The sequence below is a fragment of the Ochotona curzoniae genome, unplaced genomic scaffold, assembly GCF_017591425.1.
Source record: "Ochotona curzoniae isolate NIBS_2020 unplaced genomic scaffold, NIBS_Ocur_1.0 scaffold_2476, whole genome shotgun sequence".
Lineage (NCBI taxonomy): Eukaryota > Metazoa > Chordata > Mammalia > Lagomorpha > Ochotonidae > Ochotona > Ochotona curzoniae.
This window is the reverse complement of record NW_024467095.1, coordinates 13155090-13226674: the sequence shown is the minus strand read 5'-3', so window position 1 is coordinate 13226674 and position 71585 is coordinate 13155090. Positions and strand designations below refer to the sequence as shown.

The window sequence follows — 71585 nt, the reverse complement described above, 5'->3', positions numbered from 1 at the left end:
GGGTCCAGGACACGTGTTGCCTCCAGCCCGAAGCAGGTGTGCCTCCCTCCTCCTTGTTTTCATTTATTAAATCTCATTTGGTGACACCGTTGGATGACTTGTGCACAAATGAATTCTCCCAAGGCTGTGGTTAGGCTGACTGTTGTTGGCCATGTGCCATGACCATGTTCCAAGTTATTTCATGACCTCAGCCTCCAGGGCCACCCTGATCCACGTCTGCCAAGGAAGAAAGAGCAGGCGCCTCTGGCCGGGGGACGGCACCTTCCCGCTTTTACTTCTTTTCTCACCTTCCTGTGTCCATCTACGTTCTGGCTGGGCTCATGACTGATCAAGGGCACCCAAGGGGTTGACTCAATGCCTGGGATACTGTTAATACTCAAAAATCTGTTTCTTCTCTGAGTGACGCAGGGCTTGCGATGGGACTGGTGGACAGCCGCAAGAGAGAGGTCAGGTGGTTCACTCCTCAGGCAGGAGCAGGTGCAATCAGGTCATGAAGACTCTTCCCAGCGCACGCCCTGCTGGCAGCCCAGCTTCCTGGTCGTTAGTGGAGGATGATTTGTGGTTCTGGGACAGCCCTGCACGGCCCTTATGGACTTCTAGTACAGTCTATGGCCTATTTGGGCTGCTCTCTAGAGAGAGTGCCATAAAGCCCTGCTTTCCAGACCCCTTCAAAAGCCACCCATGAACTTCTGAGTCAGCCTTGCTGGGGAGAAAACTTCTGCCCCCCAGGCTATCTCTCATCTGAATTTCACTGGCCAAATCGGGTGGTTCACTGGGTTTCTTTGGTTGGAAAGAACCAAAATAGAGGCATGGACTCCATCGCTTGGTTTCTCCAGAGGACAAAAGAAGCAGAAAACCTGACCCTCAGGGGACATAAGCTAGTGGATGTGGCTGTTAGGGGTGCCGTTCCTTCATCATTTCAGTAACCTTCTAACTCCAAGAAAGATGCCGTGCCGGGATTGCCCTTTCATTGGGGGAGATCAGAGCTCAGTTACCCTGACTCCTTTGCAACTGCGGTCCACGGGACAAGACATATTTCTGCTGATTGGCACATCATGAGACTTCAGTGTGGAAGATTAAACAGCAAAGGAGCTGCTGCCGCATGGGACTGTGTGTTAGGGAAGAGAGATGCAGAATCCTGAAGGTAGCAGGGACGGAGGTGCTGGCAGTGGCTGCACACTTCCTGTCAGGGGTCGGGCCTGTGGCCAGACAGGTGTGGATTTGCTGTTATCATGTATGGCTGCAGAGCCCAACCCTGCATTGCTCTGACCCTGCTGGAGAGTCTGCGCTACTAGGATGCTTTGATAAACTCAGCTTCTGTTGGGATAAGCCAGAGTGAAAGGCAAGAACCCTGACCGAGAAGTCCATTGTGATGGGAAAAGCGGATCTCTCAGAGACGGAGATCAGAATATTGTCGGGCATTCAAGGCAGGTGACATCTTTGAGTTTCTATCTCCTATATGTGTTGGAGTGAGGGCAGCAGTGACCTGCCACACAGTGGCGCTATGCAAATGACTAAGATCACGTTCTTTGCTAAGTGAACCCTTGGGAAATACCTTTTTTTTTTCCCCTCTCTGGCAAGCTGTTTCCAGAGGCCAGAGCCCAGGCAGTGGCTGTCTTGGCATGTGTGAGCCTGGACCCCAGCATGTTGAGCACTGATACGCATCCCTGGCCCCCACTCTTCTGGTGAGGACTTTCTTTAGAGGTTCTCCCAGGCCTGGGGACGTCGTGTGCAGAGAATAGACATGGGTAGGAAGGGAGGGGTGGAGGAGCAGTCCCCTCCCCATTCTTCTTGGTCTGTGAACCTCACCTGACTCTGAGAAGTGACTCAACATGATTGGCCCCCGAGTGCAGACTCTGGGAGAGCTAATCCAGGCTCAGCCGGGCTTTCCTTTAATTATCCATCTAAGGAGCTGGCAAATCCGTTAAGAACAGTATCTGGAAGGTAGTGGCCCAGGCAGATCTGGGGCTTACAGGTGCACTGTTGTGACAAGAGCTGAGGGGGGTACTGCAGTCCTTTGCTTTGCCAGGGATGCCCCCACCAGACCCAGCCGACTTCATCCAATTTAATCCTCCTAATAACTCTGTGGGTCGGGCAGAGTTCAGCCTAGAGAAAACTCCCATGGAGTTTCAAATCCACAAGAATCTGGAGGTCAAAACTTTCACTTCCTTTGTAATGCAGAAGAGGAAAAGGAGGCCCAGGGCTAAGTGGTCTGGCTAATTAGGAGCTGAGCTAGATCCCGGATCTTGGGCTGCAGACAACCCACATGGAGAGGCCAGCATGTGGGTGTAGGCAGCCAACTTTGGATCCTTTTTGTTGTTGTTGTTGTTCTGAAAGTTAGGAGTTACAGAGAGAGAGAGAAGGGAGGGATTGAAGGGATGTTCCATCTGTTGGTCCACTTCCCGAGTCAGCTGCAACAGTCAGTGCTGTGCCAGGCCAAAGCCAGCAGCAAATCCCGGGCACATGGGCCATCTTCCACTGCCTTTCCTGGTGCGTTAGCAGGGAGCTGGATGGGAAGTGTAGTGACAACAAGGAACCGGCGCTCACATGGAATGCTGGTGTTGTACGAGGTGGCTAGGCCACAGCACTGGCCTCTGTTTTTGGGGTCTCAGTCTGAGTTTCCACAACCAGCACAGCTTCTGGAACAGTCCTTGGTGGAGAGAGGCAATAACACTGACCCGGGCTCTAGCATTCAACTTCCCCAAGGAGAGACTCTCAGGGTCTCTGCTAAGTCGGATAAGAATCCTCCCGCTGGCCAGGAGTGGGCATAGCTCAGCAGACTGCTCCTCAGCCTGGCACCTGAAGGCTTGGTGTCTGGTCCTGATCCATTGGATATGAACTGTTTTCCCAGCCTTGGATGGGTCTATGTGCCCCCTGGGGACTAGGGGCTGCCACTTCTGGCTGAGAGGGTCCCTGGAACCCTCAATCTGGAGCTTAGCAGGTGCATCATAAGGAAGGGACATGGATAATATTTCCACCTGAGATGCCCCCACAGAGCAGCTGCCCTGTGAGCTTCTGCCTGACTGTGCCTGGCCAGCTGGGCCTTCCTAGGTAGCAGGCCATTCCCTGGAGGTGTCTTTTGAGTGACGTTGCCCTAGTGAGCACATCTCATCAGAAGTACACCCGTTCAGCCGCAGTACAAACAGCCTGTTTGCTGACTTAGTCAGCGTCCATTAAGCTCATATTCAAATCAACGTGCAGAATGGCAGTAGGGAGGGATTCGAGAGGTGTTTAAAATGTATGCAGATCATGTGTACCAGATGTTTGTTTCACCTAAGTAAGAGAAAATAATGAATCAGAACAAAACACTGCCTTGCAAACTCTCTCCTGAGAGCAGTGGCTAGACTGTCTTCCTTCCTTGGCCTCCATGCAAGGTTATGGTGGAGATCGTCACAGGTCTAACGAGGGACGATGGACAGCCATGGAGTTGGGTCACTGCTGGGGTTACACAGCAGTGACAGAGGCAACTGGCAGGCACACACTAGATTTCAGAACCTTGCACTTAAAGGACTCCCCATAGTCAGCTGTGCCTAGGCAGACATCAGAGGGTCAAGGACCAATGAGCTGGCTGAGGTCAGCCTTTCTCCCAGAAGGAGGGGCTGCATCCAAGCTCACTTTCTGTGGGACTGGAGAACTGCTCCCCGTGCAGCAGCCTGGAGCACTCCCTCCCTGTCTGCTCTGGAGCCAAAAGCATGTGAATCTCCACAGACTGGGGTAGGGTTCCCAACCACCAACATCGCAGTGTGGACCACGTGATAGCCTTCCCCCACCCAATCCCAAGAGTGATGAGGAGTGGGAGGCACTGCCTGCTTTCCTTCGGCTTTGTAAGCCCTCCTCCCAGCCTATTGCTTCACCTCCAACTTCCCTTGGGAAGGGACGAAACCCAGAATGGACTCACAGGGCCTGGCATCCAGAGCCAGTCTCACCCACTTCAGGAAGCTGCTTCCAGCCGCCACACAGAGATCCACAAAGGCCCTGTGATTTAGAGAGCCTGCTTTGTTCTCGAGATCAGAGGCAGTCCTAGGACCATGAGCTGCCAGGGCCGTTCATGCCGTCATCAAGCTCAGAGGCCCGAGGCCAAGAGGGAGGGCAGGGACCACAAAGGAGTTCCAGAGCATTCCACAGGGTGGGAGGGGAGTTGGGTGAGGCTGGACCTGCCTTGGCCAGTGCTGCTCAGGTCCCCCTTCCAAGGGTCCTTCCACACCCCAGCCCACCCTGCCCTGGGTGTGACTCAGCCTTGGGTTCATCACCACCTGCTTACTGGTGGGAGTGCAGCACCATGTCCTCCTATTAACCAGTGACCTTTGAGGACAACTGGCATCTCTATAGCACAGATGTGCCCTCTTTATGGCAAGTGAGCTCTTCTACAGGCTTATGCATGACTCACGTGTCTGGGGACCAGTGCAACCCTTCACTTTACCAAGCTTCATCAGCTCAGTGCCATCATGACCAACTGCAAGAAATACTTTTAACAGTATTACCCAAGACACACAGTGGATAAGTATACATATGGGGAAACATATATACTTACTGAAACCTTACGGAAACCTGGCAATGTTTTATGAGACATACACCAGTTCATATTATATGTTAAATCTGATACAGTTTTCTTTCTTTATTCTATTCTATCCTACTATCCTGTCCTATCCTATCCTAATCTTATTCTATCCTACTCTAGTCTCTTTCCTAGCCAAATGATGCCTTTGAATTTTGCAGTGCACAGTCAGAAGGAAAATGCCACTTTCAAAAAACGCCAAAGCTGAGACTGGTGTTGTGAGACAACGAGTTACCACACTGCCTATGACACTGGCATCCCATGTTGGAATCCAAGTTCAAGTCCCAATGCCCTGCTTCTGACATAGCTCCCTATTGATGCACCCAGGCAAGCAGCAGAACATAGCCAAAGTGCTTGGACCAACCCCCACCTCCTTCAAGGAGACCCAGAGGGAGCTCCCGGCACCTAGATTCTGCCTGGTGCAGCCATGGCCCTCGAAGCCATTTGGGAAGGGAAGAAGCAGGTGGAAAATTTCCCTCTTCTACTCTCTCCTTCTTTCTCTCGGACAGTCTTCCTTTCAAATAAATAAATGTTTTTTTATAAGGAAAAAAAGAAGAACAAAGGAAACACTGTAAGGAGGATTTGCCCTCACTCCTTATTTTAAACGTATTCAGGCAATCCCTGTTTAGATCACCAAGGTAAACTGTTCCACACATCAAATCAATCTCCTCTTAATTTGCATTGAAGAAGATTCAACATTTTGCTGTTGGATTTGCTTAAAGCCAAGTACAATCCGCTGCCAGGTTTTAAGTGACTGTGAACAAAGAATGTTTTCAAATGAAAACAAAAATTCATAAGGAGAATTATTTCCTAACACTCAAAAATCACAGAAAATTCAAAGCTCTGCATCTAGCTCTGCTGACTCATGGCCACCCTGTTCATCCGCCTTATGGACCTGGGCTCAGCTTACAGTCTGAGCTTTCGTAGAAAGAAGTAGCTGGCCCCTGGCTTAACCTGCAGCATTTCTTAAGTTGGGCACAAAGTTACCACAAAAAGGAGCTTTCTCTTTTCTAGAAAAAAAAGAATATTTAAAAGTCAGAGAGAGACAAAGAACTCCTGCTCGCTGGTTTACTGCTCAAATGCCCCATGGCTTCTCGGCCTTTTGGCTAAGATCAAGTGTAGCGCTTCTCAAATGCCCACAGCTGCCGGGGCCAGGCCAGGCTGTGTAGCCGGGAGCTGGAGCTGAGAACTCAATTCCAGGTCTCATGTGTGGATGTCTGACATCCAAGCACTTGACCCATCACCTGCAGCCTCCTGGGGCTCAGGGGAAGTTGGAATTAGGCGTGCAGCCCGGACTCGAACCCAGGCACTGCAGAATGGGATGAGGGCATCCTTCCCACTGCCTCCAGCTGGAGTGTCTGTGCGGAGCTGCTGTGAACTGAACACATCTTAGTCACATTCCTGGGCTGGGAAGCAACCATCGTTGCACTACATCGTAGTGGCGAGCAGAAGGCTCCTGGCCGGCTTCTAGCACTGCGTGGTCTGGCCTCTGGAAGACATGGGGAAAGATCTGGAGTGGGGCAGGGGCTGGAAGCATGCAGCACTTCAGTTCTATTGAACTCCTTTTTATTTGTTCTTTTCTGTTTGTCTCGCTAGCGACACATTTCTTTAGTATTTAGCTATTTATAGGTTTGATTGACCTTTGGGTCATTATTTCCCCCCAAAAAAGATGCGTGGCAAAGTACATTTTCAAGAAAGATTTTATTTATGTGCTTATTAGGAAGGCAGAGCAACAGAGAAAGAGAGAATGAAAGAGAAAGAGCTCTTCCATGACTGACTCGCTCACTAGATGCCCTCAACAGCCAGGCCAGGACCCGTGCTAAAGGCAGGAACAGGGACTCATCCCTGTGTCCTGAGTAGACCTAAGTGCTTGGGACATCTTCCACTGCCCTCCCAGGACTGTTAGCAGGCCATACTGGAAACGGCGTAGCCACAACTGGAACCAGCACTATGACATGGGATACCAGTGACCCGTGCAGTGGCTCAACTGGTTGCACTGCATGCAATGTCAGCCCCCTACATTTTTTCAGTTATAAACCACATCCCTCATTTCTTCCTCTCCTCAAACTCCTGCCACCTAGGTGGAACAGCCAGGCTGTTCTTGAGATCTTGTTTCAGGGACGTAGGAGGAAACATGGCAACTTTTCAAGTTTTGATGTCAGGGTTGGGGAAACCTTGAGGATTCTGAGCAGGGAATTCTGCTTCAGGGAAACATCAAGACAGAGAACAGGGGCGGGCTCTTGGCCCAGTGGTTATGATGCCTGCATTGCTTACGATGCCTGCATTGCTTATTCAGAGTCACAGAGTTCAAGTTCCAGCTCTGCTTCCTACCCATTTCCCTTGCTCATGTGCCTCTTTGGAGGAGGCAAGGAAGATGGCTCAGGCACTGCTCCTGCCACTCATGAGTCAGACTTGGATTGGGTTTCAAGTTCCTTACTTGGGATGTGGCAGGCATTTGGGGAAAGTGAGTCAGTGGATAGGACATTCTCTCTCTCTCTCGTGTGTGTGTGTGTGTGTGTGCGCCTGCTTTTCAAATAGATAAATACGTATTGAAAAGTAGAGCGCAAGGCATAGCTGATGAGAGGTACAACCCTGAAGTCATAATCAAAGCCAACACTTAGAATGTCTCAGCAGGGGATTCAAGGCCGCCTTGACAAGTCAGCTCTGATGTAAGCACTTCCTTGGATGACTCCCTGAAGGTCAGACCACCACGCCAGCCTCCAGCCTTGGCTCTGTCACCATCAACCTGCCTTGGAACTCACTGCCCTTGCAATTTTCCTGGATGCCAGCTTGCCTGTGAAGTAGAGAAAAGGACTGGGCACTTAGTGAACAGCTGACTGGCACATCTGGGTTTACCAGCTTGAAACCGGCTGGCTGTGTGTACATGCGAGTGCGTGTGCACTTGTGTGTTTAGGTACACTCACTCATGTTTGGGTGGCAGAGGCTGTGTGATGGGATTGGGCACTTGGAGGATGAGCGTGGAGGTTGGGAGGACTCAGGAGCCAGGCAGAAGTCAGATGTTAGGGTGGGGCAGAAACAGCCCCTGCTCATCCCATAGCGTATGCCCTCGTGCCTCATACACTTGAATGCATGACCCCCACCCCTCCGCCACACCCCTGCAGCATGTCGGTGCCGGATCTGCTGGGCCTGGGAAAGGCTGGGCTCGCTGAAGCCCCGGCCGTGTCCGTATTTGGGTGAGGCCACTCCTGAGTTATTACTCCCTTCCATGCTTGGTTTTGGTTTTTCCTCGGAAGGCTCTGCAAGGGGATGTGGCAGAGAGAGGCGGTGCTTCTTCGGCTCCTCACCCCTGGGGGAGTGGGGTGGCAGGCGAACTTGTCTAGCCTGAGAGGTGGAGAGAGCTTTCTCTAAGCCCACTCTCGCTAGAAGTCCGTGGAGCACCTTCCTTCTTCTCTGTGCAGCCTGACCTGCGTTTCACTGAAGTCAGCAATACTGGCCTTGAGCTCCACTGCAAGAGCTGGCTCCATCTCATTTATTTTCTCCCATACACTAGAAGTTAGGACAGCTTTCATTTGAAATGGAAATTTATGCAAATACTATGTAAATTAGGTCATTCCCAGATTAACTGGGGGGAAAAATCTGGTCGCCTTAGCAGGCACCATCTGTTCCTCCTCATTTCATTCTTTCCATGGCAGAACCCCACCCTCCCGTTTCCCAATCAACTTGGAGACTTGTTTTCCTGCGGCTGAGAAAGGACACAAATCACCCATCAGCTTTGCAGGTGGCTGTTCAAATGTCTGGCTGCTGTGGGAAAGGCTCAGGTGAGAGGCAGGAGAGGGTCCCTGGCTAATGGCTCCAGCTACGCTACCAAAGCCACGTGTTCTCTTCCCTGGCTCCTGCTGGCCTCCACTACCCTGCACATCCTCTCCAACTCACTGCCTTTGCCTGTGTTCCAGGGGTACCTGGGAGCTGACAGAGTGGAAAAGTTTGGGGGGTTAAAGAAACTCCTATCTCCTCAGGCTCTAGAGCCTTCCATCTCTTCCCTGGGGGAGACTGCAGCCCCCCAGGGCAGTGCCAGCATTGGTCCTGCTGTGGCAAAGCAGGAGAACTTGGTGTTTGCACGCCTTGTCCAGGAACCTCTGTTTCCCTATGAAGGCTGTTGACGATACGAGGGGAGCCGGAAGTCCGGGCTGCTTCCTTTGTGTCCCTGCCGCCTCTGAGTGACGAAGGGGAGATTTACCAGGTGTGCACGAGCTTCATTAATCTCCCATCAGTCACAGCTTGCTAGCAAAACAGTCACAATCCTGGCAAAACAAGGGCACTTGAAGGGGCTCGTGGGAAAAGAAGAATGAAAACATAAGCTTAAGCTGGTGCGAAGTAAACTGAAATCCATTGAAAGGCAAAATCACACACACACACAAAGAAATCTTCCATCTGCATGTGCTGTAACAATCAGGGCTGGGAAGGCCTAGGCCAGGGGCCTGGGATTCCACAGCACCCGGACCATGCTCTGCCGCTTTCCCAGGTGCATCAGCAGTGAGCTGAATCTGCAGTGGAGTGGCCAGGATTCCAACTGGCACACATGTGAGATGCTGGTGACGCACGCAGCGGCAGCTTAGCCCGCTGTGTCACAAAACTGGCCCCCAGCGGTTGTTTGCTTTTTTACTCATGAGATGCATTTTTTCAGATAACTTTCTGAGTGTCTTTCATATGCATGGGTTTCAAAATTTCTTTGTACTGAAGCAAAATTCTTTTAATGCAGTTTTCCACGAACATTTGGAAGTACAGTTGCCAGTTGAGCACAACTTGCTGCTGTTGGCCACTGAGCTTTGGGGAGGGAAACTTAGGGAGAGCTGACTCGCCTTGGTTTTCTTTCACCTCTCCCCGCCGGGAACACCTCAAATGTCACAAGAATTCTTTAATGCATTCATATGATATTTTCTCAGACTTAGGCCTATAAAAAAGCATCTTTGAACACATTTGCTTTGATTTACAAATTACATTTGCAAATATGGCTTCAAACCCAGACCTGCAGGCAGAGGGGACCTGCAGGGGACCAGGCCATCGATGCAAAGGCCCTGAGTCAGCAGAAGAAGCGCAGAGCGGGACCAAGCGACCTGTGGGAGTAAGGTGGGGGGCGCTGAGTGTGGCTTGCTGGTGTACCCGAGCTCAGGCTCTGGGGCCAAGGTGCAGCTCTAGGACAGAGGCACAAGGTGGCGCTCCAAGGCTCTTCACAGTTGCAGCTGACCACATGCCAGCTAGGGGTGGACAAAAAGACATCTTTCCACCCAAGAAAGACCTTGGCCAGAACTGGAAGTCCAGCTGCCTGCAAGCAAATACTAACCCACACCTGCTAGCACTGGAAGAACTTTGAGATCTCTCAGTCCAGGAGATTGCCATGGTGGAAGGGGATTGGGCAGGAGTTGGGGGAAGGAAGGGAGATGGGTGGAAAGTTTGTAGTATGTTGGGGGGTGGATGGGAAACCATGCCCAGGCGTGGACACCAGGACTCTGGGAATCCCCTGAACTACAAAATGCACATTTCAAGGGAAGCTTCCCAGGCTTTTTCTCCAAGGGATGTATGCTTCCCCAAAGGGGAGAGAGAGAGAGAGAGAGCGAAAGAGAACGAGCCTCTAGCAGTTTACCACTAAGATCAGACGAGGCAAGTGCTTCCTCAGCAGCAGGCAGCCTGGGCTCAATCCACCAACGGGTCCTGTCAGCCCAGTGTTCTCTCAGAGGAGGAACTGGCAAAGGCCTGGCCTTCTGTGCCTGAGGACTTGGGGACCCCAGTTCCAGAAACCTGAGGTAGGCAGAGGACCTGAAGATCTACGGGTAGCCATTCTCTACCACCGAATTAAGCAATGTCCCCTTGTCCATCTCTTGGCTTCCCGAAGTGCCTGAATGCTCCTAGACTGAGTGAAGCGCAGATGCCTTGAATGTGGTTATTGAATTCAGTCATTTGGGTCATCAGGAAATTTCTCAACCACCGAATGTTCTGTGTAAGTCTAGTGAGGAAGTTTCTGCTGTGTCTGAGCTGTGTGGGTAGACCAGTTGGAGTTAAAAGCTCTCTCCCCCTTGGGGGTCACCTACCCCTTACCTAATCTGACATAGGTTTGAAACTATCAGAAAATGGCTGCAGAAACAGGAAACTTGGAAGTAGAAGGGAGAACCTGTGAACTGCTCGGGTGCAACTGGAGGGGACCAGGCTGGCTGCACTGAGGAGGGAAGATGGAGATTTTAAAATTGTGTTTACTTGTTTGTGAGGTTAGGAGACAGAGAGAGAAAGAGAGAAAGAATGCTCTCATCCTCAGCTTTACTCCCTGCTGCCCAGGATGTCTGAGCTGGGCCAAAGGCCACAGATGAGAACTCGGTGCAGGTCTTCCACACGGGTGGCCGGAACCCAAGGACCTGAGCTGGCACGTGTTGCCTCCAAGGGTCTGTGACAGCAGGAAGCTGGAGCTGGAGCTGGGACGGAGTCAGGTTTTCTGATATCGGGACCAGGCAGGTTCCTCTAACCAATAGCCTAGAAAGATGCAAATATTTAATTCAGCATCTTCTTTAAAAAAAAAAAAAAATCCCTGAAATAACTCTGCTTGCTGCTGCTGGTTTTAAATACACACAAAACACCACAGGGGCAAGCATCACTTCTCTTACTCCCAGCACTAGCTGCCTCACTTCCCCTCCAGCTTCCCTGAGAACCGAGAAACCACGCACCAAGCTCTGGCTGCGGAGGCCTGCAGGTGGGCATCTCCCCCGGGGCCCCGAGAAACCAAAACCTGAGCAGAAAGCACGGAGTGTGGGGGTCTGGGTTCCTTCAAAGTCCCCTCCCAGCTTCTCTTACACTCACCTCCACACGTGGGTGGAGGCCACGGCTCTTGAATATTTATCAAGTGCCTCTGGCAGCCATGGGAGACAGAGAACAGGAAAATCAGGCCCGGGCGGGTGTCTGTGGAGCCTGTCTGGGAGCTGGCCAGACTTCGCGCCACCACCGTTTACTCTGCTGAATGGTGCCCTGCCCTGTGCTTGGCAGGCGGCTGGGGACCTGGCGTTGCCATGGCCATTGTCCGCGCTGGAGTCAGACCCCACTGAGCCTGCATTGTCTGCGGTGGCCTGGCCTGGCCAGCTCAGCCCAGAGCCCTGCCCTGGGCACCAGGCTGACACGGTGGCACAAAGCCTGCTTTGTGGCTGTGACAGGAGGATTTGTTAGTAGCTGTGAGATGGCCCCTGGTAGATCCTGGCATGTGGCGAGCAGACGGCTCTGTGCTGGTCACACACTGTGTCCTGAGCACTTCCAGTTGTGCCCGGCAAGCACTCGGGTCCAGCTACCTGCACACAAGCACCTGTTGTGCTGAGCCGACAAGGCAGGAGGGAGGCGAGGAGCTCAGGTTTGAGCCCACTCATCTGTTCCCTGGATGCAGGGCCACGGGGGCTAGCAGGAAGGCTGCAGATCCTCCCAGGGTGGGTGAAGAAAGACAGGATGGCCGGGCAGAGCCTGCCTACCCCTGCTTGGGGGCACAGACCGATTTAACTGGCAGCATCCTTGGTGGTGCTGTATTCCTTCCCCCACCTCAGAAAATGGGCATTTTTGACTTTGGAGTAGGAAAGAATCTCTTAAGATACAATAAAAGCATCATAAATCATGAAATTAAAGATTCGATTCATGATTTTAAGGACATTAAATGTAAGACGCAGTTCTTCATATATTTTTAAGAAAAAAATTAAACTAAAAGGAAATAGGTATGTAGTATATATTCGTTTAACACGTGACACAGGATTAAAATCAAGGAGGGAGTTTTCAGAAGTGGAGCATGGGCCCAGCGCAGTAGCCTAGTGGCTGGACTCCTTGCCTTGCATGCCCAGGATCCCATATAGGCGCCGGTTTGTATCCTGGCAATTCTCTGCCTGTGGCCTGGGAAAGCAGTCGGGGACGGCCCAAAGCCTTGGGACCCTGCACCCATGTGGGAGTCCTGGAAGAGCTCCTGATTCCTGGCTTCGGATCAACTCAGCTCTGGATGTTGTGGCCACTTGGGGAGTGAATTAGCAGATGGAAGATCTTCTTCTCTGTCTTTCCTGCTCTCTGTATATCTGATTTTCCAATAAAAATAAATCTTAAAAAAAAAAGAAACTCGAAGAAGTGGAGCAGCTGGGACTTGAACTGCTGTGCATATGGGATGCCAGCACAGGTGTAAGATGAGTTTGGCCAGCTGCCAAGCTGGCCCCAAGAAGATCTTCCATCTACTTGCTCACTCTCCAAATGGCTGCAACTACTGGAGCGAGGCCAGGCTGAAGACAGGAGCCAAAAGCTCCTTCCAAATGTCCCGTGTGCGGTGTGGGCCCAAATACTTGGGTCACCATCTGTTACCTTCCCAGGTGCAGCAATAGCAGCAGAGGAGCCTGGACTGGAAACAACCCTCCAACATGTGACATGAGCGTCCCAACTGCCACCTTAACTCACTGCACCGCAAAACCTTCCCGAGTGAGTATTATTCATTTCTAGCTTCCAGAAAGGAAACTGACACACAGAAGATTCAGTGACTTCCCAGGATGACCCAGGTGCTAAGAAAGAACCCTAGAAATGAATCTAAAACCACTGCGCGGTGCTGTGCTTTGCTCTTGATCACTGTGTGCTATGCTTGACTGTCCCCTCCAAGGCTCATATTGAAATACAATGCCTGGGGCCAGTGCAATGATTCCTCTGGCTAACCTTCCACTTCCAAGCACCAGGATCCCATATGGGTGCCAGTTCATGTCCCAGCTGCTTCACTTCCCATCCAGCTCCCTGCTTGTGGCTCAGGAAAGCAGTCGAGGACGGTCCAAAGCCTTGGAATCCTGCACCCGTGTGGGAGATCAGCAGATGGAAGATCTTTCTATCTCTCTCTCTCTATATATAACTCTATTACTCCAATGGCAATAAATCTTAAAAAAAAAAAAAAGAAAAGAAAAAGAAATATAATGCCTGTTGTGAAATAACAGCGTAGAAATCTAATCCAAGTATGGTTTGGGGGTCTCTGCGAGAAAGCCGTACTCAGACACAGCCTCGACTTTGGCCCTCCCAGCCTTCAGAACTGTAAGTTAAGGAAATTTCCCGTCTTTATAAATTCCCCAACCCACAGTGGACATTTCAGCATAGCAAGTTAATAGCTGTTGGTGACCAACACCTATGTCCCTTATCACAGTGCCTGGGAACAAGCCCTGCTTCCGCTCGCCGTCCGCCTTCTGCTGATGCCACTGGGAGGCGGCTGGAGGCAGTGCTGGCACTGCTGCCACCCATATGGGAAGTCCAGGTGGAGCTCCTTGCGCCTGGCAGTCTCAGTGGTGAGCACCTGGGGGAGTGAATCAGCAGATGGAAGATTTCTTCTCTCTCTCTCAATGCTGCTCCTTCTTTGTGGGTTTCCCTGACTTTGAAATAAATAAAACTTTTTAAAAATGATGGCATTCAGTAAAGCAGTGGAAAACAACGCGAAGACACCATGCGATGTGCCTCCCGGTCTCTCTCTGATGCTCCTCAACACTGTCAGCAGCCATGGGACTGCGTGGCCTCTGAACTTCTGGTTGTCTGGAGTGGCCACGGTCTGCATTCTTACAGCGGGCGTTGGCTGCCCTGTCCACCAGCATCTAACCTGGTGCTGGCAAAATCTGCATGGCGGTGGCCTTTTAGCCCAATTTTAGCTCACTGTCAAGGCGTGGCTCATGGGGAACATTGCTCTGCTCACACTCAAGCCCCAACCTGTCTCAGTCTAAGATAGGGCAGTGGGCCAGAGGTGTCTCCTGTGGATTCGTAGCACAGAACCTCAACAAAACAGGACCTGAGATGAGCCCTGGATTCCTTGGAATACGCTACAGGTGCTGAAGCCCATCAACCACGCTGGGTCCTGCGTACTGTTTTGCTGAAGTGGAGAGTGATGGCATGGGTAGGGAAGGTACTCTCGGAACCTTTCCTGCCCATAGTGACAGGAAGCTGAACCCAGGGAAGAAGCAGATGGTATGTGTGAGTGTGTGTGTGTGTGTGTACATATTGCCAAAGTTCACTTGGTCCTCCCTAGCTGATAACAGGAAGAAGACCAGGTCAGCAGCAGCAAAATGAGCGCCTGTTCCTTGCGTCATCTTGAGCAAGTGGCCCAATCTCTCTGGGACTTGATGCCTGTAAAATGAGTCTAGGATCTCCCCTGCCTGCCTCCTGGATTGTGGGTGGGAGCACTGTAAGACTAGCATCCCTGCGGGTGTTCAGTAATTTGTAAAGGGACCCCATAACATACAGAGCCATCATCCTGCAGGTGATGGAAACACTGGAGCACCCCCCACAGGAATCACTGTGGGCCTTCTTCAGCCTCAGGGACAGGCAGGGGTTAAAATTCCTGCTCGCCAGAATAAGCCACATATATTAACAACCTGGCACAGGGACAGTTTCCACGGAGACTAGTCCCGCCCTATCATCTGCTCCCCACCTCACCCCTTCTGGCCCCCAAACAGGTGAGTAACTGGAGAACCAAGGGCAGGTGTGTGAGGGTGTCAGAGAGAGCAGGTGCCTTGAGGACTTGCGGGGTGGGCTGGGCTCAGCCCACACTGTGTCTTAACAGGGCTCTGCTGTGCCACATTGCCCGCGTCACTCCGAGATGCAGCTGCAGCAGAAGGCCCTTCCCCTGGCCTAGCGCGGAGCCCAGCAGATGCGCCATTTGCCCTCCACAGCGACAGATGTGACCCTAAAACCAACAAGGTCCCTGTGACAGACTCGACTGGCTTCTCACCCCATCTCTGGAGGGAGTGCATGGTGATGGCAGTTGCTTGGGAGAAGCGAGTTGTCATTTATGAGGGGCCTCCTCCTGCTTGCCATATGCTGGCTCCTTCAGTCCTCCCATCAACTCTGTGAAGTATTAGCCCAGAAACCCGAGCCTTGGCGAGGCTCAGCCATCCATCTCTGACTCACAGCCAGCAGGTGGCGGAGCGCAAATTGGAACCTGGATTTGCTGGACCCCAAATCACAGGCTCTGACAGGGCTTGTTATGAAACCGGCAATAAGTACTTCTCAAGTACCCTTTCCCTCCCCTAGAGCTACGGGGGACTTGGAAGGCAGGGATGGGGGTGGGGAGGCTGGGTTCTGGCTTCAGGGGCTTGGGACTGGCCTACAGTCCACCTGAGTACAGGAACCTGGAGGCAGGTGCTCTAGCCTCTCACATTCTACTCTAGGGTTGGTAGGGGGCTGTGGGGGGGCACCCTTCAGGACTGCCATGACTTGGCCACTGTTCAGATGGGAGGGACAGTCCTTGAGCAGAGCCAAGAGGACAGTATGAGTCAGTCCAGCCCGCTGGTGCCCAGTCCTCTGCTGGTGGAAGTTCTCCTGGGCCGCTGGGGGCCCAAACATTGATAATGCGCACGCACACCAGGAGTCTGGTTGGCAGCTCAGCCGGGCCTTAATCTCCCAGTTGGGTCCTCTTGTCGCTCCCCTCTGCAGGACGCTGAGCCTTAAAGTGAGTGGGGCGGAGAGATCTCTGTCCAACTAAGAGACAGGTCCCAGAGCCTGGGAGCCCTGCCTCTTCCTCTAGCACCCATGGGACCTGCCCTTGCCAAGCCCAGAGGTCTGGGTGAGCAGTTGTTTCCATTTTCCACCCTGTACCTTCCATTCTGGGAACCAAGCCAGCACTCAGAGCCTTTTCTCTCTCTCTCTCTCTTTGGCTTTTTTGTGGAAGAGAGAACTATTCAATGTTGCCAGAAGCCTGATACTTGCTGGCATCTACCATCCCCTCCACCACCCGACATTAGGCTGGCCTGATTGGATGAGAGCTTCCTGGAGTAGGGGTGGAGCTTTCCTCCGGACTTGGTCTTGGTAGCCGCCCCTTCTGCAGCAGTTGGAACCCGCACTCCCTGCTGCAGGCTCAGCCCCGGTGCCCTTTGTCCCTTGGAGTTAGCACTAGTTGAATGTTAGTTCTACGCCTATGGGGGGCGGTGGTGGTGTGGGGCTCCTGGGGGAGCATCCCTGGGGAGGACCCTGCTGGCCGGCCAGGGTGCCCTGACACAGGAGCAGTCGGACAGTGAGCTAGGCATTAGCACAGACTAGGAGGCGCTGAGGCTGAGGGCAGGGGAAGGAGCCCCGTGTTCACCTTCAGCTCCAGGCAGCTCATCCCCAGCCTCAAGGATTTGCTGTTTGTAGGCAAAACCCTGGTATGTTCCTTCCTTAGAACTGCTGCTCCCCCAAAGCCTCTGGGGGGATGTCCGCTCGTCTAAGCCAACAGGGAAGGGTTTGATGTAGCGTCCTCAGAAATCAGGAAGCATAAAATTATCCTGCTTGTAATGCCGGACAGTGAGCATAGGCTGGGCCCGGGGCTGGGAGGGGTCGGCGTTGAGGAACACTGCCTTGTCACAGACGCCCCCTGCCCGGCTCGGGTTGATGGCCTCGGTATCTGGCCAGCTGACAAGCAGCGACACCAATGCTTCCCCAAGCCCTGGACACTTGCTGTCTTCCTCTGTCATGAGCTGTCGCCCAGGGGCTCCTCACGGGAACTGGGCAATTGCAGACAATCCGTGGCAGATTTCTAGAAGTTATCACTGCACGCTGGTCACTCCCCTCTGCAGGATTTATTTATCCGTTTGAAAGCAGTTAGAGAGAGCGCGGTTTTAGATCTTCAGATAGAGAACTTGGTGTTTTTTTTTTTTTAACAAATATTTATTTTTATTGAAAAGGCAGACTTACAGAGAGAAGGAGAGACAATGATCTTCCGCCCACTTGGTTCACTCCCCATGTGGCCACAATGGCTGGACCTGAGCTGATCTGAAGCCAGGAGCCAAGAGCTTCTTCTGGGTCTCCCACGTGGGTGCAAGTTTCCAGGGCTTTGAGCCATCCTCTACTGCTTTTTCAGGCCACAAAGGGAGCTGGAAGGGAAGTGGAACAGCCAGATACAAAGTGGGCACCCATGTGGGAATCCCAGCGCACGCAAGACAAGGATGTAACCACTAGGCTATTGCACCGGGCCCAAGATCTTGGATCTTTTACCTGCTGATTTACATCTCAAATGGATACCGTGGTTGGGGATGAGCTAGGCCAAAGCCAGAAGCCATGAGCTTCTGCTGGATCTCTGACGTGGGCTATCTGCTGCTTCCCCAGGTGCATTAGCAGGGAGCTAGGTAGCAAGAGAAGCAGCCAGGACTCAAGTTGGCACTCATGTGGGGTCCTGGAGGTGTTGCAGGAGGCGGCTTAACCCGACGGGCTGCATTGCTGCTGCCCATCCCCACCTCTGCCTTGGCATCCTGTGATTCTGGACGGATGATAAGGCTAATGATTACGTACCAGATCACAGTGGTATGGAAGGAGCAATTGAGGGAAATCTATGGGACCCTGTGTAGTCTGGGGTCGTGCGGGCCAGGCTGGGAGGTCCCTTCTGTTTCTGAGGAGCTGTGTGCTGTGGGTGGAAGAGTCCCACATGTTTGAGATCAAGTCCTGATGCAAACCACCCTCACACTTCCTGCTGAGGGCAGATCCTTCAGCAGTGGGAAATTTGTTTTCTCAAACCCGGGATGCCTGAGTCTAGGGTTTGGAATCCGGTGGTTGAGTGCTGGAACTGCTTGGTTGACCAGAAGTATTCGGGAAAGGAGTTAGTAGGAAAACAGTATCAATACAAATCATAATCACTTCTCAGCCTTTTGGCTAAGGTCAAGTGCAATACAAATCATAGGTGTGAGAAATTCTCTAGGAGACATTGGGAGATGTCCTCATGAAGCGTGCAGTGCAGAAGTGTGACGCCAGAAACAAAAACAGTGTCCAGCTGAAACACAGAAAAACCACTTTCTTATCTCAAGGCTCCATACAACAGCTTGACGCCATTCTGCAAATGCATGGGACACATCGGACACCTCCTTTCCCAGCTCTTGTACTTGGCAAGGCTGGGAGAACTATGGCACTGGGACGCACCCTGGTGATTCCTATTTTGATCTTGGCACCGTCAAAAGATGCCCTTGAATCTGTGTCAAGGGCTTGCACGATCATGGTCTTGCCTGCAATTAAACAAATAATATTTAAGGGCAAAATTTTGCCCCGATGGAGTACCCTTACCTCCAAGTATGTCTTCTTTCCCTTGAAACCTCTGACCTACCCCATCATTATCGGGAGAACCACCTCACCTGTACGGCAAATACATCCTTCAGCAAGCCCTGCTAAGTCTATCTTCAGTAGCCTTAACACACACTACTCCCCACCTCAATGTCCTAACACTAGACAGACACCCCCTCTAGATCACACACCCAGCTGCTCTCCCACACCCCTGTGGTCTGGCTGCCCTTCAGTTAACACCGAGGAAGGGCTGCTTGCCCTAAAATGTAAGGTGTAAAACACATGAAACGATCCCTGTGACCCCCAGGACCAGCCTCCTGGCAAATGAAAGGCTAGGGCCTTGCCTTTTTCCTGCCTTTACTCTGAGTTCTGACCCCATTAGCTTTACTCTGGAAAGTTGTACAGGAAATGGGCTTTAGCCACCCACCCTCTGACAACACACAGAGCAGCTGGGCTCTGGCTGATACACTACAGTGAGGTTTTGCACAATGGCTAAAACCTGAGTCTGCCACTTCAGAGCTCTTGCCGGAGAATGTCTCAGCATTTGGCAGCCAAGGTCTCAAGTCTGGCTTCTGACCTCGGGAACTGACTCCTGGATGTAATACAACAAGACCCAAGCCACATATGCATCAGGAATATCAATTCAGGTGTCCATGGATCATGAATGGCAGCTGGCTTGGAGCTTCACCTTACCACCCACCCCCACCCCACACTGGCCCTGCTCTGCTCCTTCTTGTGCAGGGAGGCTCAACATGGAGCAGCTCTGGGCAGGGGCTGGCCTGTTGCGTTCTGTTTAAGCCCAAAGGTAAACGGAGCAGAGCGGTGGGTTCAAGGGTCCTTTATCTTCCTGTTGCTGACAGACATGAGCTCTGGCCCAGGGCCCACACTTCTTATCCTTGACAAACACACTGTACAGATTGTTGGCAAGGGCAGCCAACGCAGAAGCAGCTGCTAGACCTTGCTCTTAGATCATTTCTCTACTCCTCTCGAAGGAAAAACAATAATAATACAAGAGATTTTCATGGAGACTCCTTCCCTGGAGGGGAGCCACCCCCGAAGGCTGCCCGCTCCACATCCTCCACCCCCTCCATGCTCCACTCCGTGGCCAGTGGAGTGTCTGCATTTCTGACAAATTCTAATAAGATTCTGGATTCCCAGGGATATTTAAGGATTTATTTACAGATGTTAACTTCCTTGTCAGAGGAGCTCAAGGGCAGAGACATTTTGATGGAACTGACTATGTTTGTAGAGTGCCACCCTCAAAGAGCGATCAGCCAGAAATCAAAATAAAGAGCCTTTGAAATGCTAATACGACAGGCTGGGGGACAAGCTTGTGTTTCAGAGGCTCCATTTGAGAAAAATCTCCCGAGTGGAAGTGTAAAACTTGAAGTTCCAGTTCCTGATTAGGGGACTCAACCGCAAACCTGTCCGATAGGATCTAATAGGTGCAGTCAGAAATGCAAAAATCAGAGAGTCAAACCTGCCCAAGGACTATGCAGGTGCCAGAAGCAGCAGTGGGCCCCTGTCACTCCAGGCGGAGGACCGGTCATTCTTAGCGGGCCTTACACCAAGCCTCAGCAGGAAAGGTGCATGGATCTTGGTCCCATTTCTACTGGGAGGGTAACAGTTTGCAGAGCACACAGCTAGCCGGAAGCAGACAGAGGCTGCCGTGGGGGTGTTCCTCGGAGTCTTGGGCTCCTTCGACCTGGACAGTGCTTCTGCGGGGTCCTTGTATGAAGCCCTGCCTATGACAAAGAGGATAATGTGCCTTGGCCTGTCTCACATCTAAGGCGGTGGCTATTTGCAAGATACACACATCCTGGCTTCCATCTCTGCTACGAGGCGGGAATGAGGGCCGTAAGAACTGTCTTACTAAGAAAATTTTAATAGTTACCTGGGAAAATGTGCAAGGCTCATTAAAATAAAGGTGTGCACAGCCGGTTAAGCCACCACTTTCTGGGCACCTAGCTCCTTAATAATGCACCTGGGAATGCAGCAGAAGACACCCCAAGTGCTTGGGTCCATGCATCCACATGAGAGACTCAGATGCAGTTCCAGGATCCAGATAGAGCCTGGCTCAGCTCCAGCTGCTGTGAATGAATCAGCCACGGAGTATTCCTTTTCTCTTGCTCTCTCTCTAACTCTGTCTTCCAGACAAATAAATAAATTTTTGCCAAAAAAATCCTGAAAGACTGGTACTTGGAATAAATGTTGACTTTTTAATATTCCTGTTTGCTTTCCTAGAATTTAAAGCAATATTCTGGAATTAACTTTTTAAAGTAAGCAAATGAAAAACTGTTCCTTAAAAATCATAGCTGAGGGCCCAGCGCGGTGGCGCAGTGGTTAAAGGTCCTCGCCTTGCACGCCCGGGATCCCATATGGGCGCCAGTTCTATCCCAGCAGCCCCGCTTCCCTTCCAGCTCCCTGCCTGTGGCCCGGGAAAGCAGTCGAGGACGGCCCAAGGCTTTGGGACCCTGCACCTGTGTGGGAGACCCGGAAGAGGCTCCTGGGTCGGATCGGCATAGCATCGGCCGTTGCGCTCACTTAGGGAGTGAATCATCGGATGGAAGATCTTCCTCTCTGTCTCTCCTCTCTGTATATCCGCCTTTCCAATAAAAAAATAATAAAAATAAATCTTAAAAAAAAAAAAGTCATAGCTGGTACCTCTTCTTCCACTTTCCTGAAGTTCCCAGGCAAGGTTTTCAAAGCTTTCCCTTGACCTTAGAGCTGGTGGAAGTGGCAGCACCTGCTTGAGAGTTTGTTGGCATGAACGGCAACACTTAACACTTCACTGGGAAGCCATAAAAGCACGTTCCATGTCACTAATGCAGCCAGCATTTGCCTCATTTGAAAAGTGGGATTAGGGACTATTTCTCTTACAGTATTCTTGCATCTTAGAAAAAGGGACTTTAAGAACACAAAAAGCAATGAACAGAAATTCTTGATTCCTGGCATGCTATCATCATTGACCGCTGCTTGGCCTTCTTAACTTCAGATTACTTTTATTTAAGAGCAAACACCTGAGGAAGCCAATGCCCGAGCAAGAACTAGAATACCAGCACTGTTGCTTCAAACCTTGACCTGAGGAAAACGAGCAGGGCTCCACCCTGTCCTTTCTCTGCCTCTCACACACATCAGGTGCCTCCTAGAAGAGGTGCTGGTCACTGCTTCACTTTCTAAAAATGGACCTGACCAAAAATTCTCGAGTGTATCATATATGAATACAGTAAGCATATACTTTCATATGCTATGAAAACATGATTTATTATAGTATATGAATATGTCATATATTATAATATGCAATCCAGTTTTCTTCATGAATAAAAAGTAGCGTCACACTGTATTTAGCCTGTTTTTTTTCATTCAACATTGGTTCCGAGAGCACTGATGCGGTCCGGAAAGCTGTGCTTCATTTTCACCTGGTTTCAGTCCATGGTGCGATTCTTCTAAAATTATTTTCTCCTGCCAATAGCTATGTGGGTTCCTTCTCTCTTCTTACAAAAGGACAATCTTTGCTGTTACGAAAGTTCTTTTAACTATCTCACATTGCACTAAGCATAATACAGATATACTATAACACCTTACACTAAGGCGCTAAGGTTTCTCTGGGACATTCCTACATCGTTTTACTGGGTTTTAAGGGATGGGCAACCACACAGATAAGAAGTGATTCGTCCATGGTCGTTACACCAACACACCTACCTGTCCACCAATGTGGATGGTTCCTTCCAAAGGAGCCATGCCATGTAGGACTGCCCTCAGAAGTTCGGTTTGAATCCCCTATGCTGTCTGAGGTTCCTCTATCCCGCTTCCCTGTATCTTGCTGGCATTTCTCCAACCCAGGAAGCACAGCTGGGAGCATCTGCAGACACATGTGGGAAGAATCGCACAAGTCAACTGTTTGCAGGCCTCCTACCTTACTGCCTTCCCTCTATTCACACTGGTGACCGGAGCCTCACTGCTGTTTCTGCTTGTGATTGTGACTGTGTGTTAGCTTAGAGAAGCTTGGACTACATTCCCCAGCATTCCCTTTTCTCACTCTTGGCAAAAGGCCCGGGGAGCTCTTGGTGTGAGATTTGGAAGGTGGCAGTGGTGAGGTCACAGCAAGGGTGTCGTGAATGTGAAGGTTGGTGTGGGCTGCCAGGCAAGGCGGCAGCACATGAGTGGTCGCCAAGCCGCTGGCTCACTTGGTTGTTCTGGGGCGGCTGCCAGGCTTGCAGCTCCTGCAGCTGCTGCCAAGTCTTCCCCCTCCCTGTGTCCTGAGCCAGGCACAGTGCAGCTCTGCTTCTGCATGTCTCCTACAACACTCATCCAGGGGAGGAAGCAGAGAGAGATAGGTGGATCCTGCGGGTTCCCATTTGTTTTCACGGGTTCCAATGTGGTCTTGCGGAGTTTGTTTCCCAGTTTCCAGTTCTCCTGGTTCCTGAGAAGCAGAGCCTGCAGTTCTACCATGACTCTGGAGCCATCACAAACCAGACAATTTTCTGATGCAGGCTTCTGCCCCAGTTCTTGTCATTACAGGAGACTCAATATTTCTTCTTTTTCATGTTTTTTAAAGACAATAACAAGGCCTGGCATGGTAGCCCAGTGGCTGAATTCCTCTCCTTGCACGCACTGGGATCCCATATGGGCACTGGTTCTAATCCTGGAATCTTCTCTTCCCACCAATCTCCCTGCTTATGGTCTGTGAAAGCAGTTGAGGACAACCTAAAGCTTTGAGACTGTGCACCTGCATGGGAGACATGGCAGAGCCTCTTGGCTCCTATATTTGGGTCGCCGCAGCTCTGGCCGTTGTGGCCACTTAGGGAGTAAATCAATGGATGGAAGATCTTCCTCTCTGCTTCTCCTCCTTTCTGTGTATCTGCCTTTCCAATAAAAATAAAATAAATCTCAATGAACATATATGTTTCAGGAGAGCAAGTGTTTAGCGTAGGTGTTGGGTGCCGGCATTACTCATGGCAGTGCCTGAGTTTGAGTTCCCAGCTCTAGCTCTGGACCTGTTTCCAGCTGATGCAGTCCCTAGAAGGCAGTAAGCAATGGCTGCCGTAGTTGGTTCCCAGCCATTCACATTGGATGATTGGCTTCTGGTCGCAGCTGGCTCTAGCCCTTGCTGCTGTGAGGATCTTAGGGGTGAATCACTAGAGGGAAAACTGCCCTCTAATAAGTAAGACAAACAAAACTTCAGCAAGAAATTACAAACATATTTAAAGCAATCATAGTAAAAATGAAAGATACAATGGCAGAACAGAGGACACGATGAAACCAGCAACCTGGGAGATAGGAAATGCTCAAATTCTGGAGGGAAAAGGAAGAGTTAAATCTTAAGTTGTGTAAGGAGAGGAGAAATTTTTATCCTTATTTCTCCAAGTTCTTTTTTCTGGCCTTTCTTACTCCTCTCCTTTTAACTCTTCCTTTTCCCTCCAGCGAGTTCAGGTTTGGATTCCTGTGCAAGGCTTCCACCAGGGTCTGTATAGCCCCAGCTCCTGGCTCGCCCCTCTCCATCTCCTGTGCTGTCATTGCCTATACAACCTTTTGTTCACTTACAGCTTGAGCAGTTCCCAGGACGAGGGAGACAACACATGTCCTAAATAACTAGGTTGTTGCTAGTGCTGTAATCTGCAGGCTGTTAGGTCTGAGGACCACCTGGACCTAGGATGCCAAAGTCAGTATTATTTCTCCTGTGGGACCAGTGCACGCACAGCTCACTGTTGTCCCTCCAGTCTGTCTTTGTACACTGTACAAAATAACACCTAATGTACCTCTGGTGGAGGCCAGAATCTGTTGGCCGTTAGGTCTGGCTTCTACCCAGACGTGCGGTGCCACTTTGGTGCAACGCACTGAGCCAGAAATGAGTTAGCTCCTCAACAATTACAATTTAAATGTGACTATCTGCAAAGGCAGACTAAATCCTAAATCTATGCAGAAAACTATAAAGTTTTGGTGACCAGAATAAAAATATAAATGGAAAGCTGTCCATAAATACAAAGTCTTGTGTTGTAATTCTGTACATTAGACATTGCTTTTAAAATAAAATATCACTAAAACTTTTAGAAACGTTAACAAGCTGGTCCTAAAATTTTACGAGACCACAGGGCTTCAGGATGGCCAAAACAGCTGTAAGCAACAGTAAGAATGACGAAGCTCTGGTGGTCCTCCTACCAGACTGCAAATCTTACTGTAAAACTTTCTATGATTAAAAGTTTGATAAGGCTTGATGATTATACTTACATAAAGCCTATAGAAAGGGCTACAAATATGGAAATGATATATGAAAAAGGTGAATACAAGATCAACTTTTTAAATAGAGGGCACTATAAAAATAGGTATGATTCCTTCCTGCCCCTCCCAAAAGCAGGTGTGAAGCTGATGGGGCATAACCTATACAAAGGACATTCCTACTAGTTAAAGACCTAAAAGCATGGGTGAATACCATATTAGAATTTAAGATAAAGTAGAAACCCAAATAAAATTAGTATTAAGATGAAAAACTTACATGATAAATCATAAAGTAGAAACGCCAAGGGAATAATTCCAAGGATTCATATACAGTACCCACCGTCAACAGGAAGAACACACACTGTACAATTCGGCAAAAGATGCAGATGGCATGCAGAGGGCAAGCTCCAATGTTTATCAACAATCTACTAATATCAAAGTGTGGCAAGAGCATGGGGCAACAAAAACTCAGACTTTGCTGGTGAGAAAATAAACTGGTATAGGCACTTCGGTCATTTTGTAACAGTAAGGTTACAACTAAAAATGTATTTCACTCTCCAAGAGTGTGTTAATGACAAGCTTTACAGAATCCTTCACATATTCTAGGAAAACTATCTCAGTAAGGAAAAAGGTTTTCTTGTAACGTTTTACCTCAAGACATTGGATGCAAAGCTTTGTTATAGATCTTGTAAGAAAATACTTGAAAAAGGCATTTTGTCTATATTGAACATGGACAACTTTTTCTTGTTGCTGTTCCTGAAAAAATACAGCACAATTAGTTACCTGGCATTTATACTGTATTAAATATTATAAACCAGATATCACTTAAAATACAGTTGTGCATAGGTTACACATAATAACACTATTCCAACTTACACAAAAGATTTTTCTACCAACTTCTGCCCCCAAACAAAGCTTTTACTGCGTTTGACCTGGAAATTATCTTACAAATTGCTCTATCCTGTAATGTTGATTCTAAAGCAGGGAGTAAAAGGAAACAGATTTCCTTTCTCTATTACTCTCATCTGAATACCCTATTAATTTGTAGTTAATAGGACTTCAAGGAAGTTAGAGATTTTTTAAGCCAAAAGCTCATTGTGTTCTCTTTGCCCAAAACTATACTTCCTCCTCAGTCCCAGGGAATTCAATTAAGAATCTTTTATTAGATGTTGCCAAAAGTCAGTAACCAATAGCTAACATAGTGTGCTTATTATATGTTGAACAGTGTCTTAAAGATTTTACATTTTTTAACTCAGTCTTTGAGGTCAATATTCTTGCTATTTATATTTTCTAGACAAGCAAACTGAGGCATACAGAAGGTGATGTGTCTACAGTTAACTAGCCAGTAAGTGATAAAGTCAAGATTCAATTTGGTCCCAGAGCATACATTCTTAATTGGGAATCTATGCTGCCTAATTGGACAAATAGCATCATTCTGGAAAACTTAGTCTGACAGTTACAAATGCATTATTTTAAAGAAAATGAGATTGAAAGAAAAAGAATAATAGACTCAATTATCAAAGAACTTTTTTTATTCTTTGCCAAACACTTAAAAACATTACTTGATTCTATTTCCTGCTTTAAAGTCAGTTTCATTTTGCACTGCACATGCCTTTAAAGTGAAGGTTTTCTTGTACTGTAACAATGAGAGCACTCTTTCCTTCAATTTTTTTTATTAAGTTGGTTGCATAAAAGATATACATTCCTCATATCAACATTTTGTCACAAACGAAAGCAACAAAAATAAGGCAATAGTAAGATATGCTTCACATATAAACAATCATATTCTAAGACTAGGAAATCTGAATCCTTGCACAAGAACATTAGGAAGCAAAATGTGAGTAAGCCCTTGTTCAGCATATCCCTAGATGTGTGTGCAGAGTATGCCCACATTAAAGCTCAGGTTCCTTTATGATGCATAATTCCTTATCATCCACTTGTGAATTGAGAAACAACATTAAGAAACATGAAATCTGAATCATTTATTTTCACAATATCAATGCTAAACTCAAGATAGCCAACTTCATCGACTCTAAATACTAAATATGCCAAAAGAAAAAAGATAATCCTAATTTTTTAACCCTCTGAAAAGGGTATTGCCCACCCCCCCCCCAAAAAAGTGGCCTATTTTTCTCTACTTGCAAGGAGACCAGGTCTCAACCTATGCTAACGCAGCAGGGCAACACACGATAGCAAACGTGACCACGAACAACGCCCACACACAGAAGGATCTAGATGAACTGTGTTCTTTCTACAGATACATGAGGGGACTTCAAAGAAGCTCAAGGAAAACATGCTCTATGAAATCACCAGTGTAATGCAAGCTTCTGTCTCATGCAACAGAATTACTAAACAAACTACAATCTATTAGAAAAGTACAAAGTCCTGCTCTTAACACAATTTTAATACCTGCCTATTAAGTATGACAGGTCATTTAGAAAAACAGAGCATATACCCAGTCTTTGCAATTACATTTTAATAAGATGAACAACGTTCAGATGTAAATTTTGAACTAAGTATATATTTTCTGTAAATAAAAAACTTATATAATCTAGGATTTCTCGAACAAAGACAGATCTGGGCATATATCTTTACAAACTTAAAGTAGTGTATTTACCAAAGAATTTTCTTCCTATTATATGATAATATATATTTTTTTCTGAATGAAGATATACACTAAGGCTTAAGGTGTAAACACTTCAGAAAGCAAATAATTTACTGCTTATTTAAAAATGTCTATCATCTCATAATAGGCCCCTGAACTTTCAAATTTACATGTAAGAATACATTTACATCTTACATTTCTAGGAAAGGCACAGGCTTTATGTAAAAAAAGCAGCAAAATTTAAAATCCACCAATTTATTGAAAAAGAGCCATTACTTTTATTAGAAACCAATATTGCTTCTCAACATGTTGGCAACACATCGTAGCACAGGCACAGGATTCCTGCAGTGCACTTCTTCCTACATTCCAGTAGGCGGAGCAACACCTCCTTGGCCGTGGGCAGTAGAAGTATTTGATGGGCTATGTAAACTCGTCTCCTTGTACACAAACCACGCATTTCCTCCCCAAAGGATCATGTTCAGAAAGCCAAAGATCTATGAAAGAGAAAAATAAAAGATATTAACATCTATTTAAAAACCAAGTCCTACTTAAAAATTTTTATCTTTAAATATGTAACATTTTCAGGCAGTGCTATCAGTGTGTAAAGTTTAACATATGCAATAGAAGGTAAAAAGCGAAGGCTTTATATTTCAATATACAATATTTGGATATATGATGACTTACTCTCATCTCTTCAAAATTTTAACATAAACTCATGATAAAAATTAATTTTGCATGGTGGTCATTACTACCAAAAAATGAGATTAAATGAGAAGATGGAAGCTCTTCTTTTATTGGTTTGTACACAGACTCTAGAATGAAAAGGAACATAAGGAATCCTCATTTTCTTCTTTTGGAGGCTTTCATTTTTCTCCTATCAGAAGGTGTTGCAAACTGTATACCTGTTTCTACTTTTCTCCTACCTCCCTCTGCTGCCGACTGTTCGCACCAGTCCGATAACTGTGGGCAGAAGAGACGTCACACAGGAATTGCATCCACACCCTGCACTAGTCACTACGAAAGAAGGTAATCTTCTCCAATGTAAATCCGTGACTGGATGAAAGCATCACGAATAAACTGCAGCTCTCCTATTTCAAGAGTTCTTTTATAAATCTAACAGTGACTTAAAAAGGTCAAGATAAAAATCTTCTGAGAACTACCCTACTATTGAAGGTCAAATGCTTTCTCTGTACACCAAAGCATTTCTTAATGGTTCAGATCAAAGATTTAGAAAGCAGAGTTCTATGATTAGGGCTGGTTCAAACCTTAGCTTGCCATTTACCAGCAGTGTCATCTGGGCAGTATCATGCTTGAGATGCATTATCCTCAGTTGTAAAAATGAAAGCAACAATTCTACCTTCCAGAGTCTTCCTGCGATGACTGGATTGCTTAAAACAAGCTACAGTGCAAAGACCTTAGCACAAAATTTTAGCAAAAGTCTCACCTTGTCAATTTTAAGACTTAATAGGGATCTTTTTCAAATATATTTTATTTATATATATGTATTATATTTATATTTTTTCAAATAATATTTTAAAACTTTTGTTCACTTTATAAAGGTAAATACTATTTTAGGGTTCTGATAACAGTAAGAATAAAAAACAAGAGGTCCTTCCAGAGATTTGTTGAAAATTGTTTTCTTAAACCAATATCAGTTTTTTTCCCTGACAAGTGAAGTAAAAATGCATACATACCACCGACACATTTAGGGATCCCATGCTGGTTACTGAGCCAAAGTAACAATGCACTTTCGGATCTTTGCAAGGCAGAAGTTCCTGAACAATGCTGTGACCGGTGGTTATTTTAATATCCGTAAGAGCTTTAGCCCAGGCTGAAGTGCTCACCAACCACAAAAAAGTGAAAATAAGGGTAAAAACGAAGTCCTAAAGAAAAACAAGCATGAGTTAACTAGTGAAAAAGCAACTTGAGAATACTAAATGTCAATCACAGACAACGCAGTGGTACTGAGAAATGGCTTTCATGGCCATCCTTCACAGAGCAGGTCACAAGACTCAACTATCTTCCTCAGGAATCTAAGATCTTTACAACTGCAAATCAAAATTGCTAATATGAGGCAATGAAATATTATGTTTTCTCTAGGTTAAAAATCCAATGTTGGCCAAGATATAAAATTCTTTCTTTAGGTGTATTCTTTCTTCCTATTTAGTTGAAAATCACACTGTCTTCTTCAGCTCTTAAGTCACACAGATGATGGCTTTAGGAATAGTACTTTAGAAAATTATTTATTTGAAAGGCAGAGTGAAAAAAAAAGGTCTTCCATTCCCTGGTTCACTCCTCAGATGGCTGCAAGCTAGCTGCAAGCTGAAGCCAAGATCCTGGCACTCTATGCATGGTTTCCATATAGATGGCAGAGGCCTGAGCGTGCTGCTTTCCTGGTGCAGTAGGAGGGAGCTGAATTGGAAGTAGAGCAGCCAGCACTTGGACTGGTGCTCTGGTATTGCATGAACTGCACAATACCAGCCCTACAAGACGGTTAGGGTGAAGGGAAGTGGGTGAAACCCTGGTCGCAGTATAGTATTTTTGTTACACAGTACTACAGTTCTGCTACACTCTAAGTAAGCACTGCCACATGGAGTTCAGAAATACACGAAACCACAGCTGCCTGCGGCAGGCTGCTCCGAGTAAGGTTATGACTCATAGCAGATTTCTAGGGTTTGGGACAACCTATTTTGTTTGGTCTTCATTTTCCTGGTATTCTTGATCGTCTATGTTGCCTAGAACAACTATTAAGTTCCTGCTACTGAATATAAAAAGTACAATGCTTACCTAAAAAGAGAATGAAAATAGATCCAAAATTTCGTAACTGAAACATTCCCAAGAATATACCTTAGAACACAATTGAGGACACTGCTCAAAAAGTGTGTCCTGGGCCCGGCGGCATGGCCTAGTGGCTAAAATCTTTGCCTTGAATGTGCCGGGATCCCATATGGGTGCTGGTTCTAATCCTGGCGGCCCCACTTCCCATCCAGCTTGTGGCCTGGGAAAGCAGTGGAGGACGGCCCAAAGCCTTGAGACCCTGCGGGATACCCAGAAGAAGTTCCTGGATCCTGGCTTCGGGCCAATGACATCGGACGGAAGATCTTGCTAGGCTACCACGCCTGGCCCAGGAATGTAAAATTTTTAAAAACTACTAGACAAAATGTGAGAAGGGCTTACTGCTACGTTATCCCAAAACTTGAGACAATGACAAAATTGCAAGAGCACACCTTTTGATCATAAATAATTTTAGCCAACTATTACTGTGTATTTGATCATTTTAGTCCCTCTTCAACAAGGCTTGGAAAACTCGCAGAAGCTGTAGACTTGTAACGCCATTCCTCTTGAATATATAACACATACATATACACATCGTAAGTCAGAACACCTCACATCCATCCTTCTTAAACGCATTTTACAACCAAGAAGTATTTTATGGTTTCCTTATTCTCAGATATGAAAAACAGAATAAATATGAATGCTAAACACTACTTTATTTCTGACTTACCATATGCATGCTTATGATCCAGGGAGCAAAAATTAAAAATAGAACACATTATCTTATTTAATAATACATTCATATTTAAATACTTAAATAGGATAAATTATTCTCATTGTTAAAAATGATCAATTTCACAAAAATACCTCTGTTCTCTAAAAATGTGAACAGCACTAACACCTTACAGCCATTCTTTTACAGTGGAGGTCGAGTTTAAAACTATGACTTATCTCTGAACTTGCCACTGAGAATCCAGATACATTCTAAACTAAAACTCAGAAGTTATTTATTTCTAGATCATTAAACTCTAAGGCCAAGAAAGGTATCAAAACATCAAATCCAAATACTTTGTTGGCCTCTCAAACATTCAATATTAACAAATGGACACCATTAAAATTAAATATAAGAACTATTTGGGACAGACACTAAGTTAAGGAATTTAGAAATACACACTAGGAGTGAACAAACTTTTCTGAAAGGGGCCAGATGGTAAACTGTGCCACCACAGCACGGAAGCAGTCATAGACAAAGTATGGCATGTTCTAAAAATTTTACCTAAAAACACATCCAGTGAGTCTGATTTGACCTGTGGGCCATTATCTGCTGATCCCTGTTGTGACCAACTAAGCTTAACAGGATATTGTGGAGGCAAGAGGGGGCATCGAGAAAAAAAATGTAGAAAATCAGGAAGACTACTGATACTGTATATTATTTTTCAAGTTCAAGGCATAATTTCTATATAATTTTTCTGCTATCTGTGACCTAATTACACACATTTGAGTACTGAAAAGTTAAGCACAATAAAAAAGTTCAAGCTCATGGCAAACACATATGAAAGTTAAATTAAACTGACTTGAGTCAAGAATTTTGACATCCAATAAATAAACTTACATAACTTAACACAAAGGATTTTTGTGCAGAAATAGACAAAATGATTACTTACAACCATAGGCAGTTTGCGACTGTCTCGATATCGGTTCGTGTAACCAACATACAGCACAAGGGCACCAATGCAGTATAAGAACACAAGGACTGCGAATGTAACATAGAACTGTGCTGAGGAAGAGTAATCTCCTATGAGGACATGCTCTCCCCAAGTCACATTACACAGATGTGCATCTGAAGCTGCCTGAAAAGACGCCTGATTCAACCTGTTAAAAAAAAAAGACAAATAAATTATTAGGCTCTCTCAACAGAATTGGACAGACATAGATATTAATATGACATTTTGAACAAAAACAGTTCCCAAATCATCAAATATTTCCTTTCAAAGAAAATTCTAGGTCTAAATAAATAAAATTGTCATTATATATGTAAATAAATCAGAGCTGGTAACTGATTTATGAGAGATTGACTATGCCTGAAGTAAACCCTTCCACACCTAGATAGTAGTCTGTATATCGACACCAGGAGAGCCAGTTAATTATAATGCTTCATATTTTAATCTTGGATTAATGTTACTACATGAAAATCCACATTACCTTCAGCTTTCTCTGTTCATAAATCACAAAGATCCCACTAAGATTGCTACTAACAGTCCCCTGTAGGACACCTGCACAGCACAAGTGGTAGTAGGCATAGGATCTGACGACTGCTAAGTGTTTCTTCTTGACACATCGCTTAATACAAGCTTTTATTATCCAAGCATCCTTTAAAAGGTAGTATTTCCAGTCTACTGGACAGAAGAACTGAGAATTAACTCAGGAGATACTCAACAATTTTTTAAATGAACCCTGAAGCTCAAAAAAACCTCTACAAAATGCAAAATTTTTGCCTGAAAGTATGGTAAGATGATAGTGGAACACAGAACTGTTCACTTTATATATAGGTTTTTAAATTATGTGAAGAAAATTATTTTTCAGTCATTAAAAAACCATGAGAAATCTGGACTTTGCTCTGCTACACTAAGACAACAGAATAACCTACCTTTTTCTTTTTCTTAAAAACATTTATTTATTTATTTCAAAGGCAGATGACAGAGATCTTCCATCCTGTGATTCTCTGCTCAGTGGTTGCAAAGGCCAGGCTGGGCCAGGCTGGGCCAGGCTGGGCCAGGCTGGAGCCAGGAGCCAGGAACTAAGTCCATCCGAGACAGCTCGGGGAACCCCAGTGCGTAGCTGGTGTTTTCTGCCTCTTAGGCTCACCAGCAGGAAGCAGTGTAGAATAACACAACCTCAAACTGGCACTCCCGTGAGGAAAGTCAGGAATCCTAAGCAGCAATTCAATCCATTGTGCGAGGATGCCCACCCATTCTGTTTTTTGATTTCCAATTCCTATTTTGGGATGATAAACATGTCTAGGCACAGGTGATGTCATTATAAAGTTTTAAAATTGTCTCCCACATGAAAGTCCCTAAATGCTTATTCTCATTTTTCTGTATTTATTTCATCAGATGAGGAAAAACGTTGGCAGACAGGCACTGGCCTGTTTCGAGTAGCAATGATCACTCAGAAAAGAGCTTGGGGGCACGGCACGGTAGCCTAGTGGCTAAAGTCCTTGCCTTGAAAGCGTCAGGATCCCATGTGGGTGCCAGTTCTAATCCCAGCAGCTCCACTTCCCATCCAGCTCCCTGCTTGTGGCCTGGGAAAGCAGTCGTGGACGGCCCAAAGTCATGTGGGAGACCCAGAAGAAGCTCCTGCCTCCGGATCACCTTAGCTCCAGCCTTGTGGCCACTTGTGGAGGGAACCAGTGGACGGAAGATCCTTCTCTCTTTTTCTCCTTCTAATTCTTTCCAATAAAAAAAAATAATAAAAACCTTTAAAAAATCAGCATGAACTCTAAAATTTCTCCTAAAACAGTTATCAAGAATTCCTAGAAATTAAACAAATATATATTTGAGACAGCTTCCATCCTGGGTTCCCTCATGAAATGCCTTCAGCAGCCAGGGACCTGTCAGGGCTGAAGCCGTCTCGTGGGGGAGACAGAGCGTCTCATGAACCACCGGAGCCGTCGTGTTTACCTCCCAGAGTGTGCAGTGGTGGGAAGCTGGAGTTGAAAGCAAACAAGGGGATGCATATTAACCTCTAGGTCAAATGTCTGCCAGCGCTGCTGGAAATGTCAATGATTCACTATGAAAATAAAAAACGTGGTTAAACCAGAGAAACAAATAGGTAACTCACCTGAACGGATAACCAAAAGAAGCTGTAACAGTCTCATTGGCAGAAACTTGAGGAGGACAATTCACCAGAATCTCTGTTTTGCCCTTAAAACCCCCACAGGTTGCAAACGTAAAGATGGAGGCAAACTACACAAAATAAGATCAGAAAAAGAAGGAAAAATGTAGTGAATCCTAAACAAAGGCAATTAAAACAGCAAGTACAGCGACTGTTAAAACTGGCTAACATTTTAGAAATTCTTCATCAGAAATTAAACATAGGTAGGGAAAATCATTCAAATATTTATTTGCAAGTCTCAACAAATGACTTCACTTTCCTAAGCATAAAAGTTAATATTCCAGTCCATACAGTAATTCACTTATGCATACTTCAATACATGTACTAAACATGAGCATGAAATTCAGAGAAACAGCTATTAGTGTCAAAAATAAACGGGGTACCTGGAGTTATTGTTATTTGGAATCCTCAGCTGTAAAGCCAAGTGGTTCTTTACGGAGAAGAGACGCTACTTCATCAGTGTGAAAGTTTCCTAATCATGCATCTGCTTAAAAAGTGGTAACGATGGGGTCTGGTGTAATAGTCTAGCAGCTAAAGTCCTCTTCTTGCATGCAACAGGATCCTATATGGCACTAGTTCTAATCCTAGCGGCCCCACTTCCCATCTAGTTCCCTGCTTGTGGCCTGGGAAAGCAGACAAGGACCAGCCAAAGCTTTGGGACCCTGCGCCCATGTGGGAGACCTGGAAGAAGTTCCTGGCTCCTGGCTTTGATTCAGCTTAGCTCTGGCCATAGTGGCTGCTTGCAGAGTGAATCAACGGATCAAAGATCTTCCTCTCTCTCTGTATAGTTGACTTTCCAATAAAAATAAACCTTAAAAAAAAAAAGCGCTATGATGTTCTTAAATGCTATCTATTATAGAAAAAAAAACCCAAAAAGCAAGCAAGCAAGCAAACAAACAAACCTGAAAGCATCCCAAATGTTGACAGGGAGCCAAACCATCATTCATACAACGGAACAGATGGCTACTGAAACATTGGGGATTATCCACCTGTTCAATACACTTACAAGTTTTTTTTAAAAGCATTGTTCATGTATTCACATATATGTATACACACACAAACTAGAAAGGTTACACATGCAAATCTTAACAGTGGTCGCTCTCAATGATACGGGAAATCAAAGTTCATTCTTCTATCTGTACTTCTTAACTTCCTATGTGACTTGTGTTTTTGCTTTTATTCATTTTTACGAGCCAGAGCTACTTTAGAATCATGTCACACTGACCTCACACGATTTTTTATGCCAATCCTGTTTATATGGATTTTTTCAATGGTTTTCCAATTCAAGCCATCTTTCTAGATTTATTGGCACTATATTCACTAGTATAGGAGTACACAGGCCAGGTGCTACGTGCTTCTGTCACACAGAACTAATCAGTGCACCTGAAACAGTATGTATTTATACCGTAGAAGCGCACCTTTGCTTCTGCCGGGAATGTCCCTGTTCTCTAACAGTTCTCACGATTCTTCTGCTACCACAGACCTTAACTCCATCATACACTAACTGCACTACAGCAATTCTGTCTGTTTAAAAAACAAAATGAGGGTGGGCTTAGTGCTAGAGTGGACTGGGCAGGAATTACGACACCCATATGCAGAGATGGGGAATCTTTTTTCTGCCAAGGACTACTTAGATATTTATAACATTCAAGGCCATAAAAACTATCAACTTAAAAATTAGCTTTCTATAGATTCACTCAATTTTGAGTCCAGCTAGTGGCTGCTTTGGTAGATCAGATGATTTAGTGAGCTTTACAATGCCCACAAGTCAGGTGTTTCCCCCTACTGCCTATCTCACTGCAGTTTAAACCCTGCTTGCTCAGCTTTCAATCCAGCTCACTGTTGATGTGCCTGGGAGAGCAGCAGAAAATGGTCCAAATATATGCTCCTACCAGCCACGTAGGAAGCCAGGGTATGGGCCTGGCTCAGCCCTGACTATTGGTGCCATCTGGAGAGTCAATCAGCGGATGGAAGCGCCCTCTCTCTTTCAAAAGATTAAATTTTAAAAAGACAAAACAGGCTTCCAAATTAACAGAAAATTTAGCAAATGAAAGGCATGCTGTGGCTTGTTTTTAAAACCATGGCCTTGGGGCTGGTGGCACTGTGGCATAGTGGGCAAAGATACTACCGGTATGAGGCCAGCATGATGGCTCAATTGGCTAATTCTTCGTCTGTAAGCACCAATATCCCATAAGAATGTCAGTTCCCGTCTTGGCTGCTCTACTTCCCATCCAGCTCCTAGCTTGTGGCCTGGGAAAACAGTGGAGGATGGCCCAAAGTCTTGGGATCCTGCAGCTATGTGGAAGACCTGGAACAAGCTCCTGACTTTGGATCAGCCCTGCTCTGGCCATTTGGAGAGTGAACCAATAAACAAATATATCTTAAAAACAAAACAAAACACCACCTACAATGTAACATCCTATATGGGTTCTGGTTACAGTCCTAGCTGCTCAATATCTGCTCCGGCCCTAATTAATCATCTGGGAAGAGCAGCGGAAGATGGTCCAAGTATTTGGGTCCCTATGGTTCACAGAGGAGACTCAGATGAACCTCCTGGCTTACTAGCTTAGGCCTGACCCAACCCTGGCCGTTGTGGTCTCTGGGGAAATGAACCTCTCTTTCATAACTTTTTTTTTTTAAACGACTACAGCCTCTACTCTTCCCTGCCTGGTTAGACTGCCATGTCTTTGTACCTGCTCTCATCCAAAAGCCTGACACATCACAAATGCCTACTAAACAACTAAATTAAGGAAAAAATTTTAAAAGTTTAAAAAATGTATTTATTTTTATTGGAAAGAGAGATATACAGAGAAGATGAGAGATAAACAGGAAGATCTTCCATCTGTTGATTTACTTTCCAAGCGGCCGCAATGGCCGGTGCTGTGCCAATCCAAAGCCAGGAGCCAGGAGCTTCCTCTGAGTCTCCCACACGAGTGCAAGGTCCCAAGGCTTTGGGCCATCCTCGACTGCTTTCCCAGGTCACAAGCAGGGAGCTGGATGGGAACTGGGGCTGCCAGGATTAGAGCCATGCCCATATGGGATCCCAGTGCTCGCAAGGCAAGGACTTTAGCTGCTAGGTTAACGTGCCAGACCTAAGGAAAAATATTCCTAATGATTTAAAATACATCATAATTTGAACGTCACAGAACCAGCTGAAAGCTTATCATAATAAAAGCATCATAGCAGTTCTGATCTTTATCTTATCTTACAGAAAAAAGGGACAAAGTACACATTTTATATTTAACAAAGTACAAAATAATCTGAGTAAATTATCCAGCCAAATCACCTCTTACTATATTTTACTGCCATTCTGATCTAAACTGGAAGCTGCATACTGGCAAGTGCACTGCTAAAAACTAGTCTGAAGACATGTATGTGTAATCTTTCAAGTACTTATTAAAAAATATGAATTTGTTGCCAATATTTTACCAACAGAATAATACACACGAAAAGTTGGATTTCCTGATTTCCCTGACTTTGTGTGGTGAAACTAAGACCTGTTAACATCAGACCCACATTTTCTTAAGGCAACAATCAGACGGAAGAGAGTGACAGATTCCATGTGGGGTATGTGCTTTTCAGACTGTGTCTTAACAACCTGTCAAGTGGCCAGTAATCAATGACTTAATACTACTGTATCTCATCCAAACAGCTTGTTTTACTCATCTATTTTGAGGGTGGTTGCTACAGGCACTTCAGTTTGTATCACTTGTCTAATATGTAGAGTATATAATATGTAGAAATACTATCAAAATAGATAATAAAAAATTATATATTTCCATTTTATTTGAGAAACGGAGGGAAGGTTTCAGAAACGAAAGGATGCAGGGTGCAGGGAGGAAGAGAGGAGTTAGGAAAATCTTCCACCTGCTGATTCGCTCCTCACAGGCCCGTAACACCTAGAGCTGGGCCAGGATCAAGCTAGAAGAGGAAAGGCCAACACTGACAAATCCGCATGGTTGGCACAGACGCCAGGCCCCCAAGGGAGGCATCAGTAGGACGTGTGAACTGGAGGCAGAGCTGGGACTGGACCCCAGGCACTCCCACATGGGATGCATGCATCTCAGTGGCATCTTTGTCATGGCAGTGCCAGCCTCCGATCTCTGGAACCTCTGAAATCATTTTCCCTCTCCTGTTTGGCCCATGGAGAGTGACTGAAGTTGCAGACACAGAATTCTGTTTTAACTACCAAGAACGCAGAGGCAGCATAGTAGCAAGCTTATCTTTCAAGACCAAAAGGTCTCATATTCATCATGAAAGTCCCAGGTTAGCAAAGAAAACAGCTGCATTTATCTGTGTGAACACAGAATCCACATCATGCATATTCCACATTTAGACAGACATCTGTAACCTCAGGGTTAATATTACAACCCAGTTCTCGAGAATGTCTGTCTCCAAAGAACCCTGGAATACTCAATTTTAACTGATGTTATGAGAAAAATCAAACTTTTAGTTATTGTCTACTTTTAGATTTCTATAAGGAATTAAAGCTTTACCATAAATAATATATCACTGAAGCCATGTTAGACTTGGTTGTCAGAGGGCCTCAAGTCAGTCTACTATGCTGGGTAACCTTTGCAGGGACAGATAGTAATAACCGCATTTTTCTTTTTGCTGCATTGCCAAAAATATAATGGCTGTCTCTAGAGAAAACATTTATGTAACTGAGCTGTCAGTGAAACTAGTTAAATTTTTATTTTGGGTTAACACAACTAATCTCTTCCACCTTCATAGTCAAATAGTTTCCCTTTCTTCACTTTCTTACCAGATACCCATTCTGATGACTACAATTTCGCTTATGATTTTACCCAAACTGCTCTTGCTAAAATCTCACTAAAATTACCAAAATCATTTAAGTCCTTGTTTAACGTAGTCTCTCAACAGTACCTAACAATGTGAAGCACTCTCTTCTTGAAATTTGTTTCTAATAGGAGTGTCAAAATATTTTTTCTCTTTCCAGTCAAATATGCCGAGATGTTTTAAATTCTAAGTCCTTATGCACAACTCTCTACAGGACACAGCCACTTTCACGAGGGGGGGGGGGTTGAAATATTGATGGAAACTTTGCGTTATCTTTTAATTCAATTTTTCACCAACTTTTTTGAAAAGCCCAATGCCTGACCTAAAGAGATCAAACTCAATACATCAAAATCCTTACCAATCTTTGCTTCAAAAATCCAAACCCCACGATCTCTATTCCCCTAGCTGCTAGTTTTAGGCCTTCATAATTTCCCAAGCATGAGATTGCCCTTCTTTTAGTTCTGATTTTTCCAATTCATCCTCTACACATTGTTGAGAAAATGCAAAGTATTAAAAAGCAAATCTAATACTCATTTACTCAAAACCTTGGAATGGACCTCCATCCCTTACGACATGAAGCGTAGGCATGTTCCCTCTATTTTGTACATATCTTTACATATTTATCATATGGCATTTTCATATTTGTTTTCATGTCCATCATGCTTACTGTGCCATAAGGAAAAGACTTTTTATTCATGCTTGTATGCTAGTGTTTAATGTGGTAATATGTGATGCTCAAATATTTGATGAATAAATATGCACTACACCATTAACAACAAGCAGTTTTACAAAGAAGTCTCCTGTATGAAAATTAGTTCAAATTAGATGCATTTCCTCAAAAAGCTTAGAAGGAGCTTTCTCAAAATATATCAGAACCCTACGGAACTATCAATATGCTTTAAGAACAGTTTTAAGGAACTGACAAATACAAGAACAACTGAAGCTGCTTCTTCATTTACGTGAAAAATCTGCACTACTTAAAGTCCTTAGACTAAATCTGTCAGGTGTAAGTCTTTTTCTTACCTTTTACATTGGATTGGCCTAAACATTGTATTTTCCCCCTGAAATCTTTAAATGCTCAAATAATTTTACATTTAAACACGAACCCAAGTTTAGAATACACATTCATGTGCTTCTGAAGAAACTGATGTTTGTGTTATGTCAGCATTACTTCAGTTTTCATGATAAAACCCAGCAAAATTTAAATTAAATGCTCATTAGAGAATGGGTGCTGCTGTGTTACTTCTAAAAAGGTCTGTCTCTCCTCTATAATCTGACTTTCCATTAAAAAAAAATCTTAAACAAAACAAAACAACCAACAGCCTAAGCAGGGCATCACAAGCTCCTGTCTTTAGTCACTTTCTCACTAAATTCAGGCGTGGGAGTATTTTGGATGTCGCTTGTTGGCCGTGAGCGCAACCTGCGTGCGCACGGGACAGTGGCCAGCTACCCAGGGACTACTGCTTACGGGCCTGAAAATCATCCCCTTCCACCCAACTGCGGGGTCTCGAGGGCGGAAGGAAGCTCGTAGCCCCGCGCCTTCCCCAGCTCCTCCCAGCCACTGCCAAGGTCCCGTGAATAAGCTTCCTTTGATGTGAATTATTGCGAAGGTTCCCAGGAAAAAAGCTGACTCGCCCCAAACGGACCTATAAGCGGATGCCACTTGTGTGACAAGGCCTTCCCGCACGCTCCCACCCTCCCGGATTCCCCGCTCCTAGCTTTAACTGGGTTTTAAACCAAAACACCGAACGTCGGACCGAAGCAGCTTCCGAGCGGCCAAGGCGGGCCTCAGCGGCGGGGGGACCCCCGCACCCGGTCGCTCCGGTGGCCCGTCAGGTTTCGGTTGGACCACAACAGGAAACTTTCTCTTCCTTTACGGGAGGCGGCGAAACCTCAAGAGAAACCTGAACTTCCACCCCACCCCACCCGGGCGTCCAGATCGGTGATCCGCCGCCGGCCGCCGCGTCTCCGCCCCGCGCGGGCCCCGGGCCGCGGCCTCCCCGGCCCTCCCTCCGATCCCGGCCCCGCGCGGGGCCACCCCGCACTCACCCACTCGAGGACCTTGATGAAACCGAGCGGCTCCTTGAGCGGGTTGAGGTTGATCTGGAAGGAGGACATTCTCTGAGGGAGGGAGGAGGGGGAAACAAAAGGAGGGGAAAAAAAAAAAGAAATCAAGAAGACGGCGGGGCTCGGAGGAGGAGGGGACCGACGACGGCCGAGCAGCCCCGGGAGCGAGGAAGGGCAGGCGGGGAGGGCGGGCAGGGCTCGGAGGAGGGCCGGGCGGTCGTGGGGCGGGACGGGGCGGCGGCGGTTGAGCCGCGGCCAAGGCGCTGGGGGCGGAGACGGAGAGGAGCGGCTGGGAGGTGCTGGGGGCGGGCTGGGAAGCGGAGGCTCCGCCTGAGCCGCACCTGCCCCAGCCGGCTGATCCGCTGGCGAACCGAGTACATGTTGGACGCCATGCTGCGTGCGGGGCCCCGCCTCCTTTCCAGAAGCCCAGCCCCGGCGCTCCCGCCTCCTCCCGCGCACGCGCGCGCCTCTCAGGCTCGGCCTCGCTTCCGGCGCGCAGCCTCCCTGCGCTCCGCCCCCTCCGGGAGGGGGGGGGGAAGACCTCGGTTCACGCCTGCGCGCAGGGGTTTGAGAGGAAGGTTTGAAGGCAGCGCGAAGCCGAAGTTTTCCCGGGGGGTCGCCGGGATGCTCTCACTTGCTAGGGCTCTGACTGTCTTTTCTACAGCTTTCTCGGCCCCCTTGCCCGCCTTTTCTCCTCATGATTTCCGACGTTTGGCTGAGTCTGTCAGGTATTGACACAGACCAAAGATGCATCTCAAAGATTGTTTAGGCGCCCTTTATTGAAATGGTGGAGTTACCCCCGAAGCACGGACTACTGACTGTGGGGGTATTTAGGACCAATAAGCATCTCTGTGGAAGTTAGACTTAATTCCATGGCTCCTGGAGCCAAAGCTGAAGGATGAAGAGGGAAAGCAGGCGTGGCAGGCCAGGCACCTGCAGACGGATGGGGCTCACGCCCTCCTACCCTTCCTTGTCTGTCCCATCTTTCCCTCAGGTCTTGAGTCTTTCTTTAGCAGGCTGAGTCCAATGTCCACAGTTGGGGATACAGCCTCCTGGCACCCCACTGTTGGGGCCCATGGGAGTAATCACTTGCCTGTCCAGCTCAATATCTCAAAAGTTGCTATTAGAGCAGAAAAGGTGACCTAACAGGGCAGAGTGTCACAGTCTGTAGGAAGAAGAAACTAGAGCTTGAGGTATACCAGATTCCATCCAAGCACTTGCCTGTATGTACCAAGTTAATTTTTTTTAAAAGTGTATTTTGCTAATTAGTAAGGCAGAGCCACCTCAAATGACCTCAGTGACGGGCTGTGCCAGGCTGAAGCTAAGAGCCTGGTACTCTGTCCTGCTCTCCAAGGCAGTGGCAGGGGCTTGAGCACTTGAGCATTCATCTGCCACCTCCTGGGCAGGGAGTTGGATCCGACGTGGAGCAGGTAGGGCTTGAACCAGAGCTCCAGATTAGGTGCTAGAGTCCCAAGCAGGGCAGCTTACTACACAGGGCCCCTTCTGAGTTAATTTCTGGTCGTGGTCTTTGGATTACCAGGTTACTTCTGAAGATACTCCATCAGGGCTGACAACTGGTAATGCCAGTCAGAGAGCTAGCTGTTTCAGGACCTATTTGCCAGCTTGTTTGCAGGTCAGAGTGCAAAGAATATAATGTCCTTGCAGACTAACACATTTTAAAAAATATTTATTTATTTTTATTGGAAAGTCAGATATATAGAGAGGAGGAGAAACAGACAGGAAGATCTTCTGCCTGATGATTCACTCCCCAACTGGCCACAACAGTCAGATCTTAGCCCATCTGAAGCCAGGAGCCAGGAGCCTCTTCCGGGTTTCCCACGCAGGTGCAGGGTCCAAAGGCTTTGGGCTATCCTTGACTGCTTTTCCAGGCCACAAGCAGGGAGCTGGATGGGGCGCAGGGATGCTGGGACAGGAACCAGTGCTCATATGGGATCCCAGAGCATTCAAGGCGAACACTTTAGCCACTAGGCTACCGTGCCAGGCCCTATACATTTTCATTCTTATCCTCACTCTCCTTCCTCAGTCCCCAGGAAAGAGCACCGAGTTCTGTTAGTATCTAATGCGTGGCTGTAGATCCATCTGCCTGAGCAAGAAGGCTTCTGAGACGTCTCTGCGCCTGGTCAGAGAAGGCGGCGCTCCAGGATGGCATTGTGCAGCACCCACACCCTCTTCCTTCCTTTGTTTCTCTCTCTTTCCCTTTGGCCCTGCTCTTTTTTATTCCCTTTAAGCCACCCACCCCACTCCCACCAACCCCAGCAAACCTTCGTTCAACTAAGGCCTTTTGGGTAGGGAGCTGGAGGTGGAATAGTGGATAATATGACTATTGACTTGGATTTCAAGAATTCAAATTAGGCTGTTTATGTTGTTTCAAAATGAGATATACAATCAGAAAAGAAAGCCTTTCATCTTACAACTTTATTAGCTTCAGAGATCTACATGATATCATGATGTTGTAAGCCCATCACAGTTTCAGGGCGCTCCCCTGAAGTACAGGTGCTGTAATGTAACCTCCAGAATGATGTGTTGTTGGAGGCGGGCCATTTGGGAGGCATTTAGGATTAGATGAGGTCATGAAGGTGAGACTCTGGGATGCCTTTAGAGGCTTTGTGAGGAGAGAGAGACCTGGCTGCACCCACCTGATCTGTCTCCCGATGCGGTGCCCTCGGCTGTGTCCTGATGGAACCAGGCAATGTTACCGTACGCTTGGACTTTCCGGGCTCCAGAAAGGTGAGTCCAATCAACTTCTGTGGTTTTGTGTGTGTGTGTGAATTTACTCAGTGTGTGATAATCAATTTTAGCAATGGAAAATGGACTGAGATACTCATTTTGGTATTGTTCTTCATTTATTTCGTGTATCAAGGGTCTCAGAAAATAGAACCATTGAGCTGTTTTTTAACTTCTGAGATTTGCTTTCAGTTGCCTCTTTTGCTTCCTGTCACTTTCTCTTCTGCTTTTTGCTCAAACCCACCAGTGGAAGGCATGATTGTTGCTTCTCGTTACTGCTACCATACGCAGTTTGTAATTTAAGAAGGCCATTTCCTTGATTTCCGCTCCCTGTGCCTCAGTTGTCTCCCCACTGATTTCCCCCATATCATTACAGTAGTATAGTCCTTCAAAAATAGTCATAAGTCCATCGCTCTGCTGTTTAAGTGTGTCATGACATGTAGGTATAGACAATGTGGCCACTGACTGTTAAAGATTAAAACAAAAAAGGAGTGGACATTTGGTATATTTGGTATTTGATACCTGTTAGGATGGCCACCCTTCATATTGAAGTGCCTGGGTGTGAGTCCCAGCTTCACTCCCAGCTGCTAATACGCCTTGGAGGTTCAAGTGATGGCTCAAGTACTTGGGTCCCTGCTACTCATGTAGGCAACCCAAACTGAGTTCCTGGCCCCTGGGTTAGGCCTGGCTCAGCCCCCGCCATGATGAATATTTGTGGAGTAAATCAGCAGATGGCGTTTCTCTGTCTACCTGTGAATTACGTTAATAATAAGTGAAATAAAGATAGATCATACTATCATAGGATAAACAGGCCCGCATCTGCTCATTGTTGGAACTCACATATAGAGTCTGAGTAGAACAAAGAGCGAGCCACTATTGTTCCCTTCAGTCGCTTATGGGTCAGTCAGCAGGTGTAATCCCTGCCTTCCTCAGAAGGAGCTGACAGTTACTGGCAGGTCCAGTGAGATTTGATTAAGTGACCAGACAGTTACGATTAAAAACAAACAAACAAACAAAAAACCTCCATATCAAGAGCATTTCATTGTAGGCACAATAGTTCAAAATCTAGGAAGAGTGTTAAGGTGATTACATTACACTGATTATAACTTGGTAATTTTAAGGTTTGTTTTTCAAATCTGAGGGAAAAAAAAATCCAGAATCTCTGGGCACGTCACATTCCAGGTCTATTCTTCCAGGGCCATTATGACAGATAACACTGCTTTGGCTATCTGAGGTGATATTGTTGGGCTATATGTATAGTGGTGTAAATATGGTTTAAGTTACCTATATAATTTATCATGGTTTCACTTTCTCTTTGCTCTTTATAAAACATGTACCAGGCTGTGATATGTGGGTTTTCAGAATACTTAGAAAGTCTGAAAAGAAGCTATTTTTAAGCATATCGTATCATTGTTTTGCTATATTTTTTTACATTTTTCCTAATGGGAATGAAAAGTTTTAGTCATTTTATTGGCAAGATGAGACTTTTTAATTTATTCTTAACTGTTATTTCTCTTTTTTTCTGAAAAGATGATTTTTAGTATGAGTAAGTTCAAAGCCAAAGTTTTGCTTCTAAACACAGCAGATTCATTCCTGCTTACTGATTAATTTAATTATCATTTTGTAAAAGTTTAAAGATAGCTCCTAATTTGTTTGAATTGTGCAACAGGTAGATTAAATAGAGAATGAATTTCAAAATAATTTAAGTCTTTCTAAAATAAAGTTTCAAGTTTTAATTTTTATTTCTATAAAAGTTACACAGCACTAGAATTTCTGTATACACTTCACCCAATTTCCTCTGATGTTAGTATTGTCTGTAACTAATATGTTAAAATAAAAGTATACAATTTTGAAAGATTTATTTATTTTTATTTGAAAGACAGAGGTACAGAAAGAGAAGTAAAGGCAGAAAGAGAGGTTTTCCATCTGCTGGTTCATTTCCCAAATGGCTGCAACAGCTGGAACTGAGCCATTTTGGAGTAGGAGTTTCTTCTGGGTTTCCCACTTGCTACAGGGCCTCCAAGCCATTGAGCCATCCTCTGCTGCTTGCCCAGGCCGTGAGTAGAGAGCTGGCTCAGAAGTGGAGCAGCTGGGACTCAAACTGCCTCCTAGGTGAGGTGCCAGTGCTATAGGCAGAAGCTTAGCCTACTGTACCACTATGCTGGCCCCCAAAATAGGAAAAAACAAAACATGGCTATATTACTATTGACTAAATTACAGAATTTCAAGCTCCCAGTATTATCCTTCTAGTACACCAGGATCCAGTCCAAGAAATGATATTTGATTAGGTTTGTTTTGGAAGTAGTATTCAGGAATGGAGAGAAATGTATAAGTAAAACACCAAAATATTTCTCATTCTGTTGAAGAAGCAACAAAGAGTGTGAGGATTCAGCGTAAAGCAAATTGGTTGAACTCCAGGAACCTGGTGAATCCTAGCACTTGCCCTTGCTAGGCTCTCTGGCTCTTGTGTCCAAACCTGTAACCGCATTGGATAAATTTAGGTACATGTTAAACTTTTGGCATTATTCCTCTAGCTGTCAATTCTCCCACCCATTGTGCCAATTACAGGCTCCAGAAAAGTTTTGTTTTCCTTTTTTTAAGATTTATTTATTTATTTGAAAGAGTTACTTGAGTTGAGAAAGATAAGAATTTGCTTGAAAGAGAAGAGCCAGGAGCCAGGAGCTTCTTCATGGTCTTCCACGCGCATGGCAGAGGCCTAAGCACTTGGGCCATCTTTTGCTGCTTTCCCAAGCCATTAGCAGGAAGCTGGATTAGAAGTGGAGCAGTTAGGACTACAACTGGCACCCACATTGGCTACAGGCACAGTAGGCGCTGGCTTAACTGGCTGTTCCACAGTGCCCAGCCCCTGTAGAATGCTTAAGCTTTATCAGTCCCTTAGAGCAGTGGTACAGTTCAGTGACTGACAGCATGACTAAGTATTCAAAGGAATTTCATGTTTTATTATCTTACTTGAAAGCACTGTCCCTCAAAGAGTTACATCAACTTGTACAGTTTAGTATTGTGCTATGCTCAGACCTCTCTCTTGAAGTCAGGTGGGGCCTAAAACAAAATGTTCACTGGTTCTGTATGAATGGTCTGTTTATCCTGTTTGCAATCACACTGAGAACTGACTTCCTGCTAGGAGGGGAAAAAAACCTAGTGTAATAGCTCTTTATGGGCTGTAAACTGGGCGGACAAAGTGCTTTGTTTTAGGCATGCTGGATCAGCTTGCCTCAGGATCTGAACTTCGGGTGTCCAGTTGGGGAAGCCCGGATATATGCACAGTAGCCTCCGCTCCTGATTCTAGCCTAGTAGAATTTATGTCAGAACCACTGTAATCTTCTGAGTCGCGTTATAGTATTTATTAAAGAAAGCATATCACCAAATGTGTTGTCACTTGCATTGTTGGCTAGTCATATGCCTATGATTTTTTTTTTAATGAGCTACCACCAAAAGAGCGGCGCCTTTTTGTTTTTTTATTTGAAAAGCAGCGCTACAGAGAGAGGGTGAGAGATCTTCCATTTGCTGATTCAGCTGGTTCACTCCCCCAGTTACTACAATGGACAGGGCTGGACCAGGCTGAGCTTCTTTCTGGACTCCCACATGGGTGCAGGAGTCCAAGCAGGGGGCCAATGCAGGGGACCAAGCATTTGGGCCATCTTCTACTGTTTTCCCAGGAATATTAGCAGTGAACTGGAACAGAAGTGGAACAGTTGGATCATGAACCAATGCCCGTATGGGATGTCAGCATCACAGGTAGCAACTTTAACTACTATGCTACAACACCAGCCCCTATACCCATGATCTTACCTACAGCAAAAAGCAATCTTCTAATGTGACATGTTGAGGGAAAATAATCAAATGCCTGAATGGAAGCTGGTCAAAAAATTGCTATACTAAGAAAAATCATAATAATGCAGAAAGGAAGTAGAAGAAACTACTTCATGTAGTAGCTGGGTTTCTAAAAAGCTAACTATAAAATGTTTGCTACTGAAATTTTGGTTTTAGTGCATTTTGGAGCCAGCACTTTAAAAGGTCTTTGGAAAGCCCAGTGTGGAGGCCTAGTGGCTTAGGTCCTCGCCTTGCATGCTTTGGGATCCCATATGGGTGCCAGTTCTAATCCAGGCCGCCCCACTTCCCTTCCAGGTCCCTGCTTGTGGCCTGGGAAATCAGTCAAAGACGGCCCATGGCCTTGGGACCCTGTATCCGGGTGGGAGACCTGGAAGAAGCTCTTGGTTCCTGGCTTCAGTTCGGCTCAATTCCAGCCATTGAGGTCATTTGGGGAGTGAATTATCAGACAGAAGGTCTTCTCTGTATATCTGACTTTGCAATAAAAATAAATCTTTTTTTTTCTTTTTTGTAAAAAAAGGTCTCTGGAGAACATGCTTTGATCATTCTTTATATCTTTTAGGTTTGTATTTTTTTTTTTTGTATTCTTGACCCACTTTTTTTTTGAAACAGTAGTTTTGTCTTGTAAGCTAAATAAGTTGGTCTTTGCTTTCTTAATCAATTTCTTTTGTTGTTACTATTTGCCTTGAGATAAAAACAGGGTTCTTTGCTGTTGATTTTTGTGATCTTTGTATTTAAATCCCTCTGCTTTGCTTTTTATTTTTATCATTTCCTTGTAAGACTTTCTGGTGAGAAGCCTAGGATTTTCTTTTTGACCTAGTTATCAAATCAGGGGAACACTTTTATGATAAGACTGAATATTTTTCTCCTGATAGTGAGAAAAATTGGAGTTTTAATGGGTGTGTAGGAAGGAAGAGATAAACTTGGAATCTGAGATGTCATCCCATGAAGACAGGACAGAGTTCTAGCTGCTAAGAAACTGCAAGGGGAACACTGAATGCCTGGGAAGTATGGTGGAAAAGGTGCCTGATATTGAGGAAAAGAAGATGGGAAGCAGAACTGGAACAAATTTGGATTTTCTATTGAAAATAACGTGGGGTAGCCTAATATTTTGCTCTCTTTTTAAATGATTTCATTTTAGTTTTTATGTTGTTTATGTAGTTGAGAAGGATGTGTGCTCATGTGGACCAGTGATTAGGGTGGAGAGGGTCAAGGAATGGGGGAAAGTATGTGAGATAAATGCTTCCTTCTTCTTCTTCTTCTTCTTCTTCTTCTTCTTTTTTTTCCTTCAGTGTCTGCAGGTGGGGTGGAAAGAAGGGGAGGGGATCACTCACAGCAGCCAAACCACAACAGTGCCCAGGGATGGCCACTTGATGTCATCCTAGGACCCCTGGTAGAGAAGAATGTTCCAAGGGTATTGCTTAAGTGTTTTTGATAATTCTAAGATGTTGTTAGCTTTGTTGCTCCAAGGTTGAGGAAATCTTTCAAATGTCCTTTGGCTGACATAGTTCACCTTAGTGTATCTACTCACCCAGATACTTGCTGTCAAACTTGGCCAGGAGAGTTGTTCAATCTCTCCTGCCCTCTGATGTGGTACTTGATGTCCTCTTCAGGTCTCAATGAACTGGCAGTTATGTCCCCAATGTGCATCTCGGCATGCCATCTACTGCACAGGCATCAGCAACTGAGGAGTTCCAGTCCTGATATATGCATTCCAAGGTTGGAGCACAAATCCTGTGATTTTCCCTGTGGTCGGAGTTTTGAGTCCAGTTCAATTGGTGGGTCCCCCAAGAAACATTGTCTGAGGTGACCCCAGACCTGAGTCCTCTGTGTGCCAGCCAGTACAGGGTCTGGCTTAGACTGTCACCTGCATCAGCTCCCCCCACCCCACACACACACTGGTGATTGCAGTTATCTGGCTAGTTCTGTCCCCAGCCCCATCTCATGCCCCAGCCTAAACCTGACCATCGTATATTCAGCCCTCACTCACACCAGCCAGAACTGCAGCCAAGTTGTGGCAACTCTGTGGCAACTCTCCCAGCCCTGGTTCCTGATCATTCTAGTATGAGTACCAGACTGGTCTGATGCATCCCACACCCCCCATTTAGTTCTCATACATACCCAATGGGTACTATAGCCTAGCTCAGCCTAACAGAACCCATTATACAGCCTATGTGTATGCCAGCAGGTGCTGCTACCTTGTTCAGTTAAGCTCCCCTTCCCAACCCCCCATCCTTGATTTTCATGCTCACCAGTGGGAGCTACAGCCTAGTAGAGGAGTGCCTACAGTTTCCCTACCAGACCCACTCCGAGCCCTAGATCTTGCACTTTCCAGATGGAACTGTGGTCCAGTCTGGCACAACTTGCACCCAGTCCCAGCACTTGTCAGCAGATGCTTTAGCAAAGCCTGACCAGCCTACACTTACTCTGGCTCTTGCTTGTGCCAGAAGTGCAAGTCTGGCTCTCCCCCAAACCAGGTCCAGTCTGGCTCTCCCCCAAACCAGGTCACTTGTAGGCCGGTTGGTGTTGTAACCCTGCCCAGTCTGGTTTGCCCTGATTCCAGCTTTCACACTCACCAGCAAGAGCTATGTCCCAGCAGGGAGGACCTCAAAACCCCCTACCAGGTTACCCCTAGGCCTGGGGTTTTGCTTGTGCTTACGAGTGCTATGCTGTGGCCCAGTCTGCTATGGCCTGCCTTGCCTTGGCATTTGTCAGTAGGTGCTGCAGCCTGGCTCTGCCTTGCCGCCTCCAGTTCTAGCTCATGCTGGGGTATGCTGCAACCTAGTCCAGCCTTGCCAGCCCCCAGTCCTGGCTCTAACGTGAATTGGTAGGTGTTGCGATCCAACCTGGCCTGTCCTTTACCTCATCCTCACTCTCTCATACCTGACAATGGGTGTTGCAGACTGGCCCAGCACAGGTAGCCCCCAAACCTGACTCACATGTATGCCAACTGGTTCTGTAACCTGTCTTGGCCTGGACTACCCTCAGCCTCAGCTCTCACATTTACTAGCCAGATACTGTGTCCTGACAGAGGAGTTCCCCAAGCTTCTTTATCAGGCCACCTCCCAGTTGCAAATCTCATGAGCACTGGTGATTGCTTAGCCTGGTCTGACAGCCTGCCTCCAGTTCTAGCATTCACTGGTAGGCACAGTGGCCTTGGCCGACTAGCCCACACCCATTATGGCTGTTACTGTTGGGTGCTACAGCCCAGTCCTACCTGGCCCAGCCTCAAACCTGGCTCTCAAGTGGCTCAGCAGCTGCTGTGACATAGCCCGGCTTGTCCCATATCCACTCTGGCTTTTGTGAGCACCAGTGGGTGCTGTTGCCTATCTCAGTCTGCCATACCCCTAGACCCAACCCACACACATGCCTGGGGATGCTGCAGCTATGTCCAACCCATCTGCCTTCCTGCTTTCTGTGCCATTCGGCTCTCGTGCTCACTAGTGAGAACTGTAGCCTGGCAGGAAAGTCTCTTTTACCTCCCTCGCCAGGCCTACTCCCAGCAGAAATCTTGCTTATGCCACTATTTGCACTGACTCAGCCTGGCATAGTCCACCCCTTGTCTTGGCCCTTGCTATCAGATTCTGACCTGGCCCAGTCCAGCTCACCCGCAGTTCTAACTCTTGGAGTGGATGCTACAGCCTACCCCAGCCCAGCCAGCCCCTATGCCCGGCTCTCATGCAAATAGGCGGATATGGCAGTCTAGCCTATCTTGGCCCACACCCCATCCTGGCTGTCACACATGCCAGTGTGTGCTATGACTTGGCCCAGCCTTGCCCAGTCTACCCGCACCGCCAAGCCAGCGCACACACATGCCAACAAGTGGAACAGCTTTACTTGGTCTAGCCCACACCCAGCCCTAACTGTTCATGCCTACCAGTGTGAACTACAGCCTAATAGGGGAGTTCCCCAAGTTCTCTCATCAGGCCTGCTCTCAGACCCAGATCACAAACATGTCATAGGGTGCCATGCCCTTGGCAAGCATAGCCTATCCCCCCAATCTTGGCTTTTGTGAGTGCTGGTGGATGCTGCATCTTGGCTGTGCCCCAAATCCAATTATTGGGTACATTTGTGGGTACAGCAGCCTGGGTCAACCTGGCCTACTTGCAGCCCCAGTTCCCATGAATGTTGGTGAGTTCTGTGGTCATGTCTAGTTCAGCCTGTCACCACCCCCAGCTCTTATACAAACCAGCAATTATTGCAGTCCCACAGAGATGAGCCTACAAATTCCCACACCGAATCTGCTCCTAGATGTGATTTTCTCCTGCTTTGGTTAGTGTCATGGTCCAGCCTAGCACGGCCCTTCCCCTGCCCTGATACTGATGGGTACTGTGGCCTTGTCTTGCCAGGCACGCATCCAGTCCTAGCTTTTGTATGCACCAATGCTAGCAAGCCTAGCCCAGGTCTCCCACATGGGCAGGATTCCTGGTCTGACCCAGTCAAGTCTTCCAGTTTTCTCCCTCCAGGCCACCCAGTCTCAGCCCCTTCTCTTGCCTGCAGTTGCAGTGGCCTGGTCCGTGGAAGTTTCCCTGAAGTTATTTTTCACCCATTAAGTAGTTGCTCTGCAATCCCCAGCTCCCACACATCCCCAAACTGCCCTCCCTGGGCAATCTGCAGTCTCCGGGTGTACAGCCGAGTAGGCGAGTCCCTGGATCTGGTCTCCTGGCAGTGTGCTAGAATTCTCATTATAGAGTGGCTAGTGACAAGGAGTGAGAGGTGTAAGGAATATACACAGAGCCCCGGGTGGCGGGGAGGGGAAGTAAAAAAAGTTGGTTCCAGTGTGATAGCCTAGTGGCTATATCTTTGCCTTGCATGTGCCGGGATCCGATATGGACACCAACTGGTATCCTGACTGCTCCACTTCCCATCCATCTCCCTACTTGTGACCTGGGAAAATGATTGAGGATGGCCCAAAGCCTTGGGACCCTGCCCCTGAGTGGGAGACCCAGAAGAAGCTCCTGGTTCCTGGCTTCAGATTGGCTCATCTCTGACCATTGCAGCCATTTGGGAGTGAATGAAAGATCTTTCTCTCTATCTCTCCTCTCTGTAAATCTGCCTTTCAAAAAAAAAAACGTGTGTCTTTAAAAAAAAAAGTTACGGACCCCAGCATGGTAGCCTAGTGGCTAAAGTCTTTGCCTTGTATCCTTGTATCCGTCAGGATCCCATATGGGTGCTGGTTCGTGTCCTGGCTGCCTCACTTCCCATCCACCTTCCTGCTTGTGGTATATGAAAGCAGTAAAGGATGGCTCAAAGCCTTGGGACCCTGAACCCTTGTGGGAGACCTGGAAGAGGCTCCTTGTTCCTGGTTTCAGATCGACTCAGTTCTGGTCGTTGCAGTCACTTGGGGAGTGATCAACAGATGGAAGATCTTTCTATCTCTCCTTCTCTCTGTAAACATGACTTTCTAATAAAAAATAGATAAACAAATCTTTAAACAAACAAATAAACAAAAAAGTTGCAGGAGGGGGCTGGCACTGTGGTGTAGTAGGCTAAACCTTCAGTGTAGCACTGACATCCCCATATGGGTGCCAGTTTGAGTCCTAGATGTTCCAGTTCTGATATAGCTCCCTGCTTATGGACTGGGAAAGCAGCAGAGGAAGAATCAAGTACTTGGGTATCTGTATACACATAAGAGACCCAGAAGAACCTCCTCTCTCCTGGCTTCAGAGTTGCCTAGCTCCAGCTATAGCAGCCATTCGGGCAGTGAGCCAAGAGATGAAATAGCTTTGTCTCTCCTCTCTGTAACTGCCTTTTAAATAAAAAGGAATCTTTCAAAAAATGACAAGGAAACAATGAGAAAAGCGTTTTCACATGTTCGGCATGGGAAAGTGCACTCACAGCGTTTTAGGTTCAGTAACTCAAATGGAGAGAAGAGGGAACATGGGAAATGGAATTCTTAAACTTACTGTGAGGTGTTAACTGGGCATGTAAGTGCAAAGCAAACTCTGAGTCCTGTTGCCCAGTGCTGTGTTGGCTATAGGCACTGTACTGAACATTCTCTTAGCAACATATATGACTATTGAAGCCATTGGATGCAAGAAGTCAAGTGGATAACTTATATGATTTTTATGTTAGAAGAACAATTGAATTATCATTAACAGAATGCCAGTGGACAACGTAAAATATGTTTGTTTTCATGTATCTACTGTCTAAGAAGTAGGAAGAGGATAATCAACTTGAGCTAACACGTCAGATTTCTATGTTCTTGCGCCTTTTAGTGGCATCTGTCTCTGGGTTTTCCTAGCATCCCTTTGGATAAGCACACTGTTACCCCAGTTGCAAAGTATTTCTGTTATATGGTTTAGTTCATGGGATGAAAGAGTATGAGAGACATATTTGTTATACAAATGAGAAGTCTCTTTAGGAATTTTGCCAGTTATCCAGAAAAATACCCTTGTTCTGAGATCTTCGGCTATAAAATGAGTAGAGGTGTGGACTGGAGGCACATGCTGCCACCATGTGGAGCAAATCAACATGAAGATGATGTAAGTAAGATGAAGAGTAAGTCAGCATGAAGATGGAGCAAAGTAGAGACAGACAACGTTAGGATAGGTAGGGAATGGGGGAAAATATCCACACCCTTTACCTATTCTAAGAGATCTTTGTGTAGGTGTCTACTAACCTCTTTTATTATTATTTCAAATTTGTTTCATTTATTTGAAAGGCAAAATTTCATAGAGGAGAGACAGAGGGACACACACACAAAGAGAGAAAGAGAAAGAGAGAGAGAGAGAGAGAGAGAGAGAATATCTTCTATTTTCTGGTTAACTCTTCAAATAGCTAGAACAACTGGCAACAGGACAGGCTGAAGCCAGGAGCCAGGAGCTTCATCTCAGTCTCCAGCGTAGGTGCAGGGGTCCAAGGACTTGGGTCATTTGGTACTGCTTTCCTGGGCTCATTAGCAGGGAGCTAGATTGGAAGTGGAGTAGATGGGATTAGGTTTGATGCCCATATGGAATGCCAGTGATACAGGTGGCAGCTCAACCCATTACACCTTAATTCTGGCCCCTCTAATAGCTTCTTACTGTAGGAGAAATGGAGGTATGACTTGTCACAGAACCTGTTTTCCTTATCAGAAGTAACCAAACCCTCCCAGGAAATCTATATTGATAGGAAAATGTAATAGCAACCTGCATGGGACTTCTTAAGTAATTTGCCTATAGACAACTTTCTGTACATTCCACTGCCTTGTATTACTAATTTGCACTACCCAGTTTATCTGTTGTTACAGTTGCACAATAGTTTGGGTGCCTCTAAGGTTCCTGCAGTAAAGGCTCAGTTACCAGAGTCGTGTGTTAATGGATTGAGAATGGAACTTAATCCACTTAACATATCTGAATGTGGGTCCTTAGAAAATAATTAATTATATTGCACTGGGTGTTTGGGGTAAAGCTCCCATGGTTAAGTCATTGTGGCTTCATAAGGGGCTGTGTGTTGGACAAAGGAGGAGCATGACATGTTCGTTGTATCAACTTGCTGGCTTGCATGGGCTCCATTGTCCACACATGCTCCACCAAAACCAGTCCCTACCTGCTTCAGACACCAAACTAACAAAGCCATTTGGTCTAGGATTGTGAACTTCCAAAACTGTGAGCTCAAATAAACCTTTTTTTAAGTAACTTTTTTCAGTTCTTTGTTATAATGATGAAAAGTTTTTACCTAATATACTTAGAAAAAAGTGATGAAGTAGGAAGCCTCACTTTTCACCAATATGACAAAAAAGAAAAAAGCTTTTTCTTCTCCTAAAGCCAAAGCCAAAGTGAAGGCTTTGAAGGGTAAGAATGTGGTGCTGAAAGGAGATTCACGCACATGAAAAAAGATCCATATGTCATGCAGGGCACAAGACACTATGCCTCTGGCAGCAGTAAGAGTGCCTGCAGGAGAAACAAGCTTGATTGCGGTGCCATCATCAAGCTCCCCTTGAACATCGGTCTGCTTCGAAGATGATAGATAATAACAACACTCTCCTTTTGTTTGTGGAATTCAAGGCCAATAAGCACCAGATCAAACAAGTTATGAAACTCTAGGATATTGATGTGGCCAATATCAGTATCCTGATCAGACCTGGTGGAGAGAAGAAGGCAAACGTTCAACTAACTCCTGATTATGATGCTTTAAATGTCATCAAGAATGTTGGGACCGTCTGAGTCCATCTGGGCAGTTCTAAATGTATCTTTTTTTTTTATCATAAAAATTAGGAAGGCTGAATCAGTGTGACATTCCATCATGGTTTTATAGCTTTCTCAAGCTTCAAACTATATGAAAACAGGGTCTGTATCTCCCTCTGTTGCGTCTTCAGACCTACCTAGCACAGCCTAGAACTCAGTGTTTCAACAAAGCACTATATGAACAAATTCTGTGCGACACATAGAGATAGACACCCTGAAATATCCAGCATGAGAAATTCACTGCTTTGGATCGAAGTACTATCTCTCCAAGCATTCACTTAAAGAATGCAAACACCCAGAGGAATCATAACATATGTAGCTGTCAAGCAACAATTCTAATTTTTTGCAATAATCAGAACAAAAGGAACTATAAAAACTGGAATTTGGAGAACACTGATACTCTGATAGAAAGGGCATAGATTTGTGTAACCAATTTGGAAGATAGTTTGACAATGTCTCCTAAAGCTGACAATTCATTTACATATGACCCAACTATTCCACTCGTAGGGGAGGACCCAAGGGAAACTCTTATGAGATATAAAAAAGGAGGCAGACACAAGATTGTTCATAGTTATTCTGTTCATGATGCAAAAACCTGGAAACAGCTGCCCATCAGCTGGAGAGTGGGTGGATAAATTGTGATATATTTACACAACTGACTATAATATGGCAATAAAAACAAATGGACTATACTCAATCACAAGAATGGGGACAGGTTCTGACAATAAAACAATAAAACACTAAATGAATAAAATAAATGTCCTAAATTTATACAGTATGATATATTTTTATAGCTAAACAGTAAAAATATACTTTATAGAGATACATATAGGTGCTATAAAACTATATATTTAAAAAGGCAGAAGAATTCTGAATGAAGATTACTTTGTCTAGGAAGTGGTGAGGTATGGAATGTGGAGACCAACTAGCGTATGCTTTAGATAGTGGGTTGGCAGGCCCTTAGCACACTATTAAGAATAAGGAAATAAAAAGCTGATTGGAAAGCCTGGGTTCCAAAGGATACCATATAAGGCTGACTGATGCTTTATTTGAAACATGTAATCTCAGAGCAGTAATACCGAGGGAGAAGTGAGGTGAAAAGGATGGATGGAATGTGAGATCTAGCATTACTTTAGCATTGCTTTCTAAAGGGCTCTGAGGAGGCAGGGTTGGTACGTAGACAGGGTGTATGTGTAGCCCACAGAAGAGTCTGAGGAACGATAGGACTGCCTCAGAACAGTCTGGTGGGAGGACCGAGAGGAAATCGTCAGTTTTGGTTTCTAATGGCAAGATAGTTCCCTGGGACACCACTTCTCAGTTGCTTACCTGACATCTTTTGGTTGGAACTGGAAGACCAGGTCTTCCATCCTAAGCTTTACGTAAGTCTGGAAGTGGTGGGAGATGTCAGCCTCCCAAAGCATGTGGCTTATCAGCCTAATGGCCCAACAGTAGCAAGGGTCAGTCTTGATCGTCTTAGGTAGCACTCTGGCTGATCCCAGGTAGAGTATGTAGGTACTGTGGAAGCATTGGCCAGGAATCCAAAGTGGAGTAAATGGGAGTAAGGGATGATGTGTTCCAAATGAACAGAGATTTTGGGAGTCAGACCCAGTTGTGAATCCCTGTGTGCACTTAGATAAATTCCTTAGCTTCCCTTCTGGCTTGTGTAAAATATGTGAATGGTGATTGCTATCTCCAAGGGTTGTTGAGAAAAAAAAAAAAAAAGAGAAGCTGTATGTTGTACAGCCAGCAGTCTTTGGCATCTAGTAAGTATTCAAAAAATGTCACTCTTCTTTGTTGTACCCCTTACCATGAGGCATAACTGGGATGGTGTTAGGAGCTGGGGAGTAGGTTTTTATTCATGTGCTTCCGCATCCTCCTCCTCCTTCATTTTCTTTCTTTCTTTCTTTTTTTTTTTGACAAGAGACTGTTCAAGGGCACTGGACCCCTGTGTTACAGGACCAAAGCGACAGGCAGTTCTTACATCAATAGTGTTGGGACTGTACCTGTTCTCTGTGCGCCTAGTCTGAAAAGCTATTGGATTTGAAGAGGCATCTCAAAAAAAGATGAGTGCTCCAAGATGGAAAATAATTTTTGCCTCTGTGCAATCATCTTCAAATTATTTTTCAGTATTTACTCTTGTTGGAGAGCAGAACTGGCCTGATGAGTGTGAAAGAATCTTTCCCAAGTAAATCAGGAATTCGACATGGAAACCTGAGGCCACAAATAGAGATTTTCAGTGTTTCAAGAAATCCTTTTACTCTCTTATGATTGTAGACTGGACAACTGGACTCTCTCTTTTATGTGTCTGGAGTTCTCACAAAGACCAGCTATTTGGCAAACTTCCTTTAAATCAGCATTACTTTTCCTTTTGTAGTCAGTTAACACTACCTGTTTCCCAGTTTGCCTATTTTTATGCATTTACAAGTGCACGTATCTTTTGTAGTACTGCCAAAGGTTCCTACGTGTAAGCTGAATACTTACTAGAGACCAAAATAAATTTGCATCACTGAATTTTGCTGGTATCATGTAGTGAAATTTTAGGTGTTGTGTTTTTAGGTATCTTACATTTTTCCTTTTTGTTCTTTAGCTTTGTTTTGCAATTTTGGGGTAAAGTTGGATGGGGACAAAACAGCAGCCCTGTAAAGGGGATGTCCTTGCCACTCATGCATGTTTCCCACATAGCCCAATTCCATGGTACCTCTGCCCAAGGCTGTTTGAATCACCAAGGGCATTTCTTATCTCGGGGTTGTTTCTCTGTAACCTCCATAAACACGTGGAAGATTGTTTAGGAGCTGTACTCATGCTCTTCACCAATCCTTGACTTTTCTTTCTTGGTACATTTGCTATGTCTGTGAATGCGGTTGGCCCCAGTTTCTTTATAATAAGTAGAGATCAAGGAGGTAGAAAGTGTTTGTATCATTGTGCCATGTATGGTGTTCTTGTTACCCTCTTGAATGAAGTGTGAAATTCTAGAACTTTTCTTTGGCTAAATTTTGATTTTTGTTTCTTTTTCAGATTTATTTATTTATTTAATTGGAGAGTCAGTTATACAGAGAGGAAGAGAGACAGAGAGGAAGATCTTCCATCTGCTGATTCACTCCCCAAGTGACCACAACGGCCGGAGCAGAGCTGATCCAAAGCCAGGAGCCAGGGGCTTCTTCCATGTCTCCCATGTGGGTGCACGGTCCTCGACTGCTTTCCCAGGCCACAAACAGGGAGCTGGATGGGAAATGGAGCAGCTGGGCCTGGAACTGGTGCCCATGTGGGATTCCAGCATGTGCAAGGTAAGGACACTAGCTACTAGACTGTTGCACCGGGTCCAAAGCAAGGCTTTTGATGTCTTGTTTTCTCATAATCCAATCCTGGGACATGGTGCTGAAAGCTGTCCAGGCAGTGGGTTGTGATAACCTACCGAAAGGGCGCTTGGGGAATAGGTGCAGACCTGGTGCTCCTAAGCTCTTTCTCATATTCTGGGCCAGCCAGGTGACTGCACCTGGGTTTCACTTTCTCCCGGATGCCAGCTGCCCTGTGTGCAAACAATGTAACTTGCACGTTTGAACTTTTTTCCTAATGTAAATATTCTAGGTATGTTTTTGTTTTAATCAAGGGCCCTTGTTCCTGAACTGCATTCTCATGTGCATGAGCAATTTCAGAGGTAAGTCAGCAGAAACTCCAAATCTGCACAGCAGGCATGCTTCTTTTGTTGTTTTTATCACTATGGAGAGCAACTATTTGGAATATACAGCCTGTGGAACTGCCTCGTTTTGCCAATCAAAGCTTATTGTTGTTGTTCCGTAGTGTCCTCTTGAAAGCCTCTCCACCGTCAGAATGTTTCATGCAAGACAGGATGTCTACTGGGTTGCCCCATGAGCTAATCTCTTCCTCCTGAAAGATTAAAAATTAGTTCAAACAAGGAAAGATGCTGCAGAGAAGTGAAGAGAAGCCAAGTCAGGTAAAAGGATCAGAGAGGAAGCCATGGCTAGGGTGCCTGATCCTAGGACTTGGGTCTTTTTGCTTCACAGAACAGATACGTCTTTCGACAGATTAGGACAAACTTTCTATACACACAACAGGATGTGTGTATGTGTGTGTGTGTGTGTGTGTGTGTGTGCCCATACATGTGTGTAAAAAATGTGAGCTGTTAAGGATGAAGTTGACGACCAATACCCCTGTAGCCATCCTGTGATGTCCAGGGATGGGAACAGAAGCAAGGACTAGAAATCCTTAACCTTCCCAAATTCTTGGCTTTGGAGAACAGCAAGCAAGGACTTTGGTGTCCAGAGCCAGTGTCCTGCCCTGCGATTGTAGTGATTACTAGTGTCATAGCAAGTAAGAGACAAAAATGGGGTTTTGATTACATGCTGAGAGATCACTGCAGAGGGCCAAATGCAATCAGTGGAGTGTACGGGGCTGTGTGTCTGATCCTGGGTTTCTATCTCCCTTGTCTTCTGTAGTAATTATAGTTGTCTGGAATTTGTAGGACTTCACTGAGTCTCTGAGTTGATGATTTCTTTTTTTTTTTTTTTCAAGATTTATTTATTTTTATAGAAAGGCAGATATACAGAGAGGAGGAGAGACAGAAAGATCTCCCATCTGCTGTTTCACTCCCCTAGCAGCTGCAATGGCTGGAGCTGAGCCAATCCAAAGCCAGGAGGCAGGAGCTTCTTCCAGGTCTCTCACGTAGATGCAGAGTCCCAAGGCTTTTGGCTGTCTTCAACTGCTTTCCCACGCCACAAGTAGAGAGCTGGGTGGGAAAGTGGGGCTGCCAGGATTAGAACCGGCGCCCGTGGGGGATCCCAGCACGTTCAACGTGAAGACTTTAGCTGCTAGGCTATCATGCTGGGGCCTTAGTTGATGAGTTTTAAGTGGCCTAGTTTGTATAATATAATGTGTCGGTCTTTCTTCATGTTGTTTAGAGTTCTATTGTTTGCAAGCTTCCTTTTGTTTCAAGAGAAAAATAGCCAAAACATCTTTAACAGAAGGTTTTACACTAGACAAAAGGATCTGAAATATAAATTTACAGATTCTCTTCTGGAAGTGGGGATCTTTTTAACTTAAAAATTTATTTATTTCTAATTGAAAGGCAGATTTACAGAGAGGAGAGAGAGAGACAAAGAGGGAGAGAAAGAGATGTACCCACTCGTTCACTCCCCAAATGGCTGCAAGGGCTGGAGCTGTGTAGATCTGAAGCCAGGAGCTACTTCCAGGTCTCCCACATGGGTGCAAGGGCTCAGTGACTTGGGCCATCCTTTGCTGAGTGGGACCAGAAGTAGAGTAGCTGAGACTCAAGCTGATTCTTGTTTGGAATACTGGGACCACAGGTGGAGGTTTAACCCATTATGCTGTGGTACTGGCTTGAAATGGAATATCAAACCATGTTTTCTTTTATGTTCCCCTTTTTGTATCGTTTTCTATCCTTGAAGTTGATTTCTACTCTACCCTGTACTCCAGCATCCACAAAAGGAAACCCTAAGTACCCATATATAAATATTTGATTCTTAGGATGTGTCCACAACTCTAAATGATTCATACAAAAATTCTGAATAGGAAACCTCCGTTTCTTGTTCCCAACCACCTCAGTCAAAATAATTTTGTTATGTGATTCCAAAAGCTTATAACACTGGTGTGTTTGAATGAATCAAACCTGCTTAATTGGTATCCTAAAGAGGAGAAGCTACTGGGGATCTTTTGTGTATAAAGTGAGGTTTGAAAACCAAGAATTGGACTGTGAGCACATACCAAAGTCACTTAAGAATTTTTATGCAGGTACAAGAAGCATAAATTGAAGTGGTCACAAGATTGATAGGAGATGGATGAATGTAACTCCATGTTCACTGCTGGAAAAGAAGGCTTTGTTGTTTTGAATCCTGCGTTTATGGGGAGGGAGGGAGGGAAGGTAGTAAAACTTGTGTCTGTTCCCTAATGATGCCCTTCTCCTCATTTCCTGTGCTGCAAGAGGGTTAAGCCCCTTGGAGCTCTGATGACCCATTATGGCAGTGCATGTATTTGAAGGTTGATTTCTGGTATGCTGGGTGCTTCCTTTCCCGTTTTCTAATCATGCTGACTCTTCCCATCCCTTTTCCTTTCCCTGGGAAACTACAATAAATGAATCAAGACACAATGGTACTAAAAAAAAATAAGGTATTAATTATTGGAGAAACAAATGACCACATGGGGATAGCTGCAACATTCCTTCAATTCAGTGAGCTGATTTTGATTTACAATTTAAAAAAATAGAGCAAGAACACTTTAAACTAACCTGGTAGTTTCTATCACCTGTTTTCAAGGCATCTTTTGGTGCCCAGTTTTAATAACAACCATTTAAGATGTCCTAAGCAATCTGTAATCTTTACATATTTTAAGGGAGGTTTCCCATCCTAGGGACTCTGAGGACAGATGAGGGGTGAAAGGAGAGGAGAGCCAGTAGTTCGTGAACCTTGGACCCAGAGGGAATTTTCACTTTGGAAGCTCATGCTGGGCCTGCTTACAGCTGGCAACATTTTGGTCATGAATTCTTTCTGCCCCGCTTTGGGCGTGGTTTCTCTTTGTATATTTTTTTCATACATTTATTTATTTGAAAGAGTTACAGAGAGATGGTGAAGGTCAGAATTACAGTAGGAGGGTAGGAGGAATGGTTGGCAAGGAAGGGAGGAAGGGAGGGGGAGAGAGAGTGAGAGAGAGAGAGAGAGACTTCTATCTGTTGGTTCACTCTTCGCTTGGTTGTGATGGCTAGGTTTGAGCCAGGACAAAGCCATGAGCCAGAAACTTCTTATAATCTCCCACATGGGTGGCAAGGACCCAAATGCTCAGGCCATTTTCAACTACTTTTTCCAGGCCATTATCAGGGAGTTAGATTGTAGCTGGAGCAGCTGGTATATGGACTGGTGCTAAGTGGGATGCCAGCATTGCCAGCAGTGGCTTTACTTGCTATGCCACAAATTAGAAATGTTTATTTATGGAAGAACTTGAAAATAGCGTGTGTTGGGATAGCAAAATCATCAGAGGTTGAAGAATTTATAAAGGATAGAATACCAGAAAAATGTCATCCAGCAAGCACTATATATTGAAAAGAGACATTTAAATTTTTTTTTTTTTTGCCAAGAATCAGAGTTATTCAAGGGAAGAGACAAAACAGCATGATATTTTTGCTTTATATCTCTCTTTTTGCCCCGTGATATTAGTTCTTCTATGAAGGTTATCTTTTTATGAAAGTTAATAACTTTAATGTAGGTTGTCTCCTGAGGCAGTTTGAGAGTATATGGTGGTAAACAGTATGCAATTGCTGGATCAAAGCACGATACAAATTTAGAAACGCAGTTAGCCCAGTAGTGGTGGTCTTCTTTGGTCAGATTCTTAACCCTCTGTGGGGATCACCTTTTAGCCTGAGCTTTATTGAGCTGCCAGATTAAGGGCAAACGTGATGAGCTTCGTTTTCTTCCATTTCTAATATTAGAGAATCTATTTTATTCCACCTTAATTTGATCAGGGCCAGTCCCAGAAATTGTAGAAAATTGGGTACATGCAAAAATTGCTAATACTGTGTGATTCTTTGTTTGCAAAGCACCTCTACATGTATTGTTGTCTTGAGAACTTTGAATAACCCTGTGAAGTAGGCATTGTTTATTATAAATTTCACAGTTTGCACAACTTGTGGAAACCAAAGCTAGAAGAGCTGGTGTCATTTGCCTAAAGGCACAGATAGAAGGAATGGCTCTAAGCTCTAAGTGTTATGGCTCTATATCTTGTGGCTCTAATACTTGTGCTGACTTTTAAGCAATGCAATTGTTTACCATGCTCCCTCTGTTTTATTAATAACTACAGTGGCAATAGTGGTCAGTGCTTTGGCAATATTCACATGATGCTAAGTGTATTCCATTCAACTCCATGTCAGTACCGTGTTATAGATTTTATAACTTCACCTCACACTAGAGTAAACTAAGGTTCAGGGAGTTTATGTATGTTGTCCAAGGGCATGTAGCCAGCAAGTAATGGAGATAGAATTCATATTCAGGCTTATTTGCTTCCTGTGCTCTTAAACACTCAGCCCATAAGACCTTGCTGTGCCCTTGGTATCTCTTCCAAGGTCTCCAGCTCCTTGCAAATGTTTAACACAGTAGAAGCACACAATGTTAAGTTCAAGGGCAAAGAACTGAACAACAGAGTTGGGAATGGAGGACAGAGAATAAGCAATGGGTCTCCAAGGATTCTTTTTTAAAATTTTTATTGGAAAGTCAAAAAAGCTGAGAAGAGGACAGACAGGAAGATGCTCCATCCAATGATTCACTCCCCAAGCAGCCATAGTGCTGCTGAGCTGACCCAAAGCCAGGAGCCAGAACTTCTTCCAGGTCTCCCATGCAGGTGCAGTTTGGGCTGTCCTCTACTGCCTTCCCAGGCTACAAGCAGGGAGCTGAATGGGAAGTGGGGCTGCCATGACATGAATAAGCACCCATATGGGATCCCATCATGTGCTAGACAAGGACCATAGCTGCTAGGCTACTGTGCTGGGACCCCAGGATTCTTAAAGAGTGGGGAACACAGTGAATCTGCAGGCAAGGACTGAGAGCAAAACCAATAGAACTGACAGGGTTCAGGGCACACTGCTACAAACTATGGCACCTTGGCATGTTGCATATTTGAAGCTGAAAGTTTGAGAGAATCAAAGAAAGAGAAAGGTCATCTGATCTTTTAGCTTTTTCCCAGGAAGAGGATAATGAGATTGAGCTAACAAGTCAGATTTCTATGATCTTGCGCCTTTTAGTGGCATCTGTCTCTGGGATTTCTGAGCATAAAACCCAGCAAGGATTCTGTAACCTTTCCCTGAAGCAGGTCATGCACTGCTCATGGCAGAAGTGCCCTTCCAGTACCTGGAGGAAAGGAGCATCTTCATACCTGAATCTGACGGGCCATAAAGAAGAATCTCAACAGCAAATGTTACTTAGTTTCCCCAAATTTATGGCCAATATGTTAGCCCCTCCCTATTTCTGCATGACTGTTTACTTTTCATCAGAGTCTAAACAGGCTTAATTGTTCCTTATAGATCTCCATTTTCTCACAAAAGCCCAGGTATCCTATAATGGTCTTCTTACATTTGTCTGCTGTACACTTGTTAATCTGTCCTTTGTTCTAGGGGCCTCAGTTGTGAATCTAGGATGGGTGGGGAAGATATTCCTTTTCCCATCTCACAGTAACAAATGTATCACTTAGAAGGGACATGCGACCTAGTGAGGGGCTGGGAGAAAACGGGGCTAGGCAGCCTGCACTGAGGTCTCAGGCGTTTCCTGCAGATCCCGTACCCTGCATTATTCCCATTTTAAAAGATTTATTTATTTTTTTATTCAAAAGGCAGATATACAGAGTGAGAAGAGATGGAGAGAGTGAGAGAGTAAGAACAGATGAGAGGGAGAGAGGGGAAAAGAGAGAGAGAAAGAGCAAGAGAGCAAGCTTTTATCTGCTGTTCACTCCCCAGATGGCCACAATGGCTGGAGTTGAGCTGCTATGAAGCCAGAGGCAGGCACTTCTTCTAGTTCTCCCACATGGGTGCAGGGTCCCATGGACTTGAGCTATCCTCAGCCGCTTTGCCAGTCCATAAGCAGGGAACCAGATTAGGATGCCAGTACTGCAGTCAGAGGGTCATTCTGCACACTGCCCCATTTTTCCCATTTTATACCAGGATAGCCACAGTCCACTGGAAGGCGCTCCTCAGTCATAAGGCCATAAGGCAGAGTGGAAGGCTCACCATCTCCAGCTGGGCACAAGGGAGCTCCTGAAACCCACTGTGAGGACAGCAGTCTGTTCCACCCAGAGCAGTGCAGAATGTTGATAGAAGACCTTCTGTTTGTTCCACATGCTCCTGTAAATCCTAGAAGATAAATCCACATGCTTCAGTAAATCCTAGAAGATAAAACCTCTTTGATGTAAATGCCACAGTGTGTGTAAGTGCTTCAGTTAAAACAATAAAAAGGACTAGGGCACCTTTGAGAGAGACCTTAGCTCATGGCCTTGCTCATTGAAACTGGCAGAGGGTGAAAGGGAGTTGGTCAGAGAAGTTCTGGCAATGAGACAAGTTGTCTACTCCATAAAAGGAAACCCCTTGAAGATTTGCAGGAGGTGGGAGAATCCCATGTCTTTCATCTTCTATCACTTTCTGGAAGCAGTAGAGAAAATTTTCTCCCTGTTACAACCTGTAATTCTTAGCCCTGGAGGCACATTAGTATCATCTGGGAAGCCTTTTGTTTATTTTTTCATAACTTCAAAAATTTATTTTCATTTTATTTGAAAGGCAGAGACATAAATCTTCCATCTGCTAGTTTACTCCCCAAATGCCTGCAATAATCAGGTCTGGGCTAAGCTGTAGCTAGGGGCTAGGAACTCCATCTGGGTCTCCCAAATGGATGACAAAATACTTGAGCTATCAGCTACTACCTCCAAGGGTGCACACTAGCGAGAAGCAGTACTGAAGTGGAGACTCAGGCACTCTATTGGGGGATATGGCAATCCTGTAGTGATGTAAGTGCCGCATCAAATGCCCACAGAAACAGGGAGCCTTATAAACCTGCTCATGCCTTGGGGTTCACCCAAGAATCCGTTGGGGTGCAGCCTCGGTACCTAAGTTTTTAAAACCTCCCCAAATAATTGTGAAGCACATAGGGTGTTACTGCTGTCAGATTTCAGAATGAGAAACACTTAGCTTATCAAAGTATTCAGTTAATTTTCCCACTATTTTGGTGAAGTTGGGAGAGAATGGGCGCTGTAGACCAATTTTGTCAAGAGGTAAAGTGAGGCACAGGGAGAGGCATCAGTTTGCCCAGGTCAGGTGGCTGGAAGGAGACAGCCTTCTTTGTCTTTTGGCCCCTACCTGCTCTTCTTCTGGTAGTGTCTTATTGTAATGATGTTTTGTTTTGGCTTATTTATATATTCCCAGGCAGGAAATTTCTGCTCCTTTATTGGGGTAATCTTTCCAATTGGGCCAATACTACTGTTTTAAAATCTTTCCTGGTATGGAAAACCAAAGAGTTCTTATTATAAAAATTATGTATTTTTGACTGATGTATTATAGTTGAACATATTAGGAAATATCATGTGATATTCTGATTTGTATTTTCATTGGATAATGATAAAATCAGGGTCATTAACATATCTGTCACCTTTTATTATCTCTTTAGGGTGAGTGCATTCAAAATCTCCCCTTCTAGCTAGTTTGAGATTTAGCATACATTGTTATTAACTGTATTCACCTTACTATGCCGTAGAACATCAGATCCATTCTAACATTGTAGCTAGTGACCAATCTCCTCATTCTTGTCTCCTATACCCCCCGCCCCCACTGATTTTTCCCAGTTCTCTGGAAACCCAAATATATATATTTTTTCTAATCTTTAGCTCTTTGAAAGCCTGAGTATGACTCATGAAACTATGCCAGGGACTGTGATTTGTGCATTCTATATAGAGCATAACTTGTGCCCGTGCCATGAGAACACACCAGTAAGGATAGAATTCAGACTTAGCTCCGTCTCAGGTTTCAGTCTAGCTGTAAATCCAACATGTCTGCCATGGGATCTACAACAGTGAATTCTCTGAGAACGCAGAATTAAATCCCCTAGGAGGTCTGGGCTGTAGGGGCCACATTGCCTGCTTGGAGGTACAGTCATGTTTCCTGATTTAACTGGGTCAACCTGGTTTATTTTTGCCATTTGATTTCAGGACAGCCTTGGCTGGTGTGCTGTCAATTCCCAGATAGTGAGTGTCTGAGTGGCTGGGACAGGTGTTCAAGAGCCCCCAGTGACTATTATTTTAGTTCCTCCCCCAGCCTCATGGTTTATATATGAGTTGTTATGTGACAGAGTTCTATTTTTAATTGCAACATGCTCTGTTCAACTAGAATTACATTCTTGAGACACTGCATTATGCAAGCTGGTTCCAAAGTTTGTCAGGATTGCTAAAGCAAACTGTGACAATTCCCAGCCTCAATCACCAAACCCTCAATGCAAGCCAAATAGCATGCTTGCTTTTTCTACCTCAAGATAGAGTTCCAGTTAGATTCAATAACCATCTGGAGCTTGTAAATGGGAGCGGCAGGACTGACCAGTTTGATCAGCTTCTCTCATCTTGTCTCTCATCTAATCCCAGAATAAATCCTTCGGGTCATGGGAGAGGACATTAAAGGATGTACTGCTAGGAAGACTAGCCTCAGTGATGCTTGAACAGTGTAATATTCATTGTACGGCAGCTTCTCAGATCCTGACTAGGACAGGGGGAATGATGGTCAGACCGCCAACTGAGAGACCTTTCTGCTGTAGATGTTCCTGTGAAGGACCATTATACTCAACTGAGTACATCAGACAAGTCTACTGGCAGGTTCTCAGGATTTTCTAGGGAGTGAGCAAAAAGTAGCTCCCAAGAATTGCACAGAGCCAGACTTGTCACACAGACTTCTGGAGACAGTGGTTTATGTAGTATGACCCAGGGAAGGGCTACGGCTAGAAATCTGACAGGAGAAATCTGACAGGTCAGCATCAGTGAAGCTTCCTTGGTATCAAGCAACAGAAATGGACTTTACAAAATTTTAAAGCTCTATTTATTTTCATTGGAAATTCAGATCTACAAAGAGGAGAGACAAAGAGAAAGGTCCTCCATCTGCTGGTCCATTCCCTAGGTAGCCACAATGGCCAGAGGCAAGCCAATCTGAAGCCAGGAGCCATGCTCTACTGCTTTTCCAGGCCACAAGCAGGGAGCTGGAAGGGAAGTGGGGCTGCTGGGATAGGAACTGGCACCTATATGGGATCCCAGCACATGCAAGACGAGGACTTTAGCCACTAGGTTTAAGTGCCAGGCCCAGTCTTGAGGTTTTAGGGGCATCCTCTACTGCTTTCCCAGGCCACAGCAGGGAGCTAGATGGGGAGTGGAGCAGCTTGGACACAAAGTGGTTCCCATGTGAGATGCTGGTGCTTTTAGCAGGAGGATTAGCCAATTGAGACACTGTGCTGCACCCTTATCTGTTCTTATAAACCCAAAAGTGAGATCTAAGAGGCTTCATTAGATTAACCTTATTGTGAAGCCATGTTGAATTTCTAATGAAACTGGGCAACTTTTCTTATTTTTATTGGCCATTTGGATTTCCCTGCTTGTGAAATGTCTATTCAAGTCTTTTGTCTGTTGTTACTATTGATTTCTGGGCGTGTGTGTGTATGTGTGTGTTTTAATTTTTGACGTGTGTTAAAATGTATCCCGTTTCTATGGTTTGCCTTTTTAATGTTTGAAAGGGTATCTTTTGAAGAGAAGTTTGTTATTTTAATGTCTCATTTAACATTATCTCTTTGAAGCCAGGGTAGAAATTTTTGTAACCTAAGGTCAAAATAATGTTGTTACAGATCCTTCCCTTGATTGTCTTTTCATCGTTGGGTCTGCAGCCTTCCTGGGGTGTTTCAGTGTCACATTTCATTTCAGAGGTCACATTTCATTTCCATCTATCACTTTTGTTAAAAAAACAGAATTCTCTCCCCAGTACTGTGTCATGTTGCCTTCATTGTGAGCCAAGGGACCTTATGAATTTCTTCTGTCTTGCGGGTCTGAATTCCACCCATTGGTCTGTTTTTCTGTCCTTGTATCAATTCATAGCTTGCACAGCTTTATGACAAGTCTGGTACTCAGCCATGGTAGTTGTCTCTCATTATTGACTCGACTGAAATTCTCTGAATTTCACAAAATAATTGGCTCAGACCTGTGAAATAGTATCATGGGTTATTTTTTCCTGAGTTATGTTGTCAGTCATTCTTTCCTGAGTTATGTTACCCACCGTGAATTAAATGATGGTAAATAGTGGATTTGAGTTGATGTCTGTCCAATATTTGGTGACCTTTCTAAAAATTCTTTCCTAATTCCTATATCTTGAAGAATGCTTCCTATGTTTTCCTCTAATAGTTTGATGGTTGCTGGATGCAGATTTAGGTCCTTAATTCATTTAGAGCTGGTTTTGTATAAGGTGATAGGTGGGGGCCTTGCTTCTTACCTCTGCAGGCTGCTCTCCAGTTGTCCCAACAGTGTTTGTTGAAGAGACTAGTTTTTTTCCCTGGATTATCTCAGTTCTCTTGTCTAGGATTAGCTGGCTGTACATGTGTGGGCTCCCTTCTGGTGTTTTTGTTCTGTTCCATTGATTTTCTTCTCTGTTTCTGTACCAGTACCGGACTATTTTGATGACCAATGCCCTGTGGTATGTCTTGGTGTGTGACACATTCCTTAAATTTCTTGGACTCCTGTATGTGCTTCTCATTGTTGATTAGAAGTTTTATAACAAGTTTTCTAAATTACTTATCTCCCATTTGCTTGGTGCATTTCTCAGTGAACTCTGAAGATGGAAAAGGCTTTTGCCCCTTTGCACTCTTCATTCTGCTGTCTCGTTTGCTCTTGGTGGTTGCTGTTCTGGTAGCAGCCTCTTCTCTTTAGGCTTCTGTGCTGTGTTGCCCACAGGTCTACAGACTGATTTTACTGATTGCATTTGGTACCTGGTTCTTCATTTGCAATCACTTGGGCTACTCCCTCCAGCAAGTTTCAGGGCCGGGCCCCTGTGAGAGGCCACAGTCTCTGTAGCCCCAGCTCCTTGCTCATCACTCTGTACCACCTGTGATCTCTCATAACCCTTCTCCCACACCTGTCTTGAGCAATGCCTGGAATTAGGGAGATGCCAGCTGTCTTAAGTCACTGAGTCTTGCCAGAACCTGGTGACCGTTAGGTCTGAGGGCCACCTGGACCTATTTTGATTGGAACACGCAGGGTGCCAAGTTGGTGCTGTTTTCCCTGTAGGACCAGTTCAATGTGCTGGGCTGGAGTTGGGTTCACTCCTGAGTCAACAAATGCACAGCTCTGTATTGTCCCCCTGGTCCTACAGCCTTTGCCACAGTGCACAGAATGGCACCTGGCATAGCACTGGTGGGGTTCTGAGACTGCTGGCTGTTAAGTCTGGTGGCCTCCCAGACTTATTTTGGATGTTACTTGTAGTATGTCAAGTTGGTATCGTTTTCCTTGTGTGAGCAGTGCAGTGTGCTTAACTGGAAGTTACATCACTTCCGGCACAGTGCTTGCACAGCTCGCTCTTGTCCCTCTAGTCCTACAGCCTTTGCTACAGTGCCCAAAACGGCATCCAACGTGACACTGGTTGGGGTCTTGGCTGTGAAATCCACCCTGATCCTGCACCGCCACTTGGGGTCTGCTGCTGTGTCTGATCAAACAAATCAGCAGGATGAGCAGTTCTTTGCCTGGGTTCACCTCCTGATCTCCTGGTAAACTCTCCTTCCACCTGGTTGCTAGTAAAACTCCAGTCACTGATTGCTGATTGCTGACTACCACTGAGGAATCTGGTCACTGCAACATTGCTCTGTTGTCTCCATTGCTTCCCTGTGTCCACATCCAAGAGCCCTTCCCCAGGTTTCTGCCCTATGCTGGGCCTCTGCTGCCCTCTGCTGGAATATTCCCCTTAGCACCACTGTTGTTTATCGGAATGCTTGAATTAACATAATGTTCTGTTTAGACAGAAGTAACTACCAGTATCTATTCCTACGATATTATGATACACTTAAATAGAAGAATGATGGACTTGTGACTGTTGTTGAAGGACTATGCTATTGTTATAAAGAAGGGGGAGAGAAATGTTAGAATGATCCATTTTCATCCAACTCAGACCTGTGAAATAATAGCAGAGGGGAAATTTGCAGAATACACACACATACACACACTTCCCAACGCATTTCAAACTTCACTAGTTGTAAAAACATACTGCCTTAGCCCCTTATCAGGCTGCCCCGGGTATCTCTTGGGTTTGTCATGGCTTCGTAAGTGACTGAACATGAGTGCTCTAATGGAGCTGGAGAAGCAGGAAGGTCAGGGGCAGGTGAGAGGAGGCAGACAGAACAGGAGCTTCCAAGGA

At 45.6% G+C, this 71585-nt stretch overlaps 1 protein-coding gene across 3 annotated transcripts; it reads right to left on the bottom strand.

The window, feature by feature from the left end:
- Positions 1-26280: 26280 nt before the first annotated feature.
- Positions 26281-41299, bottom strand: SYPL1 (synaptophysin like 1). Of its 3 annotated transcripts, XM_041002065.1 has the most exons (6): positions 41249-41299; positions 40890-40961; positions 33987-34111; positions 31811-32018; positions 29066-29254; positions 26281-27865 (listed from the first exon to the last, which is right to left on the bottom strand). In XM_041002065.1, exons 1-6 carry the CDS (start codon positions 41297-41299, stop codon positions 27731-27733), a joined length of 780 nt encoding a protein of 259 aa, XP_040857999.1. In that variant the 3' UTR covers positions 26281-27730. The 3 variants fall into 3 exon arrangements, with proteins under 3 accessions (XP_040857999.1, XP_040858001.1, XP_040858000.1); XM_041002067.1 differs by lacking the exon at positions 29066-29254; XM_041002066.1 differs by lacking the exon at positions 41249-41299 and having other exon boundaries at positions 40902-41082.
- Positions 41300-71585: the final 30286 nt, after the last annotated feature.

Coding starts and splice junctions, on each gene's coding strand:
- SYPL1 (XM_041002065.1), bottom strand. CDS start 41,299: ATGGCGTCCAACATGTACTCGGTTCGCCAGCGGATCAGCCGGCTGGGG. Junction 32,019..33,986: donor TCTTTTGGTTATCCGTTCAG/GTGAGTTACCTA, acceptor TTTTTTTAACAG/GTTGAATCAGGCGTCTTTTC. Junction 27,866..29,065: donor GATCCCTAAATGTGTCGGTG/GTATGTATGCAT, acceptor TCTCTTTCATAG/ATCTTTGGCTTTCTGAACAT.